The 72,089-nt window shown below is 39.5% G+C and overlaps 2 protein-coding genes across 2 annotated transcripts; both read right to left on the reverse strand.

The window, feature by feature from the left end:
- Positions 1-4,258: 4,258 nt before the first annotated feature.
- Positions 4,259-15,021, reverse strand: LOC118837125 (leukocyte cysteine proteinase inhibitor 1-like). The gene is made up of 3 exons (XM_036744102.1): positions 14,944-15,021; positions 7,793-7,906; positions 4,259-4,363 (listed from the first exon to the last, which is right to left on the reverse strand). Exons 1-3 carry the CDS (start codon positions 15,019-15,021, stop codon positions 4,259-4,261), a joined length of 297 nt encoding a protein of 98 aa, XP_036599997.1.
- An 8,883-nt stretch (positions 15,022-23,904) lies between these two features.
- On the reverse strand, positions 23,905-34,252 carry LOC118835583 (cystatin-A1-like). The gene is made up of 4 exons (XM_036742781.1): positions 34,207-34,252; positions 33,965-34,068; positions 27,503-27,604; positions 23,905-24,033 (listed from the first exon to the last, which is right to left on the reverse strand). The coding sequence occupies exons 1-4, from the start codon at positions 34,250-34,252 to the stop codon at positions 23,905-23,907; spliced, it is 381 nt and encodes a 126-aa protein (XP_036598676.1).
- Positions 34,253-72,089: the final 37,837 nt, after the last annotated feature.

Below are 72,089 nucleotides of genomic sequence, written 5' to 3' on the forward strand. Positions count from 1 at the left end.
ACTTAGAGTATCAACTTTTACTCCTAAATCATGAACCCATTTTGACTTTATTTTGGTATATGGTATAAGATATTGGTCTATGCCCAGTTTTTGCCCTACCATTTTCCAATTTTCCCAACAGTTTTTGTGAAATAGTGAATTATTAGCCCAGAAACTTGCCTCTTTGGGTTTATCAAAGAGTAGATTGCTAAACTTGTTGATTTCACCTATTTGTGTACCTATCCTATTCCACTGATCCACACCCCTGTTTCTTAACCAGTACCAGGCAGTTTTGATGACTGCTGCTGTGTAGTACAGTTTAATATCTGGTGTGGCTAAGCCACCATCTCTAGCATGTCTTTTCATTGATATCCTAGATACTCTAGACCTCTTGTTTTTCCAAATGAATTTTGTTATTATTTTGTCCAGCTCAGTAAAAAAATTTTTTGGTAGTTCGATTGGTATGGCACTGAATAGATAGATTAATTTAGGTAGAATTGTCATTTTTATTATATTAGCTCGGCCTAACCATGAGCAACTGATATTTCTCCATTTATTTAGATCTGATTTTATTCGCGTGAAAAGTGTTTCATAGTTATGTTCATATAGGCCCTGGGTTTGTCTTGGCTTGCATAGATCTCGATAAGACTCTGACATACTGGTTCAGTATTACAATCATAAGAGGTGGGACATTTTGCCAAGTTGTTGGCCTTCACTATGCTTTATTGTTAGCAAATACTCCCTGGAGTCCGCATTAGTGCATCTAACTGTTACAGGTTTCACTGAAATTGCCAGAGTTTTATGCGATGTTATTGTTCCATAACATGCACACACCAAATTTGTTCAGCTTGTGCCCTATTTATTGTAGGATGTAACATCTTTCTTTCTGGGTGTTGGATATCCCAAAAGGAGCTGGTATCAATATGTTTGTACCCTTGGGTTCCTTTCCTATCTTGAAAGATGCATGCTCTCCAATGCTCTCACTGAGTCGATGATTTCATGATTTGGGGGGAACTCCACAGCTTCAACAGGAAACTGATATGTCTGTTTTACCATAACCCTTCCTACACTTTTTTTCCTTTTCTTTTTTGTCACTTGCCTGGGGGTGAAGTGGAGCCTGAAAGCTGATTTAGTTTGGACTTAACTAATTATTGATTTGGAAGATTTTTGCTTAGACTTCTTTAAAAAAAAGTTACATGTATTTTCTGCTCCATTGCTCTCCCCTCTGTGCCAGGAAAAAGAAAAATAAATATAAAGCTCATAACAAGTACACGATTAAGGAAAACAATTCCAATTACAGTATTTGTGATACTCATTTTCTCACCACCTTTACCAATCTGAAAATCTTTCTAATTGTTAGTGATTAAGATTGGTGATTATAGATGTAGAGTTTTCTTTCTTGCAATCATTGATAACTCACATTTCTTCCTTTAAAAATTGTCTCTTCCTAGCTTTGGACCATGTCTCTTGTAGTCATTCTATATGTGTTTCTACAGACCCAGTATCTATTCTTCATGGATGTTGGACGTGATGCCCTTAAGTGGGAAACCTGCTGTAAATCTGCTACCCAATTAATTGCTTCCCTTTAAATTTTATATGATTTTGTCAGTATTTTGTGGTCCTTTCTAGCCCTTGTGTGGAGATCAGCTTTTCTACTGTTGTACCAGAAGTGAGCAAGACACACCACAGAGTATAAGTTTTAAGTGGAGAATTTATTAGCTGGCGGCCATCGGGGTACGGCACCACAAATCAATGGCAAATGTGTTGGGGTGATGGCATGGCTTATATAGGATATGGGGGTACAGAGTGGGGGAAGAAACAGGAACAAAGGTCCTGGCTGATCAAAAGATTCAGTCAGGTTATTGTACTAGTGGGATAATCTCATTTACATTCCTTGGTGGAGTCACGGAGTCCCAGGGATATCTCCCATGAAGGGTCTGTCAAGTTATCTCTCAGTGGGATGGTCCTATCTATTGAGATTCCTTGGTGGAGTCATGGAGTCCCAGGGGGTTTGCTAAATGCCAAAGATATCTAAGTCCATTCTTTCTGGGGGTGCTTGTCAGTAGCTAGGGGTTTCTCAGAGGTTCCTAATTTTCCTTGTATTACACTACCACTCATAAAAGCATGTTCCTTGTGGCTCCTCTAATTTCTTTGTAGTGACTTTTTCTAGGTCCTGTATTCATCACATTTTAATCTGGGTCCACAATGGGATCCTTACCTATTTTCTGCCAGACTCTTTTGCACTGTTTCTGACATTTTGTAGTTAGTGCTTAGTACGTACTGGCAGTATAATAGAGGTCTTTTGAATAACTGAACACATCATTCTTCTACCCATCTTTTCTATATTATGTACATGATCTTATCAAGTTTTCAGACTCTTGATTTCTAAGTAGTCTGGTATAATTGCAGATTTGGTCCTGCTAGGGCTCCTTCCTGCAATACAGGAAGAGGCTGCATGAAGGAGGCATATGAATGTACTTTGGATGAGAGCACATATTTAGAGTGGGAAGGGACCATCTAAGCCACTGACTCCAGTCTCCTCATTTATTCATCTCTAGGTGAATAACAAAGTGAGTCAGAGACAGGTTGTTCCTTGACCAGATTTATAGAGCTTGGAGTTAGGTGTTATTACTCAAATTTTCCCTAAATCTAAACCCTGTACCCTATCCATTAGAAGAAATGGCTTCCTCTACTCTGTTTTGAATATCAATGAGAATCAAATGTGCATGTTTTAGCCAACTGACTTTAATTTCAGATGAATGAGCCAAGCAACGATAATAAAAAAAAATAGCCAGTATTTCTATAGTAACTCAATGTTTATGTAGGATTTTACAAATATTCTTTGATTTAATCCTCACCTCAATCCTGGGAGAAAGATGCCCTCATTATCCATAATCTACAGATAGGAAAACTCGGGCAGGATGAGGTTCCATGACTTGCCCAGGGACAAACAGCTATTGAGTGCCAGAAGAGGTGGGGGTGTTGTAAAGGATATGTTAAATGTTCACAACTTCTCTTAATGAAAAGTAGGCAGAAGATAATGAAAAAATGGCCATCTTTTCCATTTTCTCTTGAGTCCCTACACCTGGATGTAGAAGGCAGTAAGAAACTTCCAGCTCTCAGATCAGGTGAGCACAAGCCTCAGTGAGGGAGTTGACTCTATCAAGAATCTTTAATTAAGCACTAACCACAGGTAGAAAGAACTGTGGCAAGTAACGGGGGAAAGACATTTGGATTAGATATTAGTTAAGGAGCAGCTCCAAAAAAAGGCAAGGGTATCCAACATTTTTGATGATAAGGAAATGCCTTGAAATCACCCAGGTGGTGCTGTAAGTGGCAGGTAAATACTACTCATTAGTACAGGCAGAACTGTCATTTCATTCCCAGCAATTTTGGTCTACCTTCAAATAGACATGAATGTAAGGAGATGGCCACTCTAAGATGGAAGCAGCTTCAAAGAACATGAAGAAACAGAGAAGAGTTTCATAGTACAGACAGTAGACCCTGGACACGCAGCTGAACAACTTCCCCAGAGAGAAACAATTTCTAGGTCATGTAGTACCAGGAGTGGTGAGTTGGCTTTGCCACATGTGTATCCAGCACATGTGTCACACTACCACTGTACTCCAAGTTTGAGTCCACTTTCCCCATGGACACTGTATTTGTGGGAGAGGTTTATGGTGTGTGTGTGGCGGGTGGGGAATGTTTGGTAAGTACTAGTCTTTCTATGTCATATGAATAAATGTCTTGGCTAATTGCATCTGCTGGCTGATTGTTAATGGGGCTCTTGAGATGTATTAGGGATGCAGACCCACAGGTTGCCCCTACTATCTGGGATAGCAGTCCTTACTTGGGAACCCAACCCATAACTGCAAGTATAAATTGAGAGAGGAGTCCAGAGAGCATGTGCCACATGAATTTGCTTGGCAGTTCTATAGTGTAACCTAATGCTACTTGACTATTCGAAAGCAGTATCTACTGTGGAATGAGCTGAGATGTGAAGTAATTTAAAGCAACTAATATTTGAACTGATAAAAACAGTAATTCATAACTTTTATTCTTTTATCATTTTATTTCTGAATATATCCTTTCCGCTTCCTCTATCCAGTGAGGCATCACTTATAACAAAGAATGGAAACCAGAGGAAAAGGGGGAACATTGACTTAAATTAACATAATCAAAGTCAAAATCAACTTCACAAACATTCATGCTTCATTTCAATTGTGCTTATTGATACAAGATGCTCATAAAGTCACCAAATGCATTTTAGACTGTGCCTCTAAAAGGAGTTCACTTCATCTTCCTTGGTTTTGCCAGTCTCATTTGTGTGAGGGAGAGGTTCATATATTTTCAAATGTACATATTTATTACACCCAATATGTACCTGAAAATAAAGAGAAGACGAAAATCAGTGACATGTATTCCAACCCAATAACTCCCACCTCTCAGGATCACTGTATTAGGTACATTCCTACTTTAGGTAGGGGTTTTGACTAGATGATGTCTGATGGGAATTGTACATTTTTATTCTAACCTATGAATGAGCTTATTTATGCTGTGAAAACAAAATTATAGCATGATTGCTATATTATAGCATGAGAGATGATTGAGTTTTATTTTTAAGGCTAAGGGAATTGAGTCCCACAGAGGTCCAGGGAACAAGAATACTCCAATAGGCAGCAATATCATGGTACCGTTAGTTCTTAAGATGATGGATTTAAAGCCGGAAGGGACATTGGTCCAGTCAGATCATTTGGTAGTTGAGGAAACTAAGTCCCCGTGAGGTGAGTCACTTGTAAGGCAACTAGGGCATGCAGTGGATAGAATGATGGGCCTAGCATTAGGAAGACCTTCAGACATTTCCTGTCTGCCTCAGTTTCCTCAACTGATTTTCTTGATCTGCCAAAAGGCATGATAATAGTACCTAAATGTATTAGCAAGCACCCTAGTCCACCCAGGATGGGCTGCTAGCACAAGTTCTTTGATCTTCTTTTATAAAGGAAAGACAGCTTCAAAGAGGTTAACAATCTTACTTTCATTAAACAATGGAGACTTAATTCTCTTTAACCTTCTCACAAGTGCTACTGAGCACCAACTCCTATAGCATTCCTTAATCACCCTTCTCACAAGAGCTGAAAAGAAGGGGGGAGCAACTCCCCCTATGTCTCAATGGGGTCAGTTGAAATGGGCACAACTTGTGCATTCTCCTAAATACCCTCAAGCCTCAACGGATACCAGTTGAGGCAAATATAGATTCCCTTCCAAGCCTCAAGGTGGCCCATTCAAAGCACGCACAGCATCCTAACTTGTGCATTCAACCCTAAAGGTTCCCTATTCACTGACCATCTCCTTTATATTTACACTCTACCCCTCCAGGGTGCTGACCTTTACAATCTAAACAGGCAACACCTGGCTCTTACAATCTACATGGGTCATGGTGATATTTTGAACCATAGAATTCATATCTAATACCTGGGGACAAGAGACTGTTATGGCCGTGGATCCTGGAAAACCAAACTCCAAATAATACTAACAGAAGTCCACTTTGCTTATGCTTACACTAAGTCATAGGGCTATTGTGAGGATCAAATAAGAGCTTAGCATAGTGCCTAGAACATAAAGGCTGCTTGATAAATACTTGTTCTTAATCCCCCCCTTCCCCCACAGTTCCCTTCACTTCCCTTGTCCGAAGTCGCAAGGTAATTAGCAGCTGAGCCAGAATCTGATCCCAAATCATTTTCATTATGCCAGAGATGACTCTAGTTGTTAAGCACCTGGATTTTTGAATACCTCAACAACTCATTTTTAATAACAGATTCAACTGCTACTTTGAATTGGAATTGTGCCTCTGTGCCAGAGTTTCATTTATTTTTAAGGATTTAATTGTCTAAATGTGTGAAAAAAAGATAAGTCATACAAAATCATGGGTTCCCTTTTTTGATTTTTACCCAAGCCTCTTTGGAAACGTTGTGGTCTTTGTGTATCATGTGCCTTCCTTCCAATGCTATGTTTCCTTGAGTCATAGCCCTATCTGCTCACTGTTCCCATCTGTGGTGTTTTATCTCCCATTCCCCTCCCAAATACTAGCACTTAGCACCTTATCTTCAACAAAGTCCTATCTTTACCAAACCAGAGTAAATGAAACCAACAAGACTGCTAGGTATTGTTTTGGACAGGTAAGTCATTTAACAATTGTAGGCCCCCGGTAACTCCCTAGGACTGATCAGCAAAGGCAATAGTTGGTTTCAGATCTGTGTTAGCAGGCACGGTTCTCAGACGGAGAGAATGCTGGGCCTGGAGTCAAGAAGCCTTGAGTATGAATCTCACCTCACTGTGGGACTTACTGGCTGTGGGACTCTACATAAGTCACTTCATCTCATTTTCCTCTCCTGGGAAATGTCTCTATCTCATTTGCAAGATTCAATGAGATCATACTTATGCAGAGCTTAGCGCACAGTTGCCACTTAATAAATTCTTGTTTCCTTCAATTCTATACTGCAGCAGGTGCTCCTGCCTGGCTGACACTCATAGCATGTTAATATACCCTTATTAACTTGGCTGTGGTAATTCTATTCTGCTCTACCTTAAGGACAGAAACAGTTGCATCCATCCTATCTACATTTCCTGAGTTCCCAGATGTGTGCCCACTTCTGGCTACATGGAGGGTCTCTAGGTTCATATATTTCTCTTAAAATTATGCTGTTGGGCATAGAGGGCTGGGTTTGTACCTGGAAAGGGTTCAAATCCTTTGACAGACATTAGTATGACCCTTGATAAGTCATTTAACCACCTTAGTCCCCAAGCAACTCCCTGCAGTTAATCAACAAAGTCAATAGATGGGTTTAGGTCTCTGTTGGTAGAGAAGATTCACAGACCAAAATTTACTACAAATGATAGAAATCCATCATGAATTTGGAAAAAATCCCCCAAATATGTCTAGGATTTGTAAAAGGAAAAGTGTAATTCAGTAATTTCTGATAAGGTTGTGTTTGAAATCCTGTGCACCAATGGTGACCTACTACTCACATTGTGTGAAGCTCTCATAGAAGATAGGATGCTTACTCTGAAGCAAGATATAATTTAGTTGTTGGATTCAGGCCATAAAGATATCAGCCTTGTTTCAAGGCTGTGATGACATGAAAGACCCAGTCCTCTGGGAATTTTCTCACTCTTTTATCTTATAGTTCCCATACAGGAACATCTGGGACAATGGATCCTGGGACTTAACTCTCCACCTGTAAGCATGTAATTCACAGTCCTGTGGGCCAACATGTTATTAGAGGAATAATGACAGGAAATGGAATTCCCCCAATGAATAATCATGGGTATGTAAAGTCTGTATGTAAATCTCAGACTCACAGTCTTAAACATGAGAACTTCCCGTGACATAAAGATTTCTACAAATCCTGTCTTGGCCTTACTTCTCTCCAGTTGCCTGGCTACTCAAAGTGAGGGGCTAGGGAGAGCCTTTATTATTCTCTTTTTTACTCCTTCTCCTATCTCTCTTCCCCGCCTCCCTCTCATTTCATCATCCATTCTTTGGTTGCCATCTCTCTGGTTCAACATGAGAGCAAAACCTACCAGGTTAGTCCTCCTCTTCTCATGTTGTGATGAATCCCTTCCCAAAGTCCCTTCCTCCTTTCTGCCTTCTTCACTTTTTCTCTGTTACCACACCATCACTTTATATTTCCCCTGAGGCAGACACTGTAATTTCACCAGTTACTCAAATGGGAAGGAGACAAAATTCCCATAATTTCTATACACATCCAAATATAAAGAGAAATGATTAGAATTCAATGACTTGAACACTGACCTTTACATAATACATGAAGCCCGAAACCTTCTGTAAGTTACAGAGGCTTCTGTAACTTACAGCCTCAAAGCAGTCATATGTTTCATTGGTCTTTTTTTCCAACTGTGGCTTTACCTTAAGAAAAGAGAGGAGGGGAGAGAATTGAGTGGTTATCTGAAAGTAGTACCGGGTTTGCTCTCCTCAGTGGCCCATGCAGCATTGACAACCATAGAAACTTGAGTCAAACACCATTTTCCCCCATTTCCTTAAACAATTAATTAATGACTTTTTTTTTAGAAAAATCTGTTTTTCTCTACTGTGCCTGAGGCATTGTGCCAGGTGCTGAGGATTAAACAAAAAGAAACCCACAACCAGCCCCTACTCTCAAGAAGCTTACATTCTACTAGGAAGAATACAATATTTACCCAAATCAGTAAATACCAAATACATAAAAATAATTTCAAAAGGGAGTGATCAATTACAGCAGCAATGACTTCCTTCAAACGAGGAATACATGATTGACGGATACATTGACTGACCTCTTAAGTAATGGGTGGCTAGTGCTCCCTCAGAGGCTGTAATGCACTTCCCCCAGGAATGATAGTACAAATCTCTGAGTTGCTAAGGATGCTAACATAGGGTATCAGAATCGTAGTTTGAAGATAGCTCAGTGAGTAATCTATGCACAATCCTACCAATAACAGAAAAACCACCCCCAATATATGACATATGTAATGAGTTGAAGGGCAGTGTGGTGCAGTGGACAGAATGCTGGATTTGTGTCTACTGGACCTGAGTTCAAGTCCTGACTCTGCCACTACCTGAGGGACCTTGAGCAAGTTACTTCATTTCTGTGGGCCTCAGTTTCCTTACCTATAAAACAAGGGGGTCTGACTAGACCACTAAGCTCTCTTATAGCTTTAATATCTATAATGCCATGATCATCCAGCCTTTGCTTGAAGACTCCCAGTGGGGAGGCACAGTGGCACAGTGACGAATACTACCTTTGAATTCAGAGGACCTGGATTCCAATCCTGCCTCTGATCCTTACCACATATGACCTTGTGCAAGTCCCTGGAGGACTCAGTCACCTCATGTGTAAAATGAGGAGGTTGGACTAAATGGCCTCTGAGGTCCCTTCCAACTCTAGATTCATGATCCCAAGACCTTCTCATTCCACTTTTAGATAACTCTAGTCATTAGAAAGGTTTTCTTTATTTCAAGCTTAAATTTGCTTCTTTTCAGCTTCCACCCATTGCTACTGGTTCTGTCTTCTGGGGCCAAAGAGATCAAATCTCATCCCTTTCTGTCCCTTCAAGTACATGAGGACATCTATCCTCTTTCCAGTGAGTTTTTTTCATGTGAATCAACCAATCAACCCACATTAATTAAACATCTACTCTGTGTTTAGGCATTGTGCTAGGTCCTGGGGGTACATAGACAATCATCACTCTGTCAAACCTGGAGAAGAAAAAGACTCATTGTGGGGCCCAAATTTCAGGTGCACAGCTTCATCCCATACTTCTAGTGTTCAGCCTTTTCAGTTGCATCAAACTTTTCATGACCCCATAAGGCTTGGTTGTTTTGTTTGTTGTTTTTGGAAAAATATCATAATGGTTTGTCTTCTCCTTCACCAACTCATTTTACACATGGGGAAACTGAGGTAAACAGGATTAGGTTATTTGCCCAGGGTCACAGAGCTAGCTAGTGTCTGAGGCCAGATTTGAAATCAGGAAAAAAAAAATTAAAATTAAAAATTAAAAAAAAATCAGGAAGAAAGTCTTCCTTACTCCAGGCTCTATCCACTGTGCCACCTACAAGCTCTAAATTTGCGAAGCACTTTATTTACACTAACTTAATGTGACACTGTCCTCAACCTAGAATTTAATAAATCAAGAGGCATCTTGTTTGGAAAAGAAAATATTTGATTAGTCGGGCAGCTAGGTGGTACAGTGGATAGAGCATTGGGCTTGGAATCCAATCCTCCCTCAGACATTTACTTGTCTTTTTAGGAAAGTTTGTGTTTAAAGGGTTAAGAGCAGCCTGAGCTCAGGGCCAGGCCTATGTAATGTGTATTCCTTTGATAGTATAACAATAAACTCCTTCTGCTACATTTTTCCTGATCCTACCTTGTTTCTTTAGGGTGAAACTCAAAGGAAGATTTTTCTTTCAACACTCTACATATTGGTTAGAAGGATTTTGTTTTGTTTTCCCAATAGAGGTGAGTAGGGGAAAGAGAAAAAATAGAATTTTGTTCACTGAAAAAAATTAAATGAAGGTAAAAAAAATTTCTTAGTAAGCAAGAGTAAGGGAAGTAACAATAGAACGTTTTTCTCCCAGCTTCCCACATACTATGCAATGGATTATCAGACTTAACATCTTTGGCCCTGAGCCTTATTCTTCCCAGGATTACCTCCCTCACCCTAACCCTTCAGGCAGTGGTCAAACTGTCAATTCCTAACTTCCCACCCAATCCGTGGTCTCTTATACAAGCACACACTCTTGGACTTTCTAGTAGTTGTTCCTGTCAGTAACTGTGTGCAGAAAGACAGGGACTTATGTGTTGGTAAGCAAAATGGGCTCTTAACACTTAGTTTGACCAAGTGCCCTTGAAGAGTTTGGCTTTTGTTTCCTTTGAGTAATTCAGTGTATTTTATTGAGTCTTACTAGGTGCTAAGCCCCAGGCCCAAACCCCTATTACGTGTAAAACCTATGTGTGTGTGAAGCTCCTAGGGTACCAAGGGGTGGTGCTAACTCAAGAGCCAATCATAGCAGCCTAAGTTCTTGTCATTCAGATGATGTTTGATGGCATCTGAAACCCTATGAGAAGAGAAAACAGAGCCATTTGCTCAGGACTCTCACTCTTGGTGGCTTTTGGAGACTCCTGTGCAGCTGTAGCTAAGAAGCCCTCCAGCTCGTAAACATGGATGTTGGGACTTTGTTAAACTCTGGTATTGGGATTTGAATCAGACAAGGTTTGTCTATTGATGTTTGTACTTTGTTTGTATTTTGCTCTGAAGTTCAGGGTGCTGGTCTCTCCCTCTGAACTAAGTGAATGATATTTGTTTGCTGAATTAAAGTAAGCTTGTCAACCCCTTAACCTTGCTTTCCTTAGTTAAGCAGATCAAAAGAACCTGTACCTTTGCAGCGTGCTGGTAGTGTTCTTGTTGTTGGGCTTATGTTGGTCTTTCACCCCCACAACAGCTGCTAGCCGGATTGTTGAAACAGCTTATGAGAACCAAGAGAAAAGCTATGCTGCAAGCACACATAGTTTTGTCAGTGTGGGTATGTTCTGTGCCTGCCTAGATTACAAATACTCATAGATGGTCTTCAAGAGTGGCTGTGGCCAATATACTCACATCACCTGCTTTACCATTTTTCTGATAATGTTCCTTTCATAACTAATCTAGGCTGGACTTTAGTCAACAGGCATAAAATTTGTCATCAGGCTTCTCTGGCTAGGAAGGGCCTGCTAGAGCTTATGCTCCACTGTCATAGTTTTGGAGAGCACAGGATCACCTCCACATTATGATAAAGCATTGAAATAGGACTTCCGTGGTTTATGCCTATTATGAGAAGCCTCAAAAAGGTAGAGAAGAAATAGTCGTCCCTGGTCTTAATGGAAATAGGAATGGAACTAATTTTCACAAGTATAAATGCCTTGTCCTCCTCTGTAAATGAGTGTTCTCTGCCTCATTTCTTGTTTAGCCGTAATCACTCCATGACTGTTGCCTCAGTCACAATGAGACTTGTTAAAGACCTTAGCTTGAAAAGACCATTGTTTCCCACTGTATTCTAGGCCAACTCCACTCAGCCTGTGAATATCTGGTCACTGGACCCAGATGTCTCTGGAGGAGAAAGTGAGGCTGGTGATTTTGCACAGCCCTATCTCACTGAAATCCCATTCTCTTTCATGTCACAGCATCATCTCCCTGAGGTCATGGTCCTCTTTGAGAATGAAGGACAAACAACAACAACAAATGAGTGTGCCAGTACCTTTACTCTCAAGTAGAGGGGTCGAGTAGAATGAGCTCTACCTCTGGTGTTGGGAACTCCGTTTCATGTTCCACCTCAGACCTTCACTTCCTGCATATCAAGGGCGGAGTCATCTCTCTTGACTTCAGTTACATTATCATCAGTTAAATGAGGGGCTGGACTAGATGACTTCTGGTGGACCTTCTAGTTCTAGGTATTCTAAACCCCGAAAACTCAAATAGATCCTCAAGGAAGCTATGGATAGATTTCAGGGGTCCATGAACTTAGACATGAAAAATTACATCTTTATTTTCACTAAACTTCTTTAAAATATAAATTCTTGTTATGATTTTAAAACTTTGTTCAGGGAAGAGGTCTTTAAGTTTCACCAAACTGCCAATGAGACACAAAAAGGCAAAGAACCACTGGTCTAGCTCTGTGACCCTGTGATCCTATGATGACCTCACAAAGTTGTAGAGAATCACAGGAGCAGCAATTTTACAGATGGATTGGCCCTCAGTGGCCATCTCGTCCACCCATACCTTAAAGGAATCCCCAATATAACACGCCTGGTACATGATCATCCCACCTCTACTTGAAAGCAAAAGGAGAGCATCACCAACTCCACCTCTGTCCATTTTGCTTCTGAACAGCTCTAATAGTTAATTGACCCTAATTGTAACTTACACACATTGTTCTTGGCTTTGCCCTTTGGGTCCAAGCAGAACAAGTCTAATAGTCCTTCCAAATGCTAGGTTCTCAAATGTTGTTGTTGGGTCATTTCAGTCATGTCCAATTCTTTGTGACCCTATTTGGGGTTTCCTTGGCAAAGCTACTGGAGTCATTTGCCATTTCTTTCTCCAGCTTATTGTATAGTTGAAGAAATTGAGGCAAACATGATTATGAAACTTTCTGCAGGGTCAAACAGCTAGTAAGTGTCTGAGACCATATTTGAGATTAGGAAGATGAGTCCTTCTGGTACCAAGGCCTGGCACTCTATCCACTGTGCCACCTAGCTGCCACTTTCAAGTACTTCAAATATTTTGTTCCCCTTCTGTCTTTTCTTCTCCTGACTAAAAACCCTCTTGGCCCTTCAATGGATCCTCAAGTGACATGGACTTCACCTTCACTCTATTTGTTACTCTCTTTTGGACTCTCATAAACTAAGATGGAACAATAAAACGCTTATCATTTTTGTCAAACCATAAGAATTATCGTCACCAGAATCTGTTTGATTGCTTGGAAAGTGTCTGTATATGTTGACTTATTAGTCAGAGTCCATTACGTCTCCTTTGCAACATGACTTTGTTCTATATCTCTATAAGGTTATCACAGTGGTTTCTAAATGATATCCATCAAATTGTTAATGATCCTGTACAAGACCTGTACAACTTGGCAGTAGGTAGGGCCAAAAATTAAATTAGACTAAACTTCTTTGGGCCCCACATTGGTTAGATTAGAGACATACTGACAATGGCAGGTATCCTAACAAAGAGGAAAGTGTTCAGTCCAAACACTACATTTTTTCTTGACTGCTGGTAGTCCGTTGGCTGGCCATAAGTGGTCTCAGCATGTATCTTGTGCAGGCCTATCCTGCACTTTAGTTACAGATTGATTCCACTCAATAAAATAAGAGAAGTGTCCTCAGAATCTTAATTTGATAATTATAGATTCCAAGAACCTTAGCATTGAAAGGCCATTAGAGATCCCTTTTCTAACCTTTACACTTTTCAGATTGAGCAACAGAGCTGAGACATAATTCAGGTTCTAAAATGTAAAATATTACATGTTCTAAAAGAAGATCTGAATAGAAGCAATAACTTTTTCCATCTATACTAGGTATATCTTCACCCTTCTTAGAAACATTATTTTCTTTTTTTATTGTGTATTTTGAGTCTGATAAATCAATGATTTCTTAGTGGCATCATAAGTACACCTAGATCTTGAAATCAATTTAAATTAATTGACAACAAAAAAGATTGACAATGAGTTAGAAACAAACACATTTTCATTTTGTCACCCAGCATCTTGTCTAAGAAATAAAGTAAATTATCTGTTTCTGTTGATTTCATAAGGTACAGGAAACTATATAAATTCATTTACTACTACTAGGTTGCATTTCCCATATTTTCTAAAATTTCTATTGAGAAATACAGCTATTCTGAATGTCACATTCAAAACCCAGAGAAGTGCCTATTTTTGTTTTTAAAATTGATGCCTTTCGATTTTACCCCACCTTTATCTCCAGATCTATCCTTCTCTTTCCTCCCCACTGAGCTATGCTATATAATAAAGATTTTTTTAAAAAAAGAGGAAAGAAGAGCACTTCAACAAACACCAATCAACCATGTCTGACAGTCTAAGAAACATTCCACACCCGTAGTCCCTTACCTCTGCAAAGAAGACCTTCTTATAGCCGTTCTCTGGGGCCAGTCTTGGTCATTATAATTACACAGGATTCAGTTTAATTTTTTTGTCCTTTCTTTTTCGTCTCATAGAATCATGAATTTAGAACTGGAAAAGACATCTGGGACCACCTACCCCAATTCCTCCATTTTACATTTGAGGAAACTGGGGCCCAAAGGGATTAAGCGAGTTGCCAAAGGTCATACTGATAATAAGAGTCAGAGGGTAGGATTTGAACTCACTTGCTCCGAGTTTTAATTCAATGCTCATCACTGTACCACATTCACATTGTCATAGCCATTGTGTATATTCCTTTTGTTTCGCATCACTTTGCAATACATTCCATGTTTACTTTGCATTATCTCAAGTAATTCTTCCCCTGATTCTCTAAGTTCTTCATACTCATTATTTCTCATAGCAAATGAATATTGTATTTCATTCATGTACCACATTTTTTTAGCCATTCCCAAATCAATGACCATCTGCCTTTCTTTCCAGTTCTTTGCTACCACAGAAAATGCTGCAATGAATAAACTAGCAAACAGGAACATCATAGACATGATAGACAAACCTAAAAATCAGTTCTTTGAAAAGACTAATGCAATAGAGAGACAGAAAGAAAGAGAGAGAAAGAGAGAGAGAGAGGGGGAGAGAGAGAGAGAGACAGAGAGATAGAAAGAGAGAGAGAGAGAGAGAGGGAGAGAGAGAGAGAGAGAGAGAGAATGATTATCGAGTTGCCAAACCCATTAGTTTCAATAAGATCCTTCTTTTCATAGAATGCACCACCTTACCTCATCAACTATCTTTTGGGTTTCTGGAGATGCAGGTCCAGTTTCAGTTAAGCCTCCAGTTATAAATTTGGTGTCCATTTCTTTGTAGAAAGGAATAGGGATGTTGGGACTGAAATGATGAAATGATAAGGTCAGTCATCCTGACTCCAGTTTTAAAGCAAGGCAGACTCTCCTGACATCCAATGAGTACAAGGACATTTCATAATAAAGCACCACCTTCTCGGCTGTAGAAATGACTCATTGCTCCCCTGTTGCTATGTGTTAATTCATGAACCTAAATGTAAAGTATTGCCATATAATAAAGTAATTAGATGCCCCTCCCAAATCCCCTTTTTTTAAAGTGGGAAAGTAGAAGCAACTTTGTTTTCTGAATGAATGGTTCATTCCAGGGAAGACTTCTCAAAAGAACTAATTAAACAAAAGAGGAAGGTCTACTTTATGGTGAAAGGTAATACTGACAAATTACCAAATCCTTTTTTTTTCCAGTTATACTTGTTGATTTTAAATAATGATTAATTCTCACTCCTTTCCTCAGAAATAGGCGAAGACTTTGGCCATGAGTGTTCCTCTAAATTGCTGATAGCCTATGAATTTGTGGAGGAAATGCCTTTGCTCTACAGTCTTTTGTGATGGGTATTATTGCCTAGTATTTAAATTTGCCTACCAAGCAGAGCTAGTCTTTCAATATATGTGAAGGTATGTGGAATCCCTCTAAAGCAGGAACTATGGCTCACACTTTTAGATCTCTCCTCTAGTATCCAGCACAGGACCTAGCATATAGCAGTATCTTGATAGACTTTGAACCTATCGTTCAATAATTTGAATCAGTCAACAGATATTTATTAAGCACCTACTATGTGCCAGATATTTTGCTAGGGACTGAAGATACATAGAAAAAGATGAATTAGTTCCTTCTTTCAAAAATTTACATTCTAGTAGGGGAGATAAATGCATATATTAGCATGTTTAAAATAAATTTAAAGAAGATAAATTCAAATAAACCAAAGTAGTTAAACACAAGGTAGCTTGATTAGAGGGCATCAGAAGTTAGGGGATCTGGAAAAACTTCCTGTAAAAGGGGGTCTTGAAGAAGAGGGTGTTGAAGAGGGATTCTCTGAGGTTGATGTGATGGAGCAGGGAATAGGAAGAGGGGACAGCCAAGACTTAGGCAAAAAGATGGGGAATGGGATGGCATATAAAGAGAACAGTGATAGGCCTGATGGATTCCAATGTCAAGTGTATGAAAGAATCTATGTGATAAGGCTGGAAAGGTAGGCTGGGGAGAGATTGTAAAGAGCTTTAAAAGTTAGAGAAGTTTGTAACTGATCCTAAAAGCAGGGGGAACCGTTGGGTGAATATCTTTATTGCCGTTTCATGCTATGTTGTGGTGGCACAGTCTCAAAGAATTCAGAGTCAGACAACCTCTAATCCAAGTATAGCCATTTATTGATGATTGACACCCCTCAGAAGTGGGCTAGGACATCTCTCCTGTCAGATTGACTAAAATAACAAAACAGGAAAATGATAAATGCTGGAGAGGATGTGGGAAAATTGGAACATTGTTACATTGCTGGCGGAGTTGTGAGATGATCCCGCCATTTTGGAGAGCAATTTTGGAACTATGCCCAAAGGGCTATAAAAATGTTCATACCCTTTTACCCAGCAAAACCACTTCTCGGGTTGTATCACAAAGAAATCACACAAGCGGAAAAAGGACCCATATGTACAAAAATATTTATAGCACCTCTTTTTCTGGTAGCTAAGAATTGGAAATCAAAGGGATGCCCATCAATTGGGGAATGGCTGAACAAGCTGTGGTATATGAAGGTAATGGCATACTATTGTGCCATAAGAAATGGGGATGATACGGACTTCATAACAACCTGGAAAAACCTACATGACATAATGCTGAGTAAGCAGAGCAGAGTGAGGAGAACATTATACACAACCACAGATATCTGGATTCTGTGAGGACCAACCCTGACAGACTTTGCTCTTCTCAGCAACAGAAGGTACAAAGACAACTCCAAATGACTCACGATGGAGAATGCTGTCTACATCCAGAGAAAGAACTATGAAGTATGAATGCAGATTGAGGCACACTTCATGCTCGCCTTTTTCTCCCCCCCTTTTTTTTCTTCTGTTTTGTTTTTGTTTTTGGGTTGTTGTCTTTTTTTTTTTGATTCTGTTTCTTTTTTCTCATGATTCACTCCATTGGTCATAATTCTTCTCCACAACTTGACTAGTGTACAAATTAATTCAATGCGAAGTTATTCATGTTAGTTATGTGAGATTCCAAGCCGTCTTGGGGAGGGAGGGGAGAAAATCTGGAACTCAAAATTATGTAGAACTGTGTGTTGTAAACTAAAAATAAAAATAAAAAAAAAAAAGTAGTGGGCTAGGTGGAGAGGGCGGAGCCAAGATGGCCGTGTGAAAACAGCATCTTACAGGAGCTCTCTCACAAGCTCTGTCAGATACCTATAACAACATGAATCTGAGCAGATTTTAGAGAGTTAGAAACTTCAAGCAGTCTGAGTGGGGCAAATTTCCAAGGCAGGAGAGTCTGAAAGGCCAACAGGATGAATCTGTAGGCTGGGAGAGCCCTCAGCGTGGGAAGCTGCTCCAGAGAGCACCAAAGTTGAACCAGCTGCTGAAACCAACCAGTGAGACAGGCTGGGAGAAAGCTGGGCACCCAAAACTGGCAGAGATCCCCAGGCCTCCTGACAGGAGTCTGTGGACGCCATGAGAGGCAGCATCAAAATGCCACCGGCTGTGAAACATCAACTCCTGAGGCTTGCAGCCCAACGGTTTTGAAAAACACCTTCTTGAACTTCTGGGGTACATAATGGCCAGGTAAATGGCTCTAATCCCTCGCCCTCCCCAGCCTGACCCAGAGAATTCCTCGGGAAAAAAATGCTGGAATAGAGGAGACAGAAGTGGGGCTTCAGTGGCCAAGCAGTGGGAGTTCCTGAGTCCCAGAGGGACAGAGTCAGCATGGGTCAACACCAGGAGCCCAGATGTACCCTTGTACCCCCAGGGGAAATGGCAGACACCAACACAAACAACAAACAGCTGAGACCATTGCTGAAGAGCAACAGTGCTGGGGAGCAGCCCTAGGGGAAGAGGAGACTTCAGGCAGCCTGACCCTTCCCCTATGCTTCAGGAAACTGAAGGCTATAATACACAAAACCAGTAAGTAGACTCCCAGTCCCCAGAACAAGAAACCTGGGACAGAGAGCCCTGAGCCTAAAAAAGCAGAAATTCACCGTAAAACCAGGAAAAAGCTAACCAACATGAAGAAGAACACTAAAAAAACAAGGACCATTGATTCTTTTTATGGAGACAGGCATGATCCAAATACCAATTTGAAAGAGGGTAGCAATGACATTATACCCACATCTGATACCTCAAAAGGGAATGTGAACTGGTCTCAAGTTCAAAAAGTATTACTGGAAGAGCTAAAGGAGGACTTTAAATACTAAATTAGGGAGGTAAAAGAAAAAATGGAAAAGATGAAAACAAAAAAACCACTGACGAAATCAATTCCTTAACGAATAAGATTGGTGAAATGGCTATGGAGATGCAGGATCTAAATAGAGAAAATGACACCCTGAGAGGTAAAATCACCAATTGGAAAAGGAGACTCAAAAACAAAATGAAGATAGCAACTCATTAAAAATTAGAATTGAGCAAGTGGAAGCTAATGACTCTATGAGGCATCAAGAAGTAGTAAAACAAAATGTAAAGAATGAAAAAATAGAAAAAAAATGTGAAATATCTTTTTGGAAAAACAACTGACCTGGAAAATAGATCCAGGAGGGACAATTTAAGAGTTATTGGTCTACCTGGAAATCCACGATGAAAAAAAGGTCCTTGACAGAATCTTCTAAGAAATTATCAAAGAAAACTACCCAGGGTCCTAGAACCAGAGGGTAAAATAGTCATTGAAAGAATCAATGGATCACCCCCTGAAAGAGATCCCAAATTGAAAACACCAAGAAATATTACAGTCAAATTTCAGAATTACAAAGTCAAGGAGAAAATACTGCAAGCAGCCAAAAAGAAACAATTCAAATATCATGGAACTATAGTAAGGATCACATGAGATCTTTCAGCTTCTACATTAAATGACAGGAGAAATTGGAATATGATATCCTTAAGGGCAAAAGAGCTGGGACTACAACCAAGGATCAGCTACCCAGCAAAATTAAGCATAATTTTTCAGGCAAGGAGATGGACATTCAAGGAAATAAGGGAATTCCAGACCTTCCAGGCCAGAACTTAATGGAAAATTTGATCTCCAAATACAAAACTCAAGAGAGACATAAAAAGGTAAACAGGGGGAAAACCCCCACAAACCTTATTAATCAATAAGGGCAAATTATTTACATCTTTATATAGGATTATATCATTTTATGTATGATATGTGTATATATATGCATACTTATACATATATATATTTCAATCTTGAGAATAGTACAGCTATTTTGATAATTTAAAGGAATATATATATATATATATATATATATATATATAGACTGTGGATATATGTATAAAATAACTGATATGAGGATAGAAAACATAATTAAGAGATGTAAAGGGAGGGTTATGGGAGAAGAGGTAAGGAGGTAGTCAAAAATGTAAATTATATCAAATAAAGAGGCACAAAACACATTATAGAAGAGGGAAAGAAAGGAGGGCAAAGAGCAGTATTTGAGCTTTACTGTAATCTGATCTAGCTCAAGAAGGGAATAACATACCCTGATAAGTATAGAAATCTAAATTGTCCTACAGGCAGTAGGAGGGGAACATAAATGTAAAGTATTGCTATATAATAAGGTAATTAGACGCCCCTCCCAAATCCCCTTCTTTAAAGTGGGCAAGTAAAAGCAACTCTGTTTTCTGAGTGAATGGTTCATTCCAGGGAAGACTTCTCAAAAGCACTAATTAAACAAAAGAGGAAGGTCTACTTTGTGGTGAAAGGTAATAGTGCCAAATTGCCAAATCCTTTTTTTTTTTCAGTTATACCTGTTGATTTTAAATAATGATTAATTCTCACTCCTTTCCTCAGAAATAGGCGGAGACTTTGGCCATAAGTGTTCCTCTAAAAGGCTGATAGCCTATGAATTTATGGAGGAAACACCTTTACAGCCTTTTGTGACGGGTATTATTGCCTAGTATTTAAATTTGCCTACCAAGCAGAGCTAGTCTTTCAATATATGTGAAGGTATATGGAATCCCTCTAGATCAGGAACTATGGCTCACACTTTCAGATCTCTCCTCTAGTTTGTAGTATAGGGCCTAGCATATAGCAGTAGCTTGATAGACTTCACAATCCAGTGCAGAAAGGCAGAAGTAGTCAAAGCATACTTTTCAGATCACGATGCAATCAAAATTAATTGTAATAAAGAACCATGGAAAAATAAGCTAAAAATTAATTGGAAACTAAATAATCTAATTCTCAATAATGAGTGGGCCAAAGAACAAATCAGAGAAACAATTAGTAACTTCATTCAAGAGAATGACAATAATGAGACAAGATACCAAAACTTATGGGATGCAGCAAAAGCAGTTCCTAGGGGAAGTTTTATATCTCTAAATCCTTACATGAAGAAAATAGAGAAAAAGGGGATCAATGAATTGGGTATGCAACTGAAAAAGCCAGAAAAAGAACAAATTGAAAATCCCCAATTATATATCAAATTAGAAGTACTGAAAATCAAAGGTGAGATTAATAATATTGAAACAAAGAAAACTATTGAATTAATAAATAAAACGAAGAGCTGGTTTTATGAAAAAAACAATAAAATTGATAAACCTTTGGTCAATTTGATTAAAAAAAAGAAAGAAGAAAATCAAATTACCAATATCAAAAATGAGAAGGGTGAATTCATCTCTAATGAAGAGGAAATCAAAACAATAATTAGGAATTATTTTGCCCAATTGTAATGCCCATAAATTTAATAACCTTAGTGATATGGATGAATATCTACAAAAACATAAATTGCCCAGGCTAACAGAAGAAGAAGTAAAATTTCTAAATAACCCCATCTCAGAAAAAGAAATTGAGCAAGCCATCCACGAGCTCCCTAGGAAAAAATCTCCAGGGCCAGATGGTTTTATATGTGAATTTTATCAAACATTTAAAGAACAATTAATTCCTATACTTTATAGACTATTTGGGAAAATAGGTGAAGAAGGAGTCCTACTAAATTATATTTATGACACAAATATGGTACCAATACCCAAACCAGGTAGAGTCAAAACAGAGAAGGAAAATTATAGATCAATTTCCCTAATGAATATTGATGCAAAAATTTTAAATAAAATATTAGCAAAAAGATTGCAGCAACTTATCACAAGAATAATACATTATGACTAGATAGGATTTATTCCAGGAATGCCAGGCTGGCTCAATATTGGGAAAACTATTACTATAATTGATCATATCAACAACAAAACTAGCAGAAACCATATGATCACCTCAATAGATGCAGAAAAAGCCTCTGACAAAACACAACACCCATTCCTATTAAAACACTAGAAAACATAAGAATAAATGGACCCTTCCTTAAAATTATAAATAGCACCTACCTAAAACCATCAATGAGCATTATTTGTAATGGGGATAAGCTAGAGGTATTCCCAATAAGATCAGGGGTGAAAGAAGGATGTCCATTATCACCCCTATTACTCCATTTGGTACTAGAAACGTTAGCTGTAGCAAAAAGAGAAGAAAAAGAAATTGAAGGAATTAGAATAGGCAAAGAAAAAGCTAAATTTTCGCAGATGATATTATGATTTACTTAGAGAATCAAGTAAAAAAGCTCCTTGAAATAATAAACAACCTTAGCAAAGCTGCAAGATACAAAATAAACCCACATATATCCTTGGCATTCCTATACATTACTAACAAAGCCCAACAGCAAGAGATAGAAAGAGAAATTCCATTCAAATTTACTGTAGATACTATAATATATTTGGGAGTCTACCTACCAAGACAAGACCATGGCCCATATGAATATAATTATGAAACACTTTTCACATGATTTAAGTCAGACCTAAATAAATGGAAAAATATCAGTTGCTCATGGTTAGGCTGAGCTAATATAGTAAAAATGACAATTTTACCTAAATTAATTTATTTATTCCGTGCCATACTAATTGAACTACCAAAAATTATTTTACAGAACTGGATAAAATAATAACAAAATTCATCTGGAAGAACAAGAGGTCTAGAATATCTAAGGCATTAATGAAAGAAATGCTAGGGAAGGTGGCCTAGCCATACCAGATATTAAACTGTATTATAAAGCAGAGTCATCAAAACTACCTGGTACTGGCTAAGAAACAGAGTTGTGGCTCAGCGGAATAGGAAAGGTACACAAGATGGAGAAGTCAACGACTATAACAATCTACTCCTTGATAAACCCAAAGAATCCAGCTTCTGGGCTAAGAATTCACTATTTCACAAAAACTGCTCAGGAAATTGGAAAATGGTAGGGCAGAAACTGGGCATAGATCAATATCTTACACCATACAGTAAAATAAAGTCAAAATGGGTTCATGATTTAGGAATAAAGTCTGATACTATAAGCAATTTGGGAGAGCAAGGAATAGTTTAACCTATCAGATTTATGGAAAAGAAAAGAATTCATGAACCAACAAGAGATAGAGAGCATTACAAAATGCAAAATGGATAATATTGATTATGTTAAATTCAAATGTTTTTGTATAAAAAGCCAGTGCAACAAAGATTAGGAGGGAAGCAGATAATTGGGAGAAAATCTTTCAACCGGTGTCTCTGATAAAGGCCTCATCTCTAAAATATACAGGGAACTGAGCCAAATTTATGGGAATACAAGTCATTCCCCAATTGAGAAATGGTCAAAGGATATGAACAGGCCGTTTTCAGAGGAAGAAATTAAAGATATCTATAGGCATATGAAAAAATGCTCGAAATCACTACTGATTAGGGAAATGCAAATCAAAAGAACACTTAGGTACCACATCTCTCCTGTCAGATTGGCTAAAATGAGAAAACAGGAAAATGATAAATGCTGGAGAGGATGTGGGAAAATTGGAACACTATTACATTACTGGTGGAGTTGTGAACTGATCCAGCCATTCTGGGGAGCAATTTGGAACTATGCCCAAAGGGCTATAAAAATGTTCATACCCTTTGACCCAGCAATACCACTTCTAGAGTTGTATCTCAAAGAGGTCACAGAAGTGGGAAAAGGGCCCATATGTACAAAAAAAGTTTATAGTGGCTCTTTTTGTAGTAGCAAAGAATTGGAAATCAAGGGGATGTCCATCAATTGGGGAATGGCTGAACAAGTTGTGGTATATGAAGGTAATGGAATACTATTGTGCTGTAAAAAATGGGAATGATACGGACTTCATAACAACCTGGAAAAACCTACATGATAAAATGTTGAGTGAGCAGAGCAGTGCCAGGAGAACATTATACACAACCACAGATATATGAATTCTCTGACGACTAACCCTGTTAGACTGTCCTCTTTTCAGCAACACAGGGTACAAAGACAACTCCAAAGGACTCACGATGTCCAGAGAGAGTGTGCTACATGAATTTGCGTGGCAGTTCTATAGTGTAACCTAAGGCTCCTTGACTATTCAAAAGCAGTGTCTACTATGGAATAAGCTGAGATGTGAAGTAATTTAAAGCAAATAATATTTGAACTGATTAAAAATTGTAATTCATATCTTTTATTCTTACATATCATTTTATTTCTGAATACATCCTTTCCCCTTCCTCTATCCAGTGAGGCATCACTTATAACAAAGAATGGAAACCAGAGGAAAAGGGGGAACATTGACTGAAATTAACATAATCAAAGTCAAAATCAACTTCACAAAGATTCGTGCTTCATTTCAATTGGGCTTATTGATACAGGATGCTCATGGAAGTAACCAAATGCATTTTAGACTGTGCCTCTAAAAGTAGTTCACTTCATCTTCCTTGGTTTTGCCAGTCTGGTAGTCTGAAAGCTCTATTGGTTCATTCATCTGAGGGAGAGGTTCATATATTTTCAAATGTACATATCGATTACACCCAATATGTACCTGCAATAAAAGAGAAAAGGAAAATCAGTGACATTTATTCCAACCCAATACCTCTCACCTCTCAGGATCACTGTATTAGGTACATTCCTACTTTAGGTAGGGGTTTTGACTAGATGACGTCTGATGGGAATTGTACATTTTTATTCTAACCTATGAATGCGCTTATTTATGCTGTGAAAACGAAATTATAGCAGTAAGTGCCCTGAGAGATCACTGAGTTTTATTTTTAAGGCTAAGGGAATTGAGTCCCACAGAGATCCAGGGAACAAGAATACTCAGATAGGCAGCAATATCATGGTACCGTTAGTTCTTAAGATGATGGATTTAAAGCCGGAAGGGACATTGGTCCAGTCAGATCATTTGGTAGTTGAGGAAACTAAGTCCCCGTGAGGTGAGTCACTTGTAAGGCAGCTTGGGCAGGCAGTGGATAGAATGATGGGCCTAGCATTAGGAAGACCTTCAGACATTTCCTGTCTACCTCAGTTTCCTCAACTGATTTTCTTGATCTGCAAAATGGGATGATAATACTATCTAAGTGTATCAGCAAGCACTCTAGCACACCCAGGATGGGCTGCTAGCACAAGTTCTTTGATCTGCTTTTATAAAGGAAAGACAGTTTCAAAGGGGTTAACAATCTTACTTTCATTAAACAATGGAGACTTTATTCTATCTAACCTTCTCACAAGGGCTACTGAGCACCAACTCCTACAGCATTCCTTAATCACCTTTCTCACAATAGGTGAAGAGAAGTGGGGGGCAACTCCCGCTATGTCTCAATGGGGTCAGTTGAAATGGCCACAACTTGTGCATTCCCCTAAATCCCCTCAAGCCTCAACGGATACCAGTTGAGGCAAATATAGATTCCGCCCCCCCCAAGCCTCAGGGCAGCCCAATCAAAGCACGTACAGCATCCTAACTTGTTCATTCAACCCTAAAGTTTCCCTGTTCACTACCAGTGCCCACCTCCTTTATATTTGCACTCTACCCGTCCAGGGTCCTGACCTTTACAATCTAAACAGGCAACACCTGGCTCTTACAATTTACGTGGGTCATGGTGATGTTTTGAACCATAGAATTCATATCTAATACCTGGGGACAAGAGACTGTTATGGCCGTGGATCCTGGAAAACCCAACTCCAAATAATACTAACAAAAATCCAGTTTGCTTATGCTTACACTAAGTCATAGGGCTATTGTGAGGATCAAATAAGAGCTTAGCATAGTGCCTAGAACATAAAGGCTGCTTGATAAATACTTGTTCTTAAAAAACCCCTCCCCGAACAGTTCCCTTCACTTCCCTTGTGAAAAGTCACAAGGTAATTAGCAGCTGAGCCAGAATCTGATCCCAAATCATTTTCATTATACTAGAGCTGACTCTAGTTGTTAAGCACCTGGAGTTTTGAATGCCTCAACAACTCATTTTTAATAACGGACTCAACTGCTATTTTGAAATTGAATTGTGCCATTGTGCAAGAGTTTCATTTATTTTTAAGGATTTAATTGTCTAAATATGCAGAAAAAATACGTCATACAAAAACGTGGGTTCCCATTTTTAATTTTTACCCAAGCTTCTTTGGAAACGTTGTGGTCTTTGTTTATCATGTGCCTTCCTTCCAATGCTGTGTTCCTTGAGGCATAGCCCTATGTGCTCACTGTTCCCATCTGTGGTGTTTTATCTCCCATTCCCACATTATCTTCAACAAAGTCCTATCTTTACCAAACCAGAGTAAATGAAACCAACAATACTGCTAGGTAGTGCTTTGGACAGGTAAGTCATTTAACAATTGTAGGCCCCAAGTAACTCCCTGGAACTGATCAGCAAAGTCAATAGTTGGGTTCAGATCTGTGTTAGCAGAGAGGGTTCTCAGATGGAGAGAATGCTGAGCCTGGAGTCAAGAAGCCCTGAGTATGAATCTCACCTCAGACACTTACTGGCTGTGGGACTCTAGGTAAGTCACTTCATCTCATTTTCCTCTCCTGGGAAATGTCTCTATCTCATTTGTAAGGATCCAAGGAGATAATATTTATGAAGAGCTTAGCACCCAGTTGGCACTTAATAAATTCTTTTTTCCTCCAATCCTACACTGCAGCAGGTGCTCCTGGCTGGCTGACATCTCATAGCATCTTAATATAGCCTTGTTAACTTGACTGGTAATTCTATTCTGCTCTATCTTAAGGACAGAAACACTTGCATCCATCCTATCTACATTTCCTGGGTATCTCTACCCACAATCCCCAAAGGAGTGGCCAAGGAGTTCCCATATGTGTGCCTACTGCTGGCTACATGGAAGTTCTCTAGGGTCATATATTTCTTTTAAAATTATTCTGTAGGGCAAAGAGTGTTGAGTTTGTACCTGGAGAGGGTTCAAATCTTTTGACAGGTGTTAGTTGTATGACCATTGTAGGTCATACAGTTGTAGGTAAGTCATTTAACAACCTTAGTTCCCAAGAAACTCCTTGGGGTTAATCAACAAAATTCAATAGATGGGTTTGGATCTGTGTTGGTAGAGAAGACTCACAGACCAAAATTTACTACAATGATAGAAATCCATCATGAATTTGGAAAAAATTCCCCAAACATGTCTAGGATTTGGAAAAGGACAAGTGTACTTTCAGTAATTTATGATAAGGATGTCTTTGAAATCCTAGGCACCAATGGTGACCTGCTGCTCCCATTGTGTGAAGCTCTCATAGAAGACAGGATGCTCACTCTGAAGCAAGGTATAATCTAGTTGTTGGATTCAGGCCATAAACACATCAGCCTTGTTTCAGAGGCTATGATGACATGAAGGACCCAGTTCTTTGGGAATTTTCTCACTGTTTTATGTTACAGTTCCCATCCAGGAACATCTGGGACAATGGATCCTGGGACTTACTCTCCACTTGCAAACCTGCAATTCACAATCATGTGGGCTAACATGTTATGAGAGGAAAAATGACAGCAAATGGCACTCCCTCAATGAATAATCATGGGTATGTAAAGTCTGTATGTAAATCTCAGAGTCACAGTCTTAAACATGAGAGCTTCCCCTGACAGAAAGATTTCTCTAAATCTCTAAATCTTGGCCTTACTTCTCTCCAGTTGCCTGGCTCCTCAAAGTGAAGGGCTGGGGAGACCCTTTATCATTCTCTTTTTTTCTCCCTCTACTCTCTTTCTTCCCCACTCCCTCTCCTTTCATCATCCACTCATTTGTTGCCATCTCTCAGATTCAATAGGAGAACAAAACTTAGCAGGTTAAATTTCATCTGCTCCTCAGGCTGATATGAATCTTTCTCAAACTCCCTTCCTCCCTTCTGACTCCTTCACTTTCTCTCAGTTACCACACCATCACTTTATATTTCCCCTGAGGCAGACACTTTAATTTCTCCAGTCACTCAAATGGTAAGGAGACAAATATCCCCATACTTTGTATATACATCCAAATAGAAAGAGAACTGAGTAGAATTCAATGATTTGTTGAACACTGACCTTTACATAATACATGCTCCCAGCAACCAGTTGGCTTCTGTAATTTACAGCCTCAAAGCAGTCATATTTTTCATTGGTCTTTTTTTCCAACTGTGACTTTACCTTAAGAATAGAGAGAAGGGTGAAGAATTGAGTGGTTATCTGAAAGTAGTACCGGGTTTGGTCTTGTCAGTGGCCAATGCAGCACTGACAACCAGGGAAACTTGACTCAAATCCCATTGCCCCACACCCCATTCCTTAAACAATTAATTAATTAATGATTTTTTTTAGAAAAATCTGTTTTTGTCTACCGTGCCTAAGGCCCTCTACCATGTGCTGAGGATTAAAAAAAAGAAACCCACAACCAGCCCCTACTCTCAAGGAGCTTACATTCTACTAGGAAGAATACAATATTTACCCAAATCAGTAAATACCAAATACATAAAAATAATTTCAAAAGGGAGTGATCAATTACAGCAGCAATGACTTCCTTCAAACGAGGAATACATGATTGACGGATACATTGACTGACCTCTTAAGTAATGGGTGGCTAGTGCTCCCTCAGAGGCTGTAATGCACTTCTCCCGGGAATGATAGTACAAATCTCTGAGTTGCTAAGGATGCTAACATAGAGTATCAGAATCATAGTTTGAAGATAGCTCAGTGAGTAATCTATGCACAATCCTACCAATAACAGAAAAACCACCCCCAATATATGACATATGTAATGGCTTGAAGGGCAGTGTGGCGTAGTGGACAGAATGCTGGATTTGTATCCACTTTACCTGAGTTCAAGTCCGAACTCTGTCACTACCTGAGGGACTTTGAGCAAGTTACTTCATTTCTGTGGGCCTCAGTTCCCTTATCTATAAAACAAGGGGGTCTGACTAGACCACTAAGCTCTCTTATAGCTTTAATATCTATAATGCCATGATCATCCAGCCTTTGTTTGAAGACTCCCAGTGAGGAGGCACAGAGGCACAGTGAAGAATACTACCTTTGAATTCAGAGGACCTGGATTCCAATCCTGCCTCTGATCCTTACCACATATGACCTTGTGCCAGTCCCTGGAGGACTCAGTCTCCTCATGTGTAAAATGAGGAGGTTGGACTAAATGGCCTCTGAGGTCCCTTCCAACTCTAGATTCATGATTCCAAGACCTTCTCATTCCACTTTTAGATAACTCTAGTTTTTAGAAAAATTTTCTTTATTTCAAGCTTAAATTTGCTTCTTTTCAACTTCCATCCATTGCTACTGGTTCTGTCTTCTGAGGCCAAAGTGATTAAATCTCATCCCTCTCTGTCCTTTCAAGTACCTGAGGACATCTATCCTCTTTCCAATGAGTTTTTTCCATGTGAATCAACCAATCAACCCACATTAATTAAAAACCTACTCTGTGTTCAAGCATTGTGCTAGGTCCTGGGGGTACAAAGACAATCATCCCTCTGTCAAACCTGGAGAAGAAAAAGACTCATTGTGGGGGCCAAATTTCAGGTGCACAACATCATCTCATACTTCTAGTGCTCAGCCTTTTCAGTGGTGTCCCACTCTTCATTACCCCATCTGGCTGGGTTGTTTTGTCTGTTGTTTTGGCGAAGATAGTGTAATGATTTGTCTTTTCCCTCTCCAACTCATTTTAGACATGAGGAAACTGAGGTAAACAGGATTAGGTTACTTGCCCAGGGTCACAGAGCTAGCCAGTGTCTGAGGCCAGATTTGAAATCAGGAAGAAAGTCTTCCTCACTCCAAGCTCTATCCACTGTGCCACCTAGCGGCTCTAAATTTGCAAAGCACTTTATTTACACTAACTCATGAGGCACTGTCCTCAACCTAGAATTTAATAAATCAAGAGGCATCTTGTTTGGAAAAGAAAATATTTGATTAGTCAGACAGCTAGGTGGCACAGTGGATAGAGCATTGGGCTTGGAATCCAGTCCTCCCTCAGACATCTACTACTCTTGTTAGGAAAGTTTGTGTTTAAAGGGTTAAGAGCAGCGTGAGCTCAGGGCCAGGCCTATGTAATGTGTATTCCTTTGATATTATAACAATAAACTCCTTCTGCTACATTTTTCCTGAGCCTACCTTATTTCTTTATGGTGAAACTCAAAAGAAGATTTTTCTTTCAGTACTGTACATGTTGGTTAGAAGGATTTTATTTTGTTTTCCCAATAGAGGTGAGTAGGAGAAAGAGAAAAAATAGAATTTTGTTCACTGAAAAAAATTAAACGAAGGTAAAAAAAAATTTCTTAGCAAGCAAGAGTCCGGGAAGTAACAATAGAATGTTTTTCTCCCAGCTTCCCACATACTATGCGATGTATTATCAGACTTAACATCTTTGGCCCTGAGCCCTGTCCTTCCCAGGATTTCCTCACTCACCCTAACCCTTTAGGCAGTGGTCAATCTGTCAACTCCTAATTTCCCACCCAGTCCGTGGTCTCTTATACAATCACACACTCTTGGAGTTTCCAGTAGTTATTACTGTCAGTAACTTCCTGCAGAAAGACAGGGACTTATGAGAACCAAGAGAAAGGCTATGCTTCAAGCACACATAATTTTGTCAGTGTGGGTAAGTCTTGGGCCTGCCTGGATTATAAATACTCCATAGATGGTCTTCAAGAGTGGCTGTGGCTAATATGCTCACATCACCTGGTTCACCATTTTTCTGATAATGGTCCTTTCATAACTAATCTAGGCTGAACTTTAGTCAACAGGCATATAATTTGTCGCCAGGCCTTTCTGGCTAGAAAGGACCTGCTAGAGCTTATGCTCCATTGTCATAGTTTTGGAAAGCACAGGATCACCTCCACACTATGATAAAGCATTGAAATAGGACTTCCATGGTTTATACTTATTATGAGAAGCCTTAAAAGGGTAGAGAAGAAATAGTCATCCCTGGTCTTAATGGAAATAGGAATGGAACTAACTTTCACAAATGTAAATGCCTTGTCCTCCTCTGTAAATGAGTGTTTTCTGCCACATTTCTTCTTTAGCTTTAATCACTCCATGACTGTTGCCTCAGTCACAATGAGACTTGTTAAAGATCTTAGCTTGAAAAGAACATGATCTCCCACTGTAGTTCAGGTCATCTCCACTCATCCTGATGAATATCTGGTCACTGGACCCAGATGTCTCTGGAGGAGAAAGTGAGGCTGGTGATTTTGCATAGCCCTCTCTCACTGAAATCCCATTCCCTTGCATGTCACAGCATCATCTCCCTGAGGTCATGGTCATCTTTTAGAATGAAGGACAAACAACAACAGCAAATGAGTGTGCCAGATCCTTCACTCACAGGTAGAGGGGTAAAGTAGAATGAGCTCTACCTCTGGTGTTGGGAACTCCGTTTCATGTTCCACCTCAGACCTTCACTTCCTGCATATCAAGGGCTGAGTCATCATCTCTCTTGACTTCAGTTACATTATCATTAGTTAAATGAGGGGTTGGACTAGATGACTTCTGATGGACCTTCTAGTTCTAGGGATTCTAAAGCCAAAGAACTCAGAGAAACCCTCAAGGAAGCTATGGATAGATTTCAGGGATCCGTGAAGTTAGATATGAAAAAAATGTATTTTTATTTTCACTAAACTTCTTTAAAATAAAATTTCGTGTTGTGCTTTTAAAAACTTTGTTCAGGGAAGGGGTCCTTAAGTTTCACCAAACTGCCAATGAGGCACAAAAAGGCAGGGAGCCCCTGTTGTAGCTCTAGGACTCTGTGATCCTATGATGACCTCACAAAGTTGTAGAGAATCACAGGAGCAGCAATTTTACAGATGGATTGGCCCTCAGTGACCATCTCGTCCACCCATACCTTAAAGGTGTCCCCAATATAACATGCCTGGCACATGATCATCCCACCTCTACTTGAAAGCAAAAGGAGAGCATTAGCAACTCCACCTCTGTCCATTCTGCCTCTGAACAGCTCTAATACTTAATTGACCCTATTTGTAACTTACACACATTGTTCTTGGCTTTGCCCTTTGGGTCCAAGCAGAACAAGTCTAATAGTCCTTCCAAATGCTAGGTTCTCAAATGTTGTTGTTGGGTCATTTCAGTCATGTCCAACTCTTTGTGACCCCATTTGGGGTTTCCTTGGCAAAGCTACTGGAGTCATTTGCCATTTTTTTCTCCAGCTCATTGTATAGATGAAGAAATTGAGGCAAACATGATTATGAGACTTTCTGCAGGGTCAAACAGCTAGTAAGTGTTTGAGACCATATTTGAGATTAGGAAGATGAGTCCTTCTGGTACCAAGGCCTGGCACTCTATCCACTGTGCCACCTAGCTGCCACTTTCAAGTACTTCAAATATTTTGTTCCACTTCTGTCTTTTCTTCTCCAGGCTAAAGACCCCCTGGCCCTTCAATGGATCCTTAAGTGACATGGACTTCAAGCCCTTCACTATATTTGTTACCCTCTTTTGGATGGTTTTAAGCACATCAATGTATTTCATAAACTAAGATGGAACAACAAAAAGCTTATCATTTTTGTCAAACCATAAGAATTATCCTCACCAGAATCTGTTTGATTGCTTGGAAAGTGTCTGTATATGTTGACTTATTAGTCAGAGTCCATTACGTCTGTTTTGCAACATGACTTTGTTCTATACCTTTTTGGCCTTAACAAATAAGGTTATTGCAGTGGTTTCCAAATGATATCTACCAAATTGTTAATGATCCTGCACCAGACCTGCACAACTTGGCAGTAGGTAGGGGCCAAAATTAAATTGGGCTAAATTTCTTTCGGCCCCACATTGGTTAAACTAGTGACAGACTGACAATGGCAGGTATCCTGATAAACAGGAGACTGCTCAGTCAACACACTGAATTTTTTCCTTGACTGCTGGAAAGCTTTTGGCTACCCATAAGTGGTCTCAGCCTCTATCTTCTGCAGGCCTTTCCTACTCTTTAGTTACAGGTTGATTCCACCCAATAAAATAAAAGAAGTGTCCTCAGAATTTCAAGTTGATAATTATAGATTCGAAGAACCTTAGCACCGAAAGGCTGTTACAGATCCCTTTTCTAATCTTTGCACTTTTCAGATTAAGCAACAGAGCTAGGATTTGATTCAAGCTCTAAAATGTAAAACATTACATGATCTAAAAGAAGATCTGAATAGAAGCAATAACTTTTTTCATGTATACTATGTATGTCTTCCTCCTTCATGAAAGGATTATTTTCTTTTTTTTATTGTGTATTTTGAGTCTGATAAATCAATGATTTCTTAGTGGCATGATAAGTACACCTAGATCTTGAAATCAATTTAAATTAATTGACAATAAAAAAGATTGACAATGAGTTAAAAATGAACACATTTTCATTTTGTCAGCCAGCATCTTGTCTAAGAAATAAAATAAATTATCTGTTTCTATCGATTTCATAAGGTACAGGAAACTATATAAATTTATTCACCACTTATTGGTTGACTTTCCAATATTTTCTAAAATTTCTACTTGAAAAACACAGTCATTCTGAATGTTATGTTCAAAATCCAGAAAAGTACATATTTTTATTTTTAAAATTGATGCCTTTCATTTTTACCCCACATTTATCTCCAGGTCTATCCTTCTTCTCTTTCCTCCCCAGTGTAGTGTAGTACATGCTGTGTAGTAAAGATTTTTTAAAAAAAAAGAGGAAAAAAGAGTACTTCAACAAAAACCAATCAACCATGTCTGACAGTCTAAGAAACATGCCACACCCATCGTACCTTACCTCTGCAAAGAAGACCTTCTCATATCTCTTCTCTGGGACCAGACTTGGTCATTATAACTACATAGGATTCAGTTTTATTTTTTTGTCCTGTCTTTTTTTCTGATAGAATCATGAATTAAGAGCTGGAAAAGACATCAGGGACCACCTACCCCAATTGCTTTATTTTACATTTGAGGAAACTGGGGCCCAAGGGGATTAAGTGAATTGCCAAAGGTCCTATTGAGAATGAGTCAGAGGGTAGGATTTGAACTCACTTCCTCTGAGCTCTAATTCAGTGCTCTTGTCACTGTACCACATTCACATTGTTATAGTCATTGCGTATATTCTTTTTGTGTTTCATCACTTTGCAATACATTCTTTGTTTACCTTGCATCATCTCATATAAGTCTTCCTATGCTTCTCTAAGTTCTTCATACTCATTATTTCTCATGGCATATGAATATTGTATTTCATTCATGTACCACTTTTTTTTAGCCATTCCCAAATCAATGCCTCTCTAACTTTGTTTCCAGTTCTTTGCTACCACAGAAAATGCTGCAGTGAATAAACTAGCAAATAAGAACATCATATAGATGATAGAGAAACCTAAAAACTAGTTTTTTGAAAAGATGAATACAGCTGAGAGAGAAAGAGAGAGAGAGAAAGAGAGAGAGAGAGAGAGAGAGAGAGAGAGAGAGAGAGAGAGAGAGAGAGAGAGAGAGAGAGAGAGAATGGTTATCAAGTTATCAAACCCATTATTTTCAATAAGATCCTTCCTTTCATAGAATTCACCCCCTTACCTCATCAACTATCTTCTGGATTTCTGGAGTTGCAGGTTTAGTTTCGCTTAAGCCTCCTCTTATCACTATGGTGTCCATTTCTTTGTAGAAAAGGATACTGGAACCGAAATGATAAAATGATAAGGTCAGTCATCCTGACTCCAGTTTTAAAGTGAGGCAGGCTGTCCTCACATCCAATTATGCAAGGATATGTCATAATAAAGAACCGCCTTCTTGGATGTAGAAATGACTCATTCCTCCCCTGTTACTATGTGTTAATTCATGAACATAAATATGACGTATTATCATATAATAAGGTAATTAGATGCCCCTCCCAAATCCCCCTTTTTAAAGTGGGCAAGTAGAAGCAACTCTTTTCTGAGTGAATGGTTCATTCCAGGGAAGACTTCTCAAAAGCACTGATTAAACAAAAGAGGAAGGTCTACTTTGTGGTGAAAGGTAATAGTGCCAAATTGCCAAATCCTTTTTTTTTTTCAGTTATACTTGTTCATTCTAAATAATGATTAATTCTCACTCCCTTCCTCAAAAATAGGTGGAGACTTTGGCCATGAGTGTTCCTCTAAAATGCTGATAGTCTATCAATTTATGGGGGAAACGCCTTTATTTTACATCCTTTTTTGATTTGTATTATTGCCTAGTATGTAAATTTGCTTACAAAGAAGAGTTGGTCTTTCAACATATGTGAAGGTATGTGGAAATCCCTCTAGGGCAGGAAGTATTGCTCACACTTTTAGATCTCTCCTCTAGTATCCAGCATAGGGCCTAGCATATAGCAGGAGCTTGATAGACTATGAACCTATCATTCAATAATTTGAATCAGTCAACATATATTTGTTAAGCACCTACTATGTGCCAGACATTTTGCTAGGGATTGAGGATACATAGAAAAAGATGAATTATTCCTTCTCTCAAAAATTTACATTCTAGTAGGGGAGATAAATGCATGTATTAGCATGTTTAAAATAAATTTAAAGAGGATAAATTCAGATAAATCAAAGTAGTTAAACACAAGGTAGCTTGATTAGAGGGCATCAGAAGTTAGGGGGATCTGGAAAGACTTCATGCAAAAGGGGGTCTTGAAGAAGAGGGTGCTGAAGAGGGATTCTCTGAAGGGAATGTGAAGAAGCAGGGAATAGGAAGAGGGGACAGCCAAGACTTAGGCACAAAGATGAGGAATGGGATGGCATACAAAGAGAATAGTAATAGGCCTGATGGATTGGAATGTCAAGTGTCTGAAAGAGTCTATGCAATAAAGCTGGAAAGGTAGGCTGGGGAGAGATTGTAAAGAGCTTTAAAAGTTAGAGAAGTTTGTAAGTGATCCTAAAAGCAAGAGGGAACCCTTGGGTGAATATCTTTGTTGCAGTTTCATGCTGTGTTGTGGTGGAAGAGTCTCAAAGAATTCAGAGTCAGACCACCAATAATCCAAGTACAGCCATTTATTGAAGACTGACAACCCTCAGTAGTAAGCTAGGTTCCAAGAGGAATAATCAGTTTCAGAGAAAGCAAAATGGATTTTTATAGGGTAAAGTTGCAATTGCATAACAGGAATTATGAATATTAAAAAGGCAGGAGGGTTTCTCAAGAGACTAGGTAGTAGGGGAGTGGTCCCATCTATGGTTGATGGCAAACATCCTGGTAATGCTGTCCTCTCATTGGATAGCTATTGTGATCCTGTCTGGTTAAGATAGATAGTTAGGTTTTATGGTCATTTCTTGGACTAAATTGATGCTTTGATTGTGGTTGAGTGCAAGAACACACCTATTCAAATAAGTAAATTGGATCTGCGGGCAGTGGCTAGCTAGGGGCAGTGCCTAGCTAGAGTCAGTGGCTGTATTGAGTCTGGGGGCTTGTGGTATGGTTAAAGCCAGCTCAGGTGGCTAAATCAGGAAATGCCTGCTGTTCAATGGGGCCCATGAAGAAGTCAGAATATTGGGACTGGGAGCAGCTTTATTAGAATTCCATCACCTTGTTCTGGTAAATAATTGTTCTATTTTTTTAAATTTATTTATTTAACATATTTAGTTTTCAGCATTGGTTTTCACAAGAGTTTGAATTACAAATTTTCTCCCCATTTCTACCCTTCCCCCCCACTCCAAGATGGCATATATTCTGGTTGCCCGGTTCCCCTGTCAGTGCTGCCTTCTGTCACCCCATTCCCCTCCCATCACCTTTTACCTTCCTTTCTTGTAGGGCAAGATAAATTTCTATGCCCCATTGCCTGTGTATCTTATTTTCTAGTTGCATGCAAAAACTTTTTTTTTGGTTTTTGAACATCTGCTTTTAAAACTTTGAGTTCCAAATTCTCCCCACTCTTACCTTCCCATCCAATCCACCCTCCCTAAGAAGTCAAGCAATTCAACACAGGCTACATGTGTATCATTGTGTATAACCCTTCCAAAATACTCAGGTTGTGAAAGACTCACTGTATTTTGCTCCTTCCCAACCCATCCCCCTTTATTGAATTTTCTCCCTTGACCCTGTCCCCTTTCCAAAGTGTTTGTTTTTGATTACCTCCACCCCCATCTGCCCTCCCCTCCATCATCCCCCCCTTTTTTATCTTCTTCCCTCTTCTTTCCTGTGGGGTAAGATACCCAATTGAGTATGTATGGTATTCCGTCCTCAGGCCAAATCTGATGAGAGCAAGATTCACTCATTTCCCCCCTTACCTGCCCTCTCCCCTCCTCCCACAGAACTCCTTCCTCTTGCCACCTTTATGCGAGATAATCCACCCCATTCTATCTCTCTCTATCTCCCTCTCTCAATATATTCCTCTCTCATCCCTTAATTTGATTTTATTTCTTTTAGATATCTTCCCTTCACCTTCAACTCTTCCTGTGTCTGCTCTCTCTCTCTCTCTCTCTCTCTCTCTCTCTCTCTCTCTCTCTCTCTCCATATATATATATATATATATACATATATATATACACACATATATATACATATATACCCATACATATATATATACACATTCACATATATATAAACATATATATATATATATATATATATATGCATATTCCATTCAGCTACCCTAATACTGAGGTCTCATGAATCATACACGTCATCTTTCCATGTAGGAATGTAAACAAAACAGTTCAACTTTAGTAAGTCCCTTGCAATTTCTTTTTCTTGTTCTTTTTCTTGATTACCTTTTCATGCTTCTCTTGATTCTTGTGTTTGAAAGTCAAATTTTCTATTCAGCTCTGGTCTTTTCACTGAGAAAGCTTGAAAGTTCTCTATTTTATTGAAAATCCATATTTTGCCTTGGGGCATGATACTCAGTTTTGCTGGGTAGGTGATTCTGGGTTTTAATCCTAGCTCCATTGACCTCCAGAATATCGTATTCCAAGCCCTTCGATCTCTTAATGTAGAAGCTGCCAGATCTTGGGTTATTCTGATTGGGTTTCCACAATACTCAAATTGTTTCTTTCTGGCTGCTTGCAGTATTTTCTCCTTGATCTGGGAGCTCTGGAATTTGGTGACAATATTCCTAGGAGATTTCTTTTGGGGATCTATTTGAGGAGGCGAACTGTGGATTCTTTCAATTTCTATTTTGCCCTGTGGCTCTAGAATATCAGGGCAGTTCTCCTTGATTATTTCTTGAAAGATGATATCTAGGTTCTTTTTTTGATCATGGCTTTCAGGTAGTCCAATAATTTTTAAATTATCTCTCTTGGATCTACTTGCCAGGTCAGTGGTTTTTCCAATGAGATATTTCACATTGTCTTCCATTTTTTCATTCCTTTGGTTCTGTTTTATAATATCTTGATTTCTCGTAAAGTCACTAGCTTCCACTTGCTCCAATCTAACTTTTAAGGTAGTATTTTCTTCAGTAGTCCGTTGGACCTCCTTTTCCATTTGGCTAATTCTGCCTTTCAGTGCATTCTTCTCCTCATTGGCTTTTTGGAGCTCTTTTGCCATTTGAGTTAGTCCATTTTTTAAGGTGTTGTTTTCTTCAGTGTATTTTTCAGTATTTTTTTGGGTCTCCTTTAGCAAGTCATTGACTTGTTTTTCATAGTTTTCTTGCATCCTTCTCATTTCTCTTCCCAATTTTTCCTCTACTTCTCTAACTTGCTTTTCCAAATCCTTTTTGAACTCTTCCATGGCCTGAGACCAGTTCATGTTTTTCTTGAAGGCTTCTGTTGTAGGATCTTTGACTTTGGTGACTTCTTCTGTCTATGTTTTGGTCTTCTTTGTCACCAAAGAAAGAATGCAAAGTCTGAGACTGAATCTGGGTGCGTTTTTCGCTACCTGGCCATATTCCCAACCAACTAACTTGACCCTTGAGTTTTTCAGTGGGGTATGACTGCTTGTAGACTAGAGAGTTCTATGTTCCACCTTTGGGGGGGGAGGTGCCAGCTTTGCCACACCAGCACTACTCCTTCCCCACGAACCCCCAAACGGGACTGGGCTTAAATCTTCAGCAGGCTGTGTACTCCTGCTCTGATCCACCACTTAATTCCTCCCACCAGGTGGGCCTGGGGCCAGAAGCAGCTGCAGCTGTAGCTGCCCCACGTCCGCTGCCCCTGGGGCTGGTCGTCAAACCTCGAACTCCTTTCACTCCCACAGCTTTTCCCACTAACCTTCTCCGCTGTCTTTGGTGTTTGTGGTTTGAGAGGTCTGGTAATTGCTGCAGCTCACTGATTCAGGGCGATAGGGTGCGCTCCCTCCGGCTCCTGGTCTGGGTGATCTGCCGTTCCCAGCTCCCAGCTCCCAGCTTCGTGTGGGATAGACCTCACCCAGAATCCATCCAGGCTGTCCTGGGCTGGAGCCCTGCTTCCCTGTGCTGTTTTTGTGGGTTCTTCAGTTCTAGAATTGGTTCAGAGCCATTTTTTATGGGTTTTTGGAGGGACTCGGTGGGGAGCTTATGCTAGTCTCTGGTTTCCTGCTGCCATCTTGGCTCCACCCCCTAATTGTTCTATTTTTAAAGCTTGGATTTCTTAAATGAATACATGTGCCAATTTATTTTTTAAAATAATTTATTATTTTTATTTTTCAAGTAACAAGAATTTTTTAAAAATACTGTCTTTCCCTCCTGCTACTCCCTTTTCCATTCAGCAAATTTAAAAAGGAAAAAGATATCTCTCAAAATACAACTACATCATCTTCAGAAGCAAAGTCCCACAGTGGTTCTGTCTGTAAATGGATGGCTCTTTCCGCATCTTGAGTTCATCTTCTCTGTATCAGAAGGTGAGTGGCATGTTTCCCCCTCATTCATTTGAACTCATGGTTCATCATTATATTTTGTTGATGTGAATGCTAAAGTTTTTCCCAGTTCTTTTTCTCTGTAATCTTGTTATCACTGTGTAAATTGTTCTCTTGGTTCTGCTCACTTTTCTTTGTATCACTTCATAAAAGTCTTTTCAAACAATATGCTACTGACTCTATGTGGCCTAGTGAAGATAGACCCTGGTACTCACTTAGAGACTGTATGAGAAAGTTAAAGAAGAGGCAATGAAGACTGCAGTTATGATGGGAAATGCCGATGTGTATCACTGTACCCCCTTAGCAGTTTCTCATAGAAATAAAATAGTGGAGACAGCTCCTCTCACTTTTTTAAGCACCTAATTCTGACTCTATTTATTGGAGAAATAGGAAACCCTCTTTCAGAGATGCTGGATAAAATTTCACAGTTAAGTGACTTAGGGGAATGGGGAAAAGATAAATTTCCCTGAGAGAGAAGAGTAAATAGCTAGCAGATTCGAAGTCAGAATAGATTGATGAGAAAAGAACTGTTTACTGCTCTATTAAGAGCAGGGATAGATTCTGGAAAAAGAGATAATGTCCCAACTAATGAGCTATATAAGATGTACCGAGAAAAGGTACTTGATATTAGACAGAATAGGGAAGTAGGAACTGCTTCTACAGACACTCCTGAATCATTGTATCCAAGTTTGTCACACCTTCAGGGGGAATAGGAAATTGGCCAAGCCCCAGCTCAGATTAAAGAAAGAATATTTCTATTCAGAATGATGACCCCCAAACTGCATATTAGAAAAGAATAAACAACAATGAATAAGGCTATGATAGCAGGTTCATGGACTCCAGAAGCATGGCTGACTCTATATCTACCCTGCTTCTGGTTGTTCTCTCCTTGCTTCTTTTGCCTTTCTGTCTGTTCACCTTATTTGCTAGATTTGTTTCCTGCAGGCTTAGTACCCTCCTGCTGTAGATGCCTGATCACTTCAGCCAGATGTCACCCCCTGTCTGTGACTGTGTTGCATCACCCCTGGATGTGGTGTTGACCAAGCTCTGGATGCCAGCTAAAGAACTGACCTCTTGAATGAGACATCTTGGGGCAGGGACAGCTGTCCACCCAATTTCTGCAGGAAATGCCTATAGAAGAAGAGACCTTCATCTCTTACCCCAAGGGTTTTGGGGCCACATTTGTTTGAGGGAGGAATTATGGGATGTGCTTATTCCCAAGCCCCACCCTAAGATATTGTTTTGTGTGCTTATTTTGTGTTATCTCTGTTATATTGTTGTATAGTTCTGCTGATACCAGTTGCCCCATGTAACAGATATGAAAGATCTTGGGGCTGAATGTATTGGTTTTTTGATCTTTTTTTTACTTTATTTTTTATTTTTGGTTTACAACACTGAGTTCCACAAGTTTTTGAGTTCCAAACTTTCTCCCCCTTCCTCTTCTCCCCGCTCCTCCCCCATGATGGCATGTAATCTGATATAGGTTCTACACATACCTTTGCATTAAGCTTATTTACACAATAGTCAAGTTGAAAAGAAGAATTATAACCAATGGAATGAATCGTGAGAAAGAAGAAACAAAACCAACGAAGAAGAAAAAAGAAAAAGGAGAGAGCCAATAGTTTGCGTCAATCTGGATTCAGACTCCATCATTCTTCCTCTCCATGTGGATACCTCTTTCCATCATGAGTCTGTTGGAGCTGTCTTTGAACCTTGCTTTGCCGAGAAGAGCCAAGTCTATCAAAGTTCGACATCACAGATTTCGTGTGTCCATAATCGTGTCCTCACTCAGCATCAGATCACGTAGGTCTTTCCAGGTTGTTATGAAGTCTGCCTGCTCATCATTTCTTACACCACAATAGTATTCGATTACATTCATATACCACAACTTGTTCAACCATTCCCCAATTGATGGGCATCCCCTCGATTTCCAATTCTTTGCCCAGTGTATTGTTAATGTATTTTTGCTTAATGGGATGAAAATCTTTCCCATCCATAGGCCCATGTGATCTGCTTAAGTCACTTAGAAGCTTAAGTCACATCAGTTTGAGTCACATGACACCTGCAGTGGGAGGAGCTTGCTGAATGGGTGAACAGGTAGGAATGGAGCAGGAAGGATAGAGCAGAGCTGAGAGGAAGCTCATCAGAGCAGTCAGAGTTGGTAGAGAGACAGTGGGACTTGCAGCTTAGAGAAAGAGAGAGAGAGGCAGTGAGAGAGCATCAGTTTAGAGTGAGGGAGAGCCAGGGAGTGATTTTGCTTGAGGGTGTTCATTTGTGGGAAGGCCCTAAAGGAGGGAAGGCTTAGGAATGGCAGTGCCCCTTGCATTGATTCCGTGTCTAGATTTCTTTGTGGCTGTGATGGATCTGCCTTTTTGGTGTTTGAATAAATGTTTTGGTTCTGTCTTCCATATAGAGAGTCTGTTACATTTTGTTTCAGAACTACGCCAGCATATTCATAGTGGCTGTGAATATGGCATTGGTGCTACAATCATCATTCCATCATTTCTTTAGCAGAATACAATTCCACCACATTTGTATACCACAATTCATTTAGCCATTCTCCCATTGGCTGCCCCCTTAGTTTCCAATTTTTGGTTACCTTGAAAAAGCACTGCCATCAGTATTTTTGCACATATAGATTCTTTTCCTCTTACTCTGGGGCATAGGCTCCCAAAGTAGTGGATACTTGCGGGTTTAAATGGATGTTCTCATACCTAGTCTTGCAAGTCTGTGGAAGATCACACAATCACAAAAGAAAATGTGGGGTGGTGGGAAAAGCCCTGGATTTAGAGGCAGATATCTTAAATCATTTTATGCCTCTATCACCACGTGCCTTTTGGCACCCATCTAATCCATGTGTTCATCTGCAAAATGGGCATGATAAAACTTGCAGTATCTATCTGGGTCTCATAGGGGCTGCATGGTGTAGTGCATAGAATTCTGGCTTCAGGGTCAGAACCCCATGGGTTCAAGTACAGCTTCTTTCACTTTTTGGCTTTGTGACTTTGGACAAAGCACGGCCTCTCTGTACCCCAGGCACTAAGAACATATGGATTTATTAAGGTTCTACTTACCCTGTGGCAGGTACTAGGGATTTGGAGACGAAAATAAAGTATTCTTCATTGTTAGAGGTTTCCAATCTCTCAGGGTAGACAGCATGGATACACAGAAGTAGATATAAGTCAGTTTGTGGAGGGTGGCACTAACAGGGTAGTGGTTCTTAAAAGTTTGGTTTCAGAACCCCTTTAAAATCTTAAAAGTTACTGAAGACCTCTCCCCAACTCCCCGCCAAAACTTTTCTGTGGATTACATTTATCTAAATTTATAGTATTAGAAATTAAAGCTTCTTATCATTACTATGAATATAGTTATCACCTTGTGCACCCCCTGAAAAGGGTCTCAGGGACTGTATTCTGAAATCTGATGAGCTAGGGGGAAGCAGGAAAATATGTAGGAAATGACCTCTGAGCTATGGTGCAGAAAAGTTACTCACTGCTCTGGAAGAGGGAGCTGCCTGTCTGGGGAATGTCTTATAGGCATAGGGACTAGATGTCTGGTGTAGCAGAAATATCAGACATGCAAACATATTCCCTGGTCACATGCTGTCCATGAGAGTCTCAGTCTTGACTGTAGCCTTAACCAAAAGAAACTGTAATTGGGAAATGTTTAATGTAAATAAAAATATGATAAAACAGAGAAAATGTTAATTTGTGGTTTTCTAAGTCGATATGCACCAGCAAAGTTCAGTTTCTATTTTTTGAATGGATTGTAAAGATGACCAAAATGAAGAGCACATGAGGCAGGCAAAGAATTGGTCAGGCAGCAAGGTATTGCAGTGGATGGCATACCAAGCCTGGAGTTATAAAGACCTAAGTTCAAATTTGGCCTTGGACACGTCCTGGCTGTGTGACCCTGGGCAAGTCACTTGACCTCTATTTACCTCAGTTTCCTCATCTGTGAAATGAGAATAGTAACAGTACCCACCTCCCAGGGTTATTCCAAGTATCAGATGAGACAATCATTGTAAAGAGGTCAGCACCATGCCTGCTGGGCATATGACATGTGTATGTAACACATATACATATATGTATGTATGTATATGTAATATAAAATATATAAATGTTGGCTGTTGTTGTTCCGTAGTTCTTTGTTGTGCCTGACTTTTTATGGCCCCCTTTGGGATTTTCTTGGCAAAGATACTGGATTGGTTTGCCATTTCCTTCTCCACCTCATTTTACACATGAGGAATCCAAATGTGTTGCACACACAGACCAATGCATGTCATATGCATATATATTATATATGCACATATATTAAAATAAGCGATCATTGTAATTATGATTTTGATTATGAAAGTTTAATTTATGACCTGAGGGGAAAGCTGGATCCTAGATGAAAAATACAGTTCTCTGTGTTCCCTCCACCCCAATTCTTTCAACAAGTATTTTTAAAGCACCTCTTACTTACAGGATTTGAGAAGTAGCAAGGGTAGAGAGCTGATGAGTCAGGGGGTCCATGGTTCAAGTCCAGTTTCTGACACATGCTGGCTATGTGACTCTGGCCAGGTTACCTAAGGAGCCAATGCCCTATCAACAGAAATAAGAAGAAAAGGAAAAGCAGTAGGTTCTGGAGGAAAGAGGAGCACAATTTTGGAAATGCTGAGCTTGAACTTACAGAGTGATGTCCAAAAAGTAACATCCAGTCAACTATTGAAAGTGCTAGATTAGAGTTTAGGATTGGAGGTTAGAGATGTAGATTCATGAGTCATTAGGTTGTTTTTTTTTGATTAAAAAAACTATTTGTTTTAATCACCCAAAATCTACCTTTTCAGTTTTCTCCCCCTCCCCAATTGAGAATACAAGAAAAAATTCACTATAAACACAGAGGGGCAGTCAAAGGAAATTTTCACAATCACCATGTCCAAAAAAGTACTTGTTTCATTCTTTATTTTGAGTGCCTCACCTTTTTGTCAGCAGATGGGTAGCAGGATTCATTTATGAGTCATTGGGAATCATCTACATACTGGTCAAACTGGAAACTGTTGGGTTGGGGAAAATTGGCAAGGGAGAAAATTTACTGAGAAGGGAAGAGAGCCAAAGGTAGAATCTTAGGGAATAAATGCTTTTAGTGGGTAAGAGAGAGAGAGGATCCCAGGAAGTCCTTTTCCTCTTATCCTTATACACAATAAGATTCATTGGATCATGCTTCACTTAAAAACTGATTTTGGTTTAAACCCTATGAAGCAGAAGACTCACAAACCTTTGTGGAAATGTCTTATTTTCATTTAGAATTGTATGTGTATAATTATAAAGAGAAATGAGGGGAAGTCATCTTGGTAAGAAGCCCCCTCCCCACTCTCACTCCTATACTTTATACTTACTTAAATTCTTGTAAGTATATAAGTAAGTAAGTAATTCTCTTTGAGCCTATATAGTGTATTATTCTTGTGAACTCCTCTTATATAAAGGGGAGAAAAAAGGGGGTAGGAGTGCAGTTATTCTTCAACATTGCATCCTGCCCAGTGAATTGAAGACAGATTGCAGAGGGGTTTCTGACCAAGATGACTTCCTCTCCTTCCCCTTTTGTCCAGGAAGGTTTCCCTCTCTTATGCACGCTGGTAACTCTGCTTTTCCTCCTTTCTTAGGGTTTCTTGGGTGGTGATTGCATGGGGAAGTAAAGTGTGATTACTTACTTTCGTTCTCAAACACCCAGGGATCTTTGAGCATTGTAATCATAGCAATAGTTAACAATGATATAACACCTACTAAGTGCACTTTATAAATACAGTCTCATTTGAGCCTTAAAATAACTGTAACATAGGTGTTTTTATTATCCTTATTTTTACAGTTGAGGAAACTGAGGCAAACATAGGTTAAGTGACTTTTCCAAGGTCACAGAGCTGGTAAGTGTCTGAGGTTAGATTTGAAATCATGTCTTCCTGGCTTCAGATATAGTACTCTGTCCACAGTACTGTCTACATTCTACCATCTACACTGTACCATCTGTATTGTACTGTCTGTATTGCAATTGGTTGACAGGCCAAAGTGGGAGAAAGGAAAGGTGAGAGACAGTCTAACTTATCCCCATGATTTCCTTTGGGACTTTTCTCACAGAGAGAGGAAGCCGGTCATCATGACTTTTGACTCTGACAATATTCCCAGAGTTCAGGGATCCACTCGTGTTAGATAGAGCTCACAAGGAATGAAGATGCCAAATGGAGTGTCATGGTTTCACATGCAACCCAATTTTTTTGTTTTTCTTTCTGTATGAAATGTTCATATTTGCTTATGTTTGTGATGTTTATAATGAATTGATAAAGAAAATAGAGATAGATGTTTGTTATGGCCTGAACTTCTGATTTGACTGTTGATTCTCCTGAGCTGGTCTCTAGGCTCTGAAGCAGAGTCTTTTCTGGATAACAATTTGGAAGTAACCCTAAAGGTTGTTGCTATTGTTGTTTTTGTTTGTCCTTCCTTCTCAAAAAGGACCATGACATCAGGAAGGTGATGCCATGGTATGCAAGTGAAATGGATTTAAGTGAGGCAGGATTGTGCAAAGTCCCCAGACTCACTTTCTCCTCAGGAGCCATTGGGTCCAGTGGCCAGGTATAGATCAGAATACCTGGAGATGGCCCTGGATATTGTGGGATACGTTGGCCTTTTTTGCTAAGTGCTTTAGCAGATCTCAGTTTGATTGAGGTAAGGCTAGTCAGGAATGAGGCAGAGAATAACCTGGTTAAAAAAATCAAGTTAGAGGGAAAGACCTTCAGAGTTTGTGGGCAGAACAGAGACAATTTGTATTTACATTCACTCTGAGCCAATTATATGATTAGGGCAGAATTCATGACTTCAAAGATAACCATGAATATTCCTGAATGGTCCAGAATTGCAGGAGCTAAGGAATTCTCTAAGTAGAAGGCAGAGGAGTTAAAGCATTTATTGAAACTCAAAAGCAGCAGACCCATGGACCAGTGTCCCCAATTCAACATCCTGGCACAAACCCTCCAAAACCAGTATGCCAATCTCACAATAGTGACCAGGAGGCCACAGAAAAACATTATGGCAGCAAGCCAAGCCACACTGGTGTTTCCCCTCCCAATGCCATGGCCCTCCAGCAAGAAGACCCCCCACTGGACTCAAGCCCCTGCTCAGCACTCTCCAGTCTCTACGAGGGTCAGTGCTGCTTTTTTATAGTGTGTTCAGTTAAGCTAAGTTAGGTTCGGATTTGGATTCGCGCTGGCAATAAAGCACACTCCTGAGAGAACATGGTTTTTATTGAAAGACAGGGGAGATACTCTAACAAACACAGTTAACACAACAAAGACAAAGACACAAACAACATAGATTCATCACCTCTCAGGGGAACTCCGGCACTTGATGCTCTCAAAGCTGAGGGGGGGGTGTCTCGGTTTACCCAGCCCAGCTCGATCAAGGCCCGAAAAGGAAACTGATCCCAGGAAGTTTCCTCTCCATTGTGAGATCCCCACTAGCTTGTTCCACATGGGGACTTTTATAGCTTCCTCAACAAGGAGGGCCTGCTGCTAACTGTCCCAGATGTTACCCTACAGAAGGGGCAGCCACTTCCCTCAGGAGGGGAAGATCTTGTCAATCATTTGTTTTTGAGAACTGGCTAGGTCCTCCAGAAGCAGCTTTGGAATTTCCTGTCCTTTGTCCCAAGAGTTACCTGTTCCTTGCTTGGGCCTATCTCCTAGTGGATTCCATTGCCTGGGCCCATCAGCCCATCAGCCAGAGGGCGGATGTCTGAGAGGTTCAGATTCCCCATTCCAAGCCAGAAAGTCTAAAGGTCTTTGCAAGAAAGAAAGGGGGAAAGGAATGTCTGATATTCCAAACCAGAGAGTCTTGCAGGGAGAGGGATGGGGGGAAAGAAGAAAAGCTGGGCTTACACTATGATATGGAAGATCTTCTATAATGATTTATCATTCATAGTGCCTGCCGCCACTGCAGCCACTTCTGCCACAATCTCCAAGCTATGTTCCAGCTAGCTGACTGCTTCCTCTCTCCTTCAGCTCTTAACTGCTCTCACCAACTACCTCACCAACTGCCTCTTAGCTCTGCTCCAACCCTTCAGCAAGCTCCTCCCACCACAGGCTTCATGTCATCACATGCACTAGAACTCAGGCACCTACCATTGGCTCCAGTCCTAGCCACTCCTCCCAGGACCCTGAGAGCCCTGCCACCAAAGCCCAGTGATTGGGCGGGAAGTATCTTTCCATTCACTGATTGCCTTTACACCAATCAAGGCCCAAAAAACGACCAAATGGGCCTTGGCCTGGAACCTATTGTTGGTTAATCAATGATAGCCAGAGTGATACAGGTTTAAGCAGGGTCCTTAAAAAAAAAATTTGAGCAGGTAAACCCCAAGATATCTTGGGAGGTTTCAGGAATGAAATCTTATCTGGACAGAAGGAAGAGAAAGAGAGAGAGACAGAGAGAGAGAGGGAGGGAGGGAGGGAGAGAAAAGAAGAAGAAGAAGAAGAAGAAGAAGAAGAAGAAGAAGAAGAAGAACAAGAACAAGAACAAGAGAAAGAAAAGGAGAGAATGAGAAAGAGGAAAAGGAGGAGAAGAAGAAGAAGAAGAAGAAGAAGAAGAAGAAGAAGAAGAAGAAGAAGAAGAAGAAGAAGAAGAAGAAGAAGAAGAAGAGAAGAAGGGAAGGAAGGAAGGAAGAAAGAAAGAATGAAAGAAAGAAAGAGAGAGAAAGAAAGAAAGAAAGAAAGAGTCAGGGAGGGAAGAAGGAAGGAAGGAAGAGCTATGTTGCCCATCTGGTGATTTCCAGTTGGGTCCCCTAACCTAACCTAACACCTAACCTAAAGGTTAAGCAAACTGTGCATGCCCTTTGATGTAGCAATACCACTACTACTTCTACATCCCAAAGATAAATAAATAAAAAAGGGAAAAGTACTGATATACACAAAAAAGCAGCTCATTTTAAAAAATCTCATTTAATACTTTATTTTTTCCCAGTTAAATATTAAACCAATTTTAACATTCTTGGTTTTTTTCAGATTTTGAGTTCCAAATTCTCTCCCTCCCTTTCCTCCCTGACCCCTCCTTCCTTGACAAGGCAATCAATTTAACATAGGTTAAACATTTGTAGTCACGAAAAACAGATTTCCATGAAAGCCATTTTGTGAAAGAATACACAGACAAAAAACCCTAAGCAAAATAAAGTAAAGAAAATATATCTTTGGTTTTCATTCACGCTCTACCAGTTCTTTCTCTAAAGATGGATAGCGTTTTTCATCAAAAGTTCTACAGAATTTTCTTGGATCATTGTATTGCTGAGAATAGCAAATTTATTCATAGTAGATCATCATACAATGTTGCTATTCCTGTATATGATGTTTTGCTGGTTCTTCTCATTTCCCTTTGCATTGGTTCATGTAAGTCTTTCCAGGATTTTCTGAGAGCATCCTGCTCATCATTTCTTAAAGCACTATCATATTTCTTTACAATCATATATAACAACTTGTTCAGCCATTCCCCAAATTGATGGTCATTCCTCAATTTCCAATTCTTTGCCTCCACTAAAAGAGCTGCTATAAATATTTTTGTACAAATGTCCTTTTCCTTTTTTTTAAATCTCCTTGGAATACAGACTCAGTAGTGGTATTGCTTTATCAAAAGGTTTGCATGCTTTTATACCCTTTGGGCACAGTTCCAAATTGCTCTCGAGAATGGTCGAATAAGTATCCAACTATACCAATAGTGCATTAGTGTTTTAATTTCCCCACATCTCCTCCAACATTTGCCTTTTTCCTTTTCTGTCATATTAGCCAATCTGACAGGTGTGAGGTAGTAGCCCAGAGTTGTTTTAATTTGCATTTCTCTCATCAATAGTGATTTAGAGCATTTTTTTCTTATGACTAGAGAGAGCTTTGATTGCTTGTCTTAAAACTGCCTGTACATATCCTTTGACCATTTATTAATGGAAGAATCCTCTTCTTTCCAGAAATTTGACTCAATTTTCTATGTTTGAGGAATTCAGTCTTTTTTAGAGAAACTCCCTGTAAAATTTGGTTTTCACAGTAATGATTACCAACTACGTATTTCCCTCCATCCTTTTTACCCCCTGTTCACCCTACTTTCCCTCTCCTTTTATCATGTCCATTCTCAAAAGTGTTTTACTTCTGACTTTTACCTCCCCCAAACTGCCCTCCCTTCTATCAGCTCCCCCTACCCCCAAACTTATCCTCTTCCCTTCATACTTTCCTGTGTGGTAAGATGGATTTCTACACCCTACTGAATGTGTGTATCATTCTCTCTTTGAGCAAATTCTGAGGAGAGTAAGGAGTGAGAGCTGTGTAACATGCTTGCTGGCTCTGAAAGGAAATGATCCATGCCTAGCAGAAATATACTGCCAATTGTGAAGATATTAAGAGAAGAAAAAGAATGTCAGACCCCAAGGCAATAGAAGGGTGAGTCTCCTTGACTTTCTATGTTCTCTAATTGTGTGCTTTCTCTTTCCAGTGATGTGAGGTTTTGTGGCAGAGTATGTTTCTGGTTTATGGGGAGAATATTTTATAGCTATGATTCTTACAATACCATTTTCAGCAAATGCCTTTATTTTGAGTTAATTCTGTCAAATGACTGTTAAAGGCAAAAGCACTGGTGGGGACTCTTGAGCTATCATTTTAAGAATGTGGACCCACAAACTACCTTAAACCTGAGGTGGGTTCCTCCACCGCTCCAGAAACCAGGCAGTCCTTCAATAATTGACTTCCTGAATGTCCCACTGAGGCAGCTAAAACTTTGCTTGGCTCTGACTAATGCAGCCATGGAGAAGGCAAATTAGTATGTAGTGTTAGAAGGAACTGTTACCATAGTAAGAGAAAGCTTCATAATCTTAGTAGGCAGACCTGGCATTGCAAGGAGAATGAAAAACCAAAGCCCACCCAAGCAGAAAGTCCCTAGGGAACAGCAGAAAGAAGAGGTGCCAGGAAAAGAATAAGGGAGCACAAGCTAGACAGTTCAGAGCAGATACAGGATGCTGAAGTGTCATTTCGACATGTGTGAATGCAGGGAAGACATGATGTGATGGTAGTGGTGGTATTTTTCATTTTAAAAAAAATTAAAATTCATAAACCCACAATAAAACAAGCATTTTATATACATCATAAAAAGAGTATTATACGTGGAAGAAATGTGGCTAGCTTGAATTACTTTTTGAGTAATAATAAATTCAAAATAATACTTTTAAGGCCTTCTCATTCCTTCTAGCTTTCCTTTGCTCTATAGCATGCATTGCTACATCAATTTCTTTCCTTATTATTTTGGGGTGTGCAGGATGAGGGGCAGGAAAATCCTATTGCTAGTGCCCCTCCCATTGTCATCCTCTCCTACCCAACACTGAAAACAATGAACCAACAAAGTGTTCATAATGAAAGCACACAATAATGTAACGCAATTTGCCACACTGCCCATTTCCCAAAATGTGCTTTTTATTCCATATCTTCTATCCATCACCTTGGTAAGGAGGCAGCTTGTACAGATCCTGATAAGACTCTGACATATTGGTTCAGTAATACAATCATAAGAGGTGGGACATTTTGCCAAGTTGTTGGACTTCATTATGCTGTATTGTTAGCAAATACTCCCTGGAGTCTCCATTAGTGCATCCAACTGTTACAGGTTTCACTGAAGTTGCTGGAGTTTTATGTGAAGTTATTGTTCCATAACATGCACATACCAAAATTTGTTTAGCTTTTGCCCTACTTATTTTGGGATGCATCATCTTACTTTCTAGCTGCTGGATGTACCAAAAGGAGCTGGTATCAATATGTTTGTACACTTGGGTTCCTTTCCCGTCTTGAAAGAGGCATACTCTCCAATGTCTCACTGCGTCACTGATTTTATGACTTGGGGGGAACTCCACAGCTTCAACAGGAAACTGATGTGTCTGTTTTCCAATAACCATTCCTACACCTTTTTTCTTTTCATTTTTGTCACTTGCATGGCGGTGAAGTGGAGCCTGAGAATTGATTTAATTTGGACATAACTAATTATTGATTTGGAAGATTTTTGCTTAGGCTTATTTAAAAAAGTTACATGTATTTTCTGTTCCATTGATCTCCCCTGTGTGACAGGAAACAAATAAATATAAAACTCATAACAAGTAAACGATTAAGGAAATCAATTCCAATGCATCCAAATGATGCTCATTTTCTCACCACCTTTACCAATCTGAAAATCTTTCTAACTGTTAGTGATTAAGATTGGCAATTATAGATGTAGAGTTCTTTCCTTATACTCATTGATAACTCCCATTTCTTCCTTTAAACATTGTCTCTTCCTAGCTTTGGACCATGTCTATTGTAGTCATTCTATATGTACGTCTATATCTCTATATCCAGTATCTCTATCCAGTATCTCTTCTTCATAGATGTTGGACATGAGGCACCTATACGGGAAACCTGCTGCAAATCTGTTACCCAATTATTTGCTTCCCTTTAAATTTCATATGCTTTTGTAAGTATTTTGTGGTCCTTTCTAGCCCCTGTGTGGAGATCAGTTCTTCCACCACACATAAAGGCATATTCCTTGTGGTTCCTCTAATTTCTTTATAGTGAGTTTTTCTAAGTCATGTATTCATCATGTTTTAATCTTGGTCCACAGTGGGATCCTTACCTATTTTCGGCCAGACTCTTTTGCACTGTTTCCAACATTTTGTAGTGCTTAGTAAGTTCTGGCACTGTAATAGAGGTCCTTGGAATAATTGAACACAAGGTTATTCTACTCATCTTTTTTTCAGTGTTATGTGCCTGATCTTATCAAGTTCTCAGACTCTTTATTTCTAAATAGTTTGGTATAGGTGCAGATTGGGTCCTGCTAGGGCTCCTTCCTGCAATACAGGAAGAGGCTGTGAGAAGGAGGCCTATGAATGTACTTTGGATCAGAACATATATTTAGAGTGGGAAGGGACCATCTAAGCCACTGACTCCAACCTCCTCATTTATTCACCTCTAGGTGAATAATAAAGTGAGGGACAGAGAGGTTGTTCCTTGACCAGATTTATACAGCTTGGAGTCAGGATTTTTTACTCAAATTTTCCCTGATTCTAAACCCCATACTGTATCCATTAGAAGAAATGGCTTCCTCTACTCTGTTTTGAATATCAATGAGAATTAAATGTGACTAATCTGTATATTTTAGCCAACTGACTTTACTATGAGATGAAAGAGCCAAGGAATGATAATAGAAAAAAATAGCCAGTATTTCTATAGTAATTTAATGTTTGTGAAGCATTTTACAAATATTCTTCAATTTAATCCTCACCTCAACCTTCAGATAAAGATGCCCTTATTATCCATAATCTACAGATGGAAAAACTCAGACGGGATTAGGTTCCATGCTTTGCCCAGGGACAAACAGCTATTAAGTGCCAAATGAGGTGGTTGTGTTATAATGTAAATTAGGCAGAAGGCCTACTAGTTGGGATAGCAGTCCTAACTTGGGAACCGAACCTATAACTACAAGTATAAATTTAGAGAAGAGTCCAGAGAGAGTGCTACATGCATTTGCTTGGCTGTTCTATAGTGTAATGTAACGCTCCTTGACTATTCAAAAGCAGTGTCTACTATGGAATGAGCTGAGATGTGAAGTAATTTTAAGCAAATAATATTTGAACTGATTAAAAATTGTAATTCATATCTTTTATTCTTACATATCATTTTATATCTGAATACATCCTTTCCCCTTCCTCTATCCAGTGAGGTATCACTTATAACAAAGAATGAAAACGGGAGGAAAAGAGGGAACATTGACTAAAATTAACATAATCAAAGTCAAAATCAACTTCACAAAGATTCATGCTTCATTTCAATTGTGCTTATTGATACAGGATGCTCATGAAAGTAACAAAATGCATTTTGGACTGTGCCTCTAAGAGTAGTTCACTTCATCTCCCCTGATTTTGCCAGTCTGGTAGTCTGAAAGCTTGATTGGTTCATCTGTGTGAGGGAGAGGTTCAAGTATTTTCAAATGTACATATCGATTACATCCAATATGTACCTGCAAATAGAGAAAAGGAAAATCAGTGACATTTATTCCAACCCAATCTCTCTCACTTCTCAGGATCACTGTATTAGGTACATTCCTACTTTAGGTGGGGGTTTTGACTAGATGACATCTGATGGGAATTGTACATTTTTATTCTAAACTATGAATGCAGTTATTTATGGTTTGAAAAAAAAATTATAGCAGTAAGTGCCCTGAGAGATCACTGAGTTTTATTTTTAAGGCTAGGGGAATTGAGTCCCACAGAGGTCCAATGCACAAGAATATTCAGATAGGCAGCAATATCATGCTACTGTTAGTTCTTAAGATGATAGATTTCAAACTGGAAGGGACATTGGTCCAGTCTAATCATTTGGTAGTTGAGGAAACTATGTCCCCGTGAGGTGAGTCACTTGTAAGGCAGCCAGGGCATGCAGTGGATAGAATGATGGGCCTAGCATTAGGAAGACCTTCAGACATTTCCTGTCTGCCTCAGTTTCCTCAACTGATTTTCTTGATCTGCACAAAGGGATAATAATACTACCTAAGTGTATCAGCAAGCACTCTAGCACACCCAGGATGGGCTGCTAGCACAAGTTCTTTGATCTGCTTTTATAAAGGAAAGACAGCTTCAAAGAGGTTAACAATCTTACTTTCATTAAACAATGGAGACTTTATTCTGTCTAACCTCCTCACAAGGCCTACTGAGCACCAACTCCTATAGCATTCCTTAATCACCTTTCTCACAAGAGCTGAAAACAAGGGGGGGCAACTCCCCCTATGTCTCAATGGGGTCAGTTGAAATGCACACAACTTGTGCATTCCCCTAAATCCCCTCAAGCCTCAACGGATACCAGTTGAGGCAAATATAGATTCCCCTCCAAGCCTCAGGGTGGCCCAATCAAAGCACGCACAGCATCTTAGCTTGTGTATTCAACACTAAAGTTTCCCTATTCACTGACCAGTGCCCACCTCCTTTATATTTGCACTCTACCCCTCCAGGGTCCTGACCTTTACAATCTAAACAAGCAACACTTGGCTCTTACAATCTACATGGGTCATGGTGATGTTTTGAACCATAGAATTCATATCTAATACCTGGGGACAAGAGACTGTTATGGCCGTGGATCCTGGAAAACCCAACTCCAAATAATACTAACAAAAATCCACTTTGCTTATCCTTACACTAAGTCATAGGGTTATTGTGAGGATCAAATGAGAGCTTAGTATAGTGTCTAGAACATAAAGGCTGCTTGATAAATACTTGTTCTTAACCCATGCCTCCCCAACAGTTCCCTTCACTTCCCTTGTGAAAAGTCACAAGGTAATTAGCAGCTGAGCCAGAATCTGATCCCAAATCATTTCCATTATACCAGAGCTGACTCTAGTTGCTAAGCACCTGGATTTTTAAACGCCTCAACAACTCATTTTTAATAACAGATTCAACTGCTATTTTGAATTTGAATTGTGCCTCTGTGCCAGAGTTTCATGTATTTTTAAGGATTTAATTGTCTAAATATGTATAAAAAAATACATGTCATACAAAAACATGGGTTCCCTTTTTTGATTTTTACCCATGCCTCTTTGGAAACGTTGTGGTCTTTGTGTATCATATGCCTTCCTTCCAATGCTGTGTTCCTTGAGGCATAGCCCTATGTGCTCACTGTTCCCATTTGTAGTGTTTTATCTCCCATTCCCCTCCCAAATACTAGCACTTAGCACATTATTTTCAACAAAGTCCTATATTTTCCAAAGCAGAATAAATGAAACCAACAATACTGCTAAGTAGTTCTTCGGATAGGTAAGTCATTTAACAACTGTAGGCCCCAAGTAACTCCCTGGGACCGCTCAGCAAAGTCAATAGCTGGGTTCAGATCTGTGTTAGCAGAGAGGGTTCTCAGATTCAGAGAATGCTGGGCCTGGAGTCAAGAAGCCCTGAGTATGAACCTCACCTCAGATGCTTACTGGCTGTGGGACTCTAGGTAAGTCACTTCATCTCATTTTCCTCTCCTGGGAAATGTCTCTATCTGATTTGTAAGGATCCAATGAGATCATATTTATGAAGAGCTTAGCACCCAGTTGGCACTTAATGAATTCTTGTTTCCTTCAATCCTATACTGTAGCAGTTGCTCCTGCCTGGTTGACACTTATAGCATCTTAATATAGCGTTGTTAACATGGCTGTGGTAATTCTATTCTGCTCTACCTTAAGGACAGAAACACTTGCATCCACCCTATCTACAATTCCTGGGTATCTCTACCCACAATCCCCAAAGGAGTGGCCAAGGAGTTCCCATATATGTGCCTACTGCTGACTACATGGAAGTTCTCTAGGGTCATATATTTCTTTTAAAATTATTCTGTAGGGCAAAGAGTGTTGAGTTTGTACTTGGACAGGGTTCAAATCTTTTGACAGGTCTTATTTGTATGACCATTGTAGGTCATACAGTTGTAGGTAAGTCATTTAACAACCTTAGTCCCCAAGAAACTCCTTGGGGTTAATCAACAAAATTCAATAGATGGGTTTGGATCTGTGTTGGTAGAGAAGATTCACAGACCAAAATTTACTACAATGATAGAAAGCCATCATGAATTTGGAAAAATTTCCCCAAACATGTCTAAGATTTAGAAAAGGACAAGTGTACTTCAGTAATTTCTGATAAGGTTGTGTTTGAAATCCTAGGCACCAATGGTGACCTGCTGCTCCCATTGTGTGAAGCTCTCATAGAAGACAGGATGCTCACTCTGAAGTAAGATATAATCTAGTTGTTGGATTCAGGCCATAAACACATCAGCCTTGTTTCAGAGGCTATGATGACATGAAAGACCCAGTTCTTTGGGAATTTTCTCACTCTTTTACCTTACAGTTCCCATCCAGGAACGTCTGGGACAATGGATCCTGGGACTTACTCTCCACTTGCAAGCCTACAATTCACAATCATGTGGGCTAAGGTTATGAGAGGAAAAGTGACAGCAAATGGCACTCCCTGAATGAATAATCATGGGTATGAAAAGTCTGTATGTAAATCTCAGAGTCACAGTCTTAAACATGAGAGCTTCCCCTGACAGAAAGATTTCTCTAAATCCTGTCTTGGCCTTACTTCTCTCCAGTTGCCTGGCTCCTCAAAGTGAAGGGCTGGGGAGAGCCTTTATCATTCTCTTTTTTTCTCCCTCTCCTCTCTCTCTTCCCCCCTCCCTCTCATTTCATCGTGCACTCATTGGTTGCCATCTCTCAGATTCAATAGGAGAACAAAACTTAGCAGGTTAAATGTCCTCTGCTCCTCAAGCTGATATGAATCTATTTCTCAAACTCCCTTCCTCCCTTCTGCCTCCTTCACTTTCTCTCAGTTACCACACCATCACTTTATATTTCCCCTGAGGCAGACACTTTAATTTCTCCAATTACTCAAAAGGGAAGGGGACAAACTATCCCCACAATTTCTATGTAGATTCAAATAGAAAGAAAACTGAGTAGAATTCAATGACTTGTTGAACACTGACCTTTACATAATACATGTTCCCAGCAACAACTTGGCTTCTGTAATTTACAGCCTCAAAGCAGTCATATTTTTCATTGGTCTTTTTTTCCAACTGTGACTTTACCTTAAGAAAAGATAGAAGGGTGAAGAATTGAGTGGTTATCTGAAAGTAGTACCAGGTTTGGTCTCATCAGTGGCCAATGCAGCACTGACAACCATGTAAACTTGAGTCAAACCCCATTACACCCCCCCCCCGCCCCCATTCCTTAAACAATTAATTAATTAATGATTTTTTTTAGAAAAATCTGTTTTTGTCTACTGTGCCTAAGGCCCTCTGCCATGTGCTGAGGATTAAAAAAAAGAAACACACAAGCAGTCCCTGCTCTCATGGAGCTTACTGGGAGGAATACAATATTTACCCAAATTAGTAAATACCAAATACATAAAAATAATTTCAAAAGGGATTGGTCAATTACAGCAGCAATGACTTCCTTCAAACGAGGAATAAATGATTGAGTGATACATTGATAGACCTCTTAAGTAATGGGTGGCTAGTGCTCCCTCAGAGGCTGTAATGCACATCTTCTGGGAAAGATTCTACTAATCTCTGAGGTGCTGAGGAGGCTAACATAGAGTCTCAGAACCATAGTTTGAGGATCCCTCAGTGACTGATCTATGCACAATCCTACCAATAACAGAAAACCCACCCCCAATATACGACATATGTAATGAGGTGAAGCACAATGTGGTGCAGTGGACAAAGTGCTGGATTTGTATTCAGTGGACCTGAGTTCAAGTCCTGACTCTGTCACTACCTGTGTCACCTTGAACAAGTTACTTCATTTCTGTGGGCCTCAGTTTCCTTATCTATAAAATAAGGGGATTTGACTAGACCACTATGCTCTATTCTAGCTTTGAAATCTATGATCCCATGATCATCCAGCCTTTGTTTGAAGACTCTCAGTGAAGAGGCACAGTGGCACAGTAAAGAATATTACCTTTGGAGTCAGAGGATCTGGATTCTAATCCTGCCTCTGATCCTTACCACATGTGACATTGTGCAAGTCCCTGAAGGACTCAGTCTCCTCATGTATAAAATGAGGAGGTTGGACTAAATGGCTTCTGAGGTCCATTCCAACTCTAGATTCATGATCCCATGGCCTTCTCATTCCAGTTTTAGATAACTCTAGTTATTGGAAAGGTTTTTTTATTTCAAGCTAAAATTTGCTTCTTTTCAACTTCCACCCATTGCTGCTGGTTCTGTCTTCTGAGGCCAAAGAGATCAAATCTCATCCCTCTCTGTCCCTTCAAGTACATGAGGACATCTCTCCTGGTTCCAGTGAGTTTTTTTCCATGCAAATCAACCAATCAACCACATTTATTAAACATCTACTATGTGTTTTGGCACTGTGCTATGAACTGGGGATACAAAAACAATCACCCCTCTGTCAAACCTGGAGAAGAAAAAGACTCATTGTGGGGCCCAGATTTCAGGTGCACAACATCATCTCATACTTCTTGTGTTCAGCCTTTTCAGTGGTATCCAACTCTTCATGGTCCCATTGGGCTGGGTTGTTTTGTTTGTTTGTTTTGGCAAAGATAGTGCAGTGGTTTGTCATTTCCCCCTCCAGCTCATTTTACACTTGAGGAAACTGATGTAAACAGGGTCAGGTTACTTGCCCAGGGTAACACAGCTAGCAAGTTTGTGAGTCCAGATTTGAAATCAGAAAGACAAGTCTTCCTGACTCTAGGCTTTATCCACTGTGCCACCTAGCGGCTCTAAATTTGCAAAGCACATTATTTACATTAACTCATGTGGCACTGTCCTCAACCTAGAATTTAATAAATCAAGAGGCATCTTGTGTGGAAAAGAAAAAAATTTAATTAGTTGGGCAGCTAGGTGGCACAGTGGATAGAGTATTGGGCTTAGAATCAAACCCTCCCTCAGACATTTACCACTCTCGTTGGGATAGTTTGTGCTTAAAGGGTTAAGAGCAGCCTGAGCTCAGGGCCAGGCCTATGTAATGTGTATTTTTGTTCACTGAAAAAAATTAAACTAAGGTAAAAAAAAATTTCTTAGCAAGCAAGAGTCAGGGAAGTAACAATAGAACGTTTTTCTCCCAGCTTCCCACATACTATACAATGTATTATCAGACTTAACATCTTTGACCCGGAGCCCTGTCCTACCCAGGATTGCCTCACTCACCGTAACCCTTCAGGCAGTGGTCAAACTGTCATCTCCTAACTTCTCACCCGATCTGTGGTCTCTTATAGAAGCACACACTCTGGGAATTTCCAGTAGTTGTTCCTGTCAGTAACTTCCTGCAGAAAGACTCGAACTTCTAAGAATCAAAATTTAGGTATAAGGCTATGTTTCAAGCACGCATAATTTTGTCAGTGTGGGTATGTCCTGTGCCTGCCTAGATTACAAAAACTCCATAGAGGGTCTTCAAGAGTGGCTGTGGTCAATATACTCACCTCACCTGGTTCACCATTATTCTGATAATGGTCCTTTCATAAATAATCTAGGCCGGTCTTTGGTCAACAGGCATATGATTTCTCACCAGGTCTTTCTGGCTAGGAAGGGCCTGCTAGAGCTTATGCTCCATTGGCATAGATTTGGAGAGCACAGGATCACCTCCACACTATGATAAATCATTGAAATAGGACGTCCATGGTTTATATCTAACTATTATGAGAAGCCTTAAAAGGGTAGAGAAGAAATAGTCAGCCCTGGTCTTCATGGAAATAGAATGGAACTAACTTTCACAAGTGTAGATGCCTTGTCCTCCTCTGCAAATGAGTGTTCTCTGCCTCATTTCTTGTTTAGCCTTAATCACTCCATGACTGTTGCCTCAGTCAAAATGGACTTGTTAAAGATATTAGCTTGAAAAGACCATGGTCTCCCACTGTATTCTGGGCCATCTCCACTCATCCTTGTGAATATCTGGTCACTGCACTCAGATGACTCTGGAGGAGAAAGTGAGGCTGGTGATTTTGCACAGCCCTCTCTCACTGAAATCCCATTCCCTTGCATGTCACAGCATCATCACCCTGAGGTCATGGTCCTCTTTGAGAATGAAGGACAAACAACAACAACAAATGAGTATGCCAGTACCTTCACTCACAGGTAAAGGGGTAGAGTAGAATGAGCTCTACCTCTGGTGTTGGGGACTCTGTTTCAAGTTCCACCTCAGAACTTCACTTCCTGTGTATCATGGGTGGAGTCATCTCTCTTGACTTCAGTTACATCATCAGTTAAATGAGGGGTTGGACTAGATGACTTCTGATGGACCTTCTCGTAGTAGGGATTCTAAAGCCAGAGAACTTGGATAGATCCTCAAGGAATCTATAGATATATTTCAGGGGTCCATGAAATTAGATATGAAGAAATTATATCTTTATTTTCACTACATTTCTTTAAAATATGATTTCTTGTCCTTAAGTTTCACCAAACTGCCAATGAGACACAAAAAAGCAGAGATCCCCTGCTCTAGCTCTATGGCCCTGTGATCCTATGATGACCTCGCGAAGTTGTAGAAAATCACAGAAGCAGCAATTTTAGAGATGGATTGGATCTCAGTGGCCATCTAGTCCACCCATGCCTTAAAGGAAATCGGAATATAACATGCCTGGCACGTGATCATGCCACCTCTACTTAAAAGGCAAAAGGAGAGCATCGCCAGCTCCACCTCTATCTATTCTGCTTCTGAACAGCTCTAATAGTTAATTGAGCCTATTTGTAACTTACACACGTTGTTCTTGCCTTTCTCCTTTGGGTTCAAGCAGAACAAGTCTAATAGTCCTTCTAATTGATAGGTTCGCAAATGTTTTTGTTGAGTCACTTCAGCCATATCCACCTCTGTGACCCCATTTGGAGTTTCCTGGGCAAAGATACTGGAGTGGTTTGCCATTCCCTTCTCTGGCTCATTTTACAGATGAATAAATTGAGGCAAAGAGGAGTCAGTGACTTTCTGCAGGGTCAATCAGCTAGTAAGTGGCTGAGACTATATTTGAACTTAGGAAGATGAATCTTTCTGGCACCAAGGCCTAGCACTCTATCCACTGTGCTGCCCAGCTGCCACTTTCAAGTACTTTACATATTTTGTTCCCCTTCTGTCTTTTCTTCTCCAGGCTAAAAACCCCCAGGCCCTTCAATGGATCCTCAAGTGACATGAACTTCAAGCCCTTCACTGTATTTGGTACCCTCATTTGGACACATTTCAGTGCATCAATTTATTTCATAAACTAAAATGGAGCAAGAAAATGCTTATCATTTTTTCCCAAACATAAGAGTTATCATGACCAGAGTCTGATTTTTTTTTTGCTTGGAAAGTATCTGTATATGTTGACTTACTAGTCAGAGACCATTATGTCTCCTTTGCAACATGGTATGGTTTATTCCAGGGAAGACTTCCCAAAAGCACTAATTAAACAAAAGAGGAAGGTCTACTTTGTGGTGAAAGGTAATAGTGCCAAATTACCAAATCCTTTTTGTTTCAGTTATACTTGTTCATTCTAAATAATGATTAATTCTCACTCCCTTCCTCAGAAATAGGCGGAGACTTTGGCCATGTGTGTTCCTCTAAAAGGCTGATAGACTATGAATTTGTGGAGGAAACGCCTTTACAGCCTTTTGTGATGGGTGTTATGGCCTAGTATTTAAATTTGCCTACCAAGTAGAGCAAGTCTTTCGATATATGTGAAGGTATGTGGAAATCCCTCTAGTGCAGGAACTATGGCTCCCACTTTTAGATCTTTCCTCTACTATCCAGCATAGGGCCTAGCATATTGCAGTAGCTTGATAGACTTTGAACCTATCATTCAATAATTCGAATCAGTCAACATAAATTTATTAAGCACCTACTATGTGCCAGATGTTTTTCTAGGGACTGAGGATATATAGAAAAACATGAATTTGTTCCTTCTTTCAAAAAATTTACTTTGTAGTAGGGGAGATAAATGCATATATTAGCATGTTTAAAATAAATTTAAAGAGGATAAATTCAAATAAATCAAAGTAGTTAAACACAAGGTAGCTTGATTAGAGGGCATCAGAAGTTAGGGGGATCTGGAAAGACTTCCTGTAAAAGGGGGTCTTGAATAAGAGGGTATTGAAGAGGGATTCTCTGAGGTTGATGTGAAGGAGCAGGGAATAGGAAGAGGGGACAGCCAAGGCTTAGGCACAAAGATGAGGAATGGGATGGCATATAAAGAGAACAGTGATAGGCCAGATGGATTGGAATGTCAAGTGTCTGAAAGAGTCTATGCAATAAATCTGGAAAGGTAGGCTGGGGAGAGATTGTAAAGAGCTTTAAAAGTTAGAGAAGTTTGTAAGTGATCCTAAAAGCAAGAGGGAACCCTTGGGTGAATATCTTTGTTGCAGTTTCATGCTGTGTTGTGGTGGCACAGTCTCAAAGAATTCAGAGTGAGACAACCTCTAATCCAAGTAAAGCCATTTATTGACGATTGACACCCGCCAGAGGTGGGCTAGGTGGAGAGGGCGGAACCAGGATGGCCGTGTGAAAACAGCATCTTACAGGAGCTCTCTCACAAGCTCTGTCAGATACCTATAACAAAGTGAATCTGAGCAGATTTGAGGGAGTTAGAAACTTCAAGCAGTCTGAGTGGGGCAAATTTCCAAGCCAAGAGAGTCTGAAAAGCCAACAGCATGAATCTGTAGGCTGGGAGAGCCCTCAGCATGGGCAGCTGCTCCAGACAGCACCGAAGTGGAACCAGCTGCTGAAACCCACCAGTGAGACAGGCTGGGAGAAAGCTGGACACCCAAAACTGGCAGAGATCCCCAGGCCTCCTGACGGGAGTCTGTGGACGCCATGAGAGGCAGCATCAAAACTCAACTGTCTATGAAACATCAACTCCTGAGGCTTGCAGCCCAAAGGTTTTGTAAAATGCCTTCTTGAACTTCCAGGACACATAATGTCCAGGTAAATGGCTCTAATCCCTTGCCCTCCCCAGCCTGACCCAGAGAATTCCTCAGGAAAAAATGCTAGAATAGAGGAGAAAGAAGTGGGGCTTCAGTGGCCAAGCAGTGGGAGTTCCCAAGTTCCAGAGGGGCAGAGCCAGAAGGGGTCAACACCAGGAGCCCAGATGAACCCTTGTACCCCCAGGGGAAATGGCAGACATCAACACAAACAACAAACAGCTGAGACCATTGCTGAAGAGCAACAGTGCTGGGTAGCAGCCCTAGGGGAAGAGGAGACTTCAGGCAGCCAGACTCCTCCCCCATGCCTGAGGAAACTGAAGGCTATAATACACAAAGCCAGTAAGTAGACTCCCAGTCCCCAGAACAAGAAACCTGGGACAGAGAGCCCTGAGCCTCAAAAGCAGAAATTCACTGTAAAGCCAGGAAAAAGCTAACCAACATGAAGAAGAATACCAAAAAGGAAGGACCATTGATTCTTTTTATGGAGACAGGCATGTTCAAAATACCAATTTGAAAGAGGATGGCAATGACACTATACCCACATCTGATACCTCAAAAGGGAATATGAACTGGTCTCAAGCTCAAAAAGCATTACTGGAAGAGCTAAAGGAGGATTTTAGATACCAAATTAGGGAGGTAAAAGAAAAAAATGAAAAAAAAAAACCACTGATGATATCAATTCCTTAAAGAATAAGATTGGCGAAATGGCTACGGAGATGCAGAATGTAAATAGAGAAAATGACACCCTGAGAGGTAAAATCAACCAACTGGAAAAGGAGACTCAAAAGCAAAATGAAGACAGCAACTCATTAAAAATTAGAATTGAGCAAGTGGAAGCTAATGACTCTATGAGGCATCAAGAAGTAGTAAAACAAAATGTAAAGAATGAAAAAAATAGAAAAAAATGTGAAATATCTTTTTGGAAAAACAACTGACCTGGAAAATCGATCCAGGAGAGACAATTTAAGAGTTATAGGTCTACCAGAAATCCACGATGAAAAAAAGAGCCTTGACAGAATCTCCGAAGAAATTATCAAAGATAACTTCCCAGAGTTCCTAGAACCAGAGGGTAAAATAGTCATTGAAAGAATCCACCGATCACCCCCTGAAAGAGATCCCAAATTGAAAACACCAAGAAATATTACAGCCAAATTTCAGAATTACAAAGTGAAGGAGAAAATGCTGCATGCATCCAAAAAGAAACAATTCAGATATTGTGGAACTACGGTCAGGATCATGCAGGACCTTTCAGCTTCTACATTAAATGACAGGAGAAATTAGAATATGATATTCCAAAGGGCAAAGGAGCTGGGACTACAATCAAGGATCACCTACCCAGCAAAATTAAACATAATTTTTCAGACAAGGAGATGGACATTCAAGGAAATAAGGGAATTCCAGACCTTCTTGATGAAAAGGCCACAACTCAATGGAAAATTTGATCTCCAAATACAAAACTCAAGAGATACATAAAAAGGTAAACAGGGAGAAAACCCCCACAAACGTTATTAATCAATAAGGGCAAATTACTTACATCTTTATATAGGATTATATCATCTTATGTATGATATATATATATATATATATGTATATATATATAAATATACATAAATATACATATATATTTCAATCTTGAGAATAGCACAGCTATTATGACAATTGAAAGGAGTATACATAGACTGTGGATATCTGTATAAAATAACTGATATGAGGATAGAAAACAGAATTAAGAGATGTAAAGGGAGGGTTATGGGAGAAGAGGTAAGGGGGTAGTCGAACATGTAAATTACATCAAATAAAGAGGCACAAAAACACATTATAGTAGAGGGAAAGAAAGGAGGGTAAAGAGCAGTATTTGAGCTTTACTGTAATCTGATCTAGCTCAAGAAGGGAATAACATACCCTGATAAGTATAGAAATCTAAATTGTCCTACAGGCAGTAGGAAGGGAACATAAATGTAAAGTATTGCCATATAATAAAGTAAGTAGATGCCCCTCCCAAATCCCCTTTTTTGAAGTGGGCAAGTAGAAGCAACTCTGTTTTCTGAGTGAATGGTTCATTCCAGGGAAGACTTCTCAAAAGCACTAATTAAACAAAAGAGGAAGGTCTACTTTGTGGTGAAAGGTAATAGTGCCAAATTACCAAATCCTTTTTTTTTTTTCAGTTATACTTGTTGATTTTAAATAATGATTAATTCTCACTCCCTTCCTCAGAAATAGGCGGAGACTTTGGCCATGCGTGTTCCTCTAAAAGGCTGATAGCCTATGAATTTATGGAGGAAACGCCTTTACTCTACAGCCTTTTGTGATGGGTGTTATGGCCTAGTATTTAAATTTGCCTACCAAGCAGAACTAGCCTTTCAATACATGTGAAGGTATGTGGAAATTCCTCTAGGGCAGGAACTATGTATCACACTTTTAGATCTCTCCTCTAGTATCTAACATAGGGCCTAGCATACAGCAGTAGCTTGATAGACTTCACAATGCAATGCAGAAAGGCAGAAGTAGTCAAAGCATACTTTTCAGATCACGATACAATGAAAATTATTTGTAATAAAGAACCATGGAAATATAAGCTAAAAATTAATTGGAAACTAAATAATCTAATTCTCAATAATGAGTGGGCCAAAGAACAAATCAGAGAAACAATTAATAACTTCATTCAAGAGAATGACAATAATGAGACAACATACCAAAACTTATGGGATGCAGCAAAAGCATTTCTTAGGGGAAGTTTTATGTCTCTGAATCCTTACATGAATAAAATAGAGAAAAAGGGGATCAATGAATTGGGTATGCAACTGAAAAAGCTAGAAAAAGAACAAATTGAAAATCCCCAATTATATATCAAATTAGAAATACTGAAAATCAAAGGTGAGATTAATAATATTGAAACAAAGAAAACTATTGAATTAATAAATAAAACCAAGAGCTGGTTTTATGAAAAAACCAGTAAAATTGATAAACCTTTGGTCAATTTGATTAAAAAAAAGAAAGAAGAAAATCAAATTACCAGTATCAAAAATGAGAAGGGTGAATTCATCTCTAATGAAGAGGAAATCAAAACAATACTTAGGAATTATTTTGCCCAACTTTATGCCCATAAATTTGACAACCTTAGGGACATGGCTGAATATCTACAAAAACATAAATTGCCCAGGCTAACAGAAGAAGAAGTAAAATTTCTAAATAACCCCATCTCAGAAAAAGAAATTGAGCAAGCCATCCATGAACTCCCTAGGAAAAAATCTCCAGGGCCAGGTGGTTTTACATGTGAAATTTATCAAACATTTAAAGAACAATTAATTCCAATACTTTATAGACTATTTGGGAAAATAGGTGAAGAAGGAGTCCTACCAAATTCTTTTTATGACACAAATATGGTACCAATACCCAAACCAGGTAGAGTCAAAACAGAGAAAGAAAATTATAGACCAATTTCCCTAATGAATATTGATGCAAAAATTTTAAATAAAATATTAGCAAAAAGATTGCAGAAACTTATCAAAAGAATAATACAGTATGACCTGATAGGATTTATTCCAGGAATGCAAGGCTGGCTCAATATTAGGAAAACTATTACTATAATTGATCATATCAACAACAAAACTAGTGGAAACCATATGATCATCTCAATAAATGCAGAAAAACCCTCTGACAAAATACAACACCCATTCCTATTAAAAACACTAGAAGGGGGCGGAGCCAAGATGGCAGCTGGTAAGCAGGAAATAATGTGAGCTCCGTACGGAGACCCTCCAAAAACTTATAAAAAATGGCTCTGAACCAATTATAGAACGGCTGAACCCACAAAACAGCAGAGGGAAGTAGAGCTCCAGCCCAGGACAGCCTGGATGGTCTCTGGGTGAGGTCTATCCCACACGGAGCTTGGAGCTGGGAGCTGGGAGCTGGGAACAGAGTGGAGCAGAGCCCAGCCTGAGCGGCGTGGACCATCCAGACCAGAAGCCGGGCGGAGGGGGCCCTAGCGCCCTGAATATGTGAGCTGCGGCAGTTACGAGACTTCTCAACCCACAAACACCAAAGACTGCGGAGAAGGTTAGTGGGAAAAGCTGCGGGAGTGGAAGGAGTTCGCAGTTCGGCTCCCAGCCCTGGGGGCAGCGGAGGTGGGGCAGCTACAGCTGTTGTTACTTCCGGCTCCAGGCCCACCTGGTGGGAGGAATTAAGTGGCGGATCAGAGCAGGGGTGCACAGCCTGCCGAAGATCTAAGCCCAGTTCGGGTTGGGGGTTGGGGAAGGAGCAGTGCTGGTGTGGCAGAGCTGGCACCTCCCCCCCCAAACGTGGAACATAGAACTCTGTAATCTACAAGCAGTCGTACCCCACTGAAAAAGTCAAGGGTCAAGTTAGTTGGCTGGGAATATGGCCAGGCAGCGAAAACGCACCGAGATTCAGTCTCAGACTTTGCATTCTTTCTTTGCTGACAAAGAAGACCAAAACATACAGACAGAAGAAATTAATAAAGTCAAAGAGCCTACAACAGAAACCTCCAAGAAAAACAGGAACTGGTCCCAGGCCATGGAAGAGTTCAAAAAGGATTTGGAAAAGCAAGTTAGAGAAGTAGAGGAAAAATTGGGAAGAGAAATGAGAAGGATGCGAGAAAACCATGAAAAACAAGTCAATGACTTGCTAAAGGAGACCCAAAAAAATACTGAAAAATACACTGAAGAAAACAACACCTTAAAAAATAGACTAACTCAAATGGCAAAAGAGCTCCAAAAAGCCAATGAGGAGAAGAATGCCTTGAAAGGCAGAATTAGCCAAATGGAAAAGGAGGTCCAAAAGACCACTGAAGAAAATACTACTTTAAAAATTAGATTGGAGCAAGTGGAAGCTAGTGACTTTATGAGAAATCAAGATATTATAAAACAGAACCAAAGGAATGAAAAAATGGAAGACAATGTGAAATATCTCCTTGGAAAAACCACTGACCTGGAAAATAGATCCAGGAGAGATAATTTAAAAATTATTGGACTACCTGAAAGCCAGGATCAAAAAAAGAGCCTAGATACCATCTTTCAAGAAATTATCAAGGAGAACTGCCCTGATATTCTAGAGCCACAGGGCAAAATAGAAATTGAAAGAATCCATCGATCACCTCCTCAAATAGATCCCAAAAAGAAATCTCCTAGGAATATTGTCGCCAAATTCCAGAGCTCTCAGATCAAGGAGAAAATACTGCAAGCAGCCAGAAAGAAACAATTTGAGTATTGTGGAAACCCAATCAGAATAACCCAAGATCTGGCAGCTTCTACATTAAGAGATCGAAGGGCTTGGAATGCGATATTCCGGAGGTCAATGGAGCTAGGATTAAAACCTAGAATCACCTACCCAGCAAAACTGAGTATCATGTTCCAAGGCAAAATATGGATTTTCAATAAAATAGAGGACTTTCAAGCTTTCTCAGTGAAAAGACCAGAACTGAATAGAAAATTTGACTTTCAAACACAAGAATCAAGAGAAGCATGAAAAGGTAATCAAGAAACGGAAATTGCAAGGGACTTACTAAAGTTGAACTGTTTTGTTTACATTCCTACATGGAAAGATGATGTGTATGATTCATGAGACCTCAGTATTAGGGTAGTTGAAGGGAATATGCATATATATATATGTTTATGTATATATATAAGTGAATGTGTATGTATGAATGTATCTATGTGTATATGTATGCATGTGTATGTAGGTATATATAATGTGTGCTTTTGTATGTGTATATACATATTTATATATATGTATATATATATATGTAAAAGAGAGAGAACAGACACAGGGTGAGTTGAAGAGGAAGGGAAGATATGTAAAAGAAATAAAATGAAATTAAGGGATGAGAGAGCAACATACGGAGAGAGGGAGATAGGGAGAGATAGAATGGGGTGGATTATCTCGCCTAAAGGTGGCAAGAGGAAGCAGTTCTGTGGGAGGAGGGGAGTGGGCAGGTGAGGGGGGAATGAGTGAACCTTGCTCTCATCAGATTTGGCCTGAGGAGGGAATACCATACATACTCAGTTGGGTATCTTACCCCACAGGAAAGAAGAGGGAGGAAGATAAAACAAAATAAAAGGCGGGGATGATGGAGGGGAGGGCAGATGGGGGTGGAGGTAATCAAAACAAACACTTTGGAAAGGGGACAGGGTCAAGGGAGAAAATTCAATAAAGCGGGATGGGTTGAGAAGGAGCAAAATGTAGTTAGCCTTTCACAACATGAGTATTGTGGAAGGGTTATACATAATGATACATGCGTGGCCTAGGTTGAAGTGCTCGACTTCTTAGGGAGGGTGGGTGGGAAGGGAAGAGGGGAGAGAATTTGAAACTCAAAGTTTTAAAAACAGATGTTCAAAAAACAAAAAAAAAAGTTTTTGCATGCAACTAAAAAATAAGATACACAGGCAATGGGGCATAGAAATTTATCTTGCCCTACAAGAAAGGAAGGGAAAAGGGGATGAGAGGGGAGGGGAGTGACAGAGGGGAGGGCTGACTGGGGAACAGGGCAACCAGAATATATGCCATCTTGGAGTGGGGGGGAGGGTAGAAATGGGGAGAAAATTTGTAATTCAAACTGTTGTGAAAATCAATGCTGAAAACAAAATATGTTAAATAAATAAATTAAAAATAAAATAAAAAAAGGAAATAATGACACAATTATGAGAAAATCCAGCCGGGCCATTGGCCATCCAGGATCTTAGCTAAAAGTTACAGGGTGAGAACAAGGCTTTTATTTTTGTATATTTTTTAAATGTAAAATGCTACTTTCTCATAAATCCTATTCAAGGATGGGTCTTAAAATTACATTTTTTTAGATACTCTGGGAAAAATGAAGTCATTTTATACTTAGAGAACATCTTTTATTCATTGATCTTAAGTCCATACAAACCTCAGAATTTACATATTGCTGATTTTTCCTTCTTTCAGAAGTCTACCTTGTCATAGTAATAATTATGTATTTGTGTTTTTATACAAATTTTAAATAAAATATTTTTTCTATTTTTACTGAGAAAAAATATTTGTGCACAAAAATGTCTAAATCATAAAATAACATGAATAAAATTGTTGAAGTAAAAAAAACCACTAGAAAACATAAGAATAAATGGAGCCTTCCTTAAAATTAGAAATAGCACCTACCTAAAACCATCAATGAGCATTATTTGTAATGGGAATAAGCTAGACATATTCCCAATAAGATTAGGGGTGAAAGAAAGATGTCCATTATCACCACTACTACTCAATTTGGTACTAGAAATATTAGCCGTAGCAATAAGAGAAGAAAAAGAATGAGTGGGCTAAATTTTTGCAGATGATATGATGATTTACTTAGAGAAACCTAGAGAATCAAGTAAAAAAACTACTTGAAATAATAAACAACTTTAGCAAAGTTGTAGGATACAAAATAAACCCACATAAATCCTTGCCATTCCTATACATTACTAATGAAGCCCAACAGCAAGAGATAGAAAGAGAAATTCCATTCAAAGTTACTGTAGATACTATAATATATTTGGGAGTCTACCTGCCAAGACAAGACCACGGCCCATATGAACATAATTATGAAACACTTTTCACATGAATAAAGTCAGACCTAAATAAATGGAAAAATATCAGTTGCTCATGGTGAGGCTGAGCTAATATCATAGAAATGACAATTTTACCTAAATTAATTTATTTATTCAGTGCCATACTAATTGAACTACCAAAAACTATTTTACAGAGCTGGATAAAATAATAACAAAATTCATCTGGAAGAACAAGAGGTCTAGAATATCTAAGGCATTAATGAAAGAAATGCTAGGGAAGGTGGCCTAGCCACACCCGATATTAAACTGTATTATAAAGCAGTAGTCATCAAAACTACCTGGTACTGGCTAAGAAACAGAGTTGTGGTTCCATGGAACAGGATAGGTACACAAGATGGAGAAGTCAACGACTATAACAATCTACTCCTTGATAAACCCAAAGAATTCAGCTTCTGGGCTAAGAATTCACTATTTCACAAAAACTGCTCAGGAAATTGGAAAATGGTAGGGCAGAAACTGGGCATAGATCAATATCTTACACCATATAGCAAAATAAAGTCAAAATGGGTTCATGATTTAGGAATAAAGTCTGATACTATAAGCAATTTGGGAGAGCAAGGAATAGTTTACCTATCAGATTTATGGAAAAGAAAAGAATTCATGATCGAAGAAGAGATAGAGAGCATTACAAAATGCAAAATGGATAATATTGATTATGTTAAATTGAAATGTTTTTGTAAAGAAAAGCCAGTGCAACAATGATTAGGAGGGAAGCAGATAATTGGGAGAAAATCTTTACAACCACTGTCTCTGATAAAGGCCTCATCTCTAAAATATACAGGGAACTGAGCCAAATTTATAGGAATACAAGTCATTCCCCAATTGAGAAACGGTCAAAGGATATGAACAGGCAGTTTACAGAGGAAGGAAATTAAAGATATCTATAGGCACGTGAAAAAATGCTCTAAATCACTACTGATTAGAGAAATGCAAATCAAAACAACTCTTAGGTACCACATCTCTCCTGTCAGATTGGCTAAAATGAGAAAACAGGGAAATGTTAAATAGTGGAGAGGATGTGGAAAAATGGGAACACTGTTACATTGTTGGTGGAGTTGTGAACTGATCCAGCCATTCTGGGGAGCAATTTGGAACTATGCCCAAAGGGCTATAAAAATGTTCATACCCTTTGACCCAGCAATACCACTTCCAGGGTTGTATCTCAAAGAGATCACAGAAGTGGGAAAAGGGCCCATATGTACAAAAATATTTATAGCGGCTCTTTTTGTAGTAGCAAAGAATTGGAAATCAAGGGGATGCCCATCAATTTGGGAATGGCTGAACAAGTTGTGGTATATGAAGGTAATGGAATACTATTGTGCTGTAAAAAATGGGGATGATATGGACTTCATAACAACCTGGAAAAACCTATATGATAAAATGTTGAGTGAGCAGAGCAGAACCAGGAGAACATTATACACAAGCACAGATGTATGAATTCCCTGACGACTAACCCTGTTAGACTTTCCTCTTCTCAGCAACACAAGGTGCAAAGACAACTCCAAAGAACTCACAGTGGAGAATGCTGTCTAAATCCAGAGAAAGAACTATGAAGTATGAATGCAGATTGAGGCACACTTCATACTAGCCTTTTTTACCCCCTTTTTTCCCTCTTTTTCTCTCTTTTGTTTTTGTTTTTGGGTTGTTTTTTTTTTTTTTGGTCCTCTTTCTTCTTTCAAATGATTCATTTCATTGATCACAGTTCTTCTCCATAACTTGACTAGTGTGTAAATTAATTCAATGCAAAGCTATATGTGGAAGTTATATGGGATTCCATGCCATCTTGGGGAGGGAGGAGGAGAGGGAAGGGAGAAAATCTGGAACTCAAAATTATGTAGAACCAAGTGTTATAAACTAAAAATAAAAAAAAATGCTAAAAAAAAGAATGTGGACGCACAAAGAA

This window comes from Trichosurus vulpecula, chromosome 2 (assembly GCF_011100635.1).
Source record: "Trichosurus vulpecula isolate mTriVul1 chromosome 2, mTriVul1.pri, whole genome shotgun sequence".
NCBI classification, from domain to species: Eukaryota; Metazoa; Chordata; class Mammalia; order Diprotodontia; family Phalangeridae; genus Trichosurus; species Trichosurus vulpecula.

What these genes read in the sequence shown, in the direction of transcription:
- LOC118835583 (XM_036742781.1), bottom strand. Translation starts at nt 34,252, where the DNA reads ATGATAATACGTCATATTTATGTTCATGAATTAACACATAGTAACA. An exon ending in TCCAGAAGATAGTTGATGAG is followed by an intron (nt 27,605 to 33,964) that starts GTAAGGGGGTGA and finishes TCTATTCTTAAG; the next exon opens with GTAAAGTCACAGTTGGAAAA. An exon ending in GGAGCATGTATTATGTAAAG is followed by an intron (nt 24,034 to 27,502) that starts GTCAGTGTTCAA and finishes CTTTTATTGCAG; the next exon opens with GTACATATTGGGTGTAATCG.
- LOC118837125 (XM_036744102.1), bottom strand. Translation starts at nt 15,021, where the DNA reads ATGGACACCAAATTTATAACTGGAGGCTTAACTGAAACTGGACCTGCA. An exon ending in CCCAAAAGATAGTTGATGAG is followed by an intron (nt 7,907 to 14,943) that starts GTAAGGTGGTGC and finishes TCTTTTCTTAAG; the next exon opens with GTAAAGCCACAGTTGGAAAA. An exon ending in GCTTCATGTATTATGTAAAG is followed by an intron (nt 4,364 to 7,792) that starts GTCAGTGTTCAA and finishes CTTTATTTTCAG; the next exon opens with GTACATATTGGGTGTAATAA.